We start from the raw sequence: 72,089 nt of genomic DNA on the forward strand, positions 1-72,089 counted from the left end.
TTGATTCCATCTCTAGACTTGTTATGCTAGATTACGTTTCCTTGTCATATGCTCGCTGCCTACCATTGAAATATTTGCCTCTTGATATGCCATGAACCCAAACACTGATCCCTTCCTAGCAAACTTGAATGGCTAAGTAGGCTTTGCTCAGCTACTAATGTTAGCGTTGCTAGATGCAGGTAATTTGCCTCATGTGATAACATGAGATTGATATCATTATCTTAAATTCTGTTATTTAATTAATGCACCTATATAATTGGTAAATAACGGAAGGCCTAGCCTTTTGCCGGGTGCTTTGTTCCGTTATTTCCGCCATAGTTACCGGCTACCGGTGTTTGATTCCATATTGATCACTCCTAACACGTTCGGGGTTGTTATGGGGACCCCCTCGATAAATCGCGTAGTGTTAAGACTTGTCCGGCAGGACCCACCATTGGTGTTAATTTGCTAATCACTTAATAATAATCTGCATAGGGAATAGCTACCCCGAGGAATTAATCAACAACCCGGGCCAGTGCTCCTCATGAGTGTTGGTCCAAACTGGGCAGACTATGGGGCCACCACAGGGAAACCTGAGGTTTGGTATACCTGTAGTGTGACTCATCCGTCTTGTCCTGAGACTGAGATACGCGACTCTTATCAGGGTCGTCGACAGGACGGGAGGTCCTGCTAGTCTTGTCTTACCTTAGCGATATATCTTGCGTATAGGAATCCCGGTGAAGCTTTGGTTCTCCCCAGAGTTGAGGTTTTCCTCTAAGGAATCCGACGAGATCACGATATTCGTGATAGAGGATTACTTTGCGGCCTGTGTACGTTTATGATGGACTAGTTGGAGCACCCCTGCAGGGTTTAATCTTTCGTAAAGCCGTGCCCGCGGTTATGTGGCAACTTGGAGTATTTTGTTAACATCCGGTATTAGATAACTTAAACATAAGCTAATAAAATTGCCAACTGAGTGCGGAACCGTGACTGTCCCCTCGAAGATCTCTCTTCGATCGGGAAAACGGTGGGGTTATGAATGGCGTAGGTAGGTGTTCAGGATCACTTAGTGATCAAGTTTTATCGACCGCTAGTATAGACCACCTTCATACAAGTTCTACGTAAGTTAGCCACCAAATCAAGCTTAAGATGCTACAACCTAAATACTCCACCTATCCAACCTATTAACTTGACTAGTTCTGGCACCAAGGTCTTAGATTGCTGAGTCCCCGTGGCTCACGGATTCCTCCACAATACCAACAGGTTCAGGTACCCCAGAGACAGGTGATCCCGATGGCACGCAGCTGGCGTGGCAGTATGATGAGGAGACCGACCGCCTGTACGTGAACTATTGAGAAGATTGAGGCGTGGTCGTGATCGTGAGCCAGCAGACAGGGTAGCATAGCCATTTCCCATGTTTTGTAGTCTGTAGCGGAACTACTTTGATTGTATGCGTGATGCACTCTGATATAGTTATGAGATGGCAATTGAACCCCTTATTGTCATTCTGTTGATATTATGTATGTGCAATGATACCTTCTTTGCGAGACACTTAGATGCGCTCGTTTCCAATTCGGGGCCTCGATCCCCAGATCGGAAAGGACCGCATCTTAGTCGTTACAATGTCTCTCTCTCTAGGTGTGCAGCAAGGATGATTGTGACACAACAAAAATAAAAGACTGCTACGATACAAGACGCTCCAAGCAAAACACATAACATGTGGTGAATAAAAATATAGCCCCAAGTAACGTTACCGATGGATTGAAGACGAAAGAGGGGATGCCTTCCCGGGGCATCCCCAAGCTTAGGCTTTTACGCATCCTTGAATCAACCTGGGGTGCCTTGGGAATCCCCAAGCTTGAGCTCTTGCCACCCTTTATCTTTTTGTCCATAAGAACTTCACCCAAAACTTGAAAACTTCACAACACGAAACTTAAACAGAAACTCGTGATAACATTAGTATAAGAAAGCAAACCACCACTTCCTTAGGTACTGTAGCAAACTTAAATTCTACTTATGTTGATGTTGGGTTACTGTATTTTAAATCTTCCATGGCTAATACCCCCCCCCCATACTATCCATACTTTCATCAAAATAAGCAACCAACACAACAAAACGGAATCTATTAACAGCAGACCAGTGTGTAGCAATCTGTATACTTCGTATACTTCTGGTACTTCAAAAATTCTGAAAAATTACGACAGTCTTAAGAATTTGCATAGCAATCAGCAGAAAAAAGAATCAACTCAAAAGCTCTTACAAAAAAAATGAAAATTATTTTCGTGAGCAGAAAGTTTCTGTCTTTTCCAGCATGACCAAACGATCATCCCCAATTCTAATCATAACGGTTTTGCTTGGCACAAACGCAAAAAGAAACACAAAAAACACAATCATAACAGAATTATGAAAGTGTAGAAAACACAAAACAGGAAGAAAAAGGATAGATTCGTTGGGTTGCCTCCCAACAAGCTCTATTGTTTAACGCCCTTAGCTAGGCAAAAGATGATGGAATCACGTATAGTCGTCTTTGGTGCTCAAACCATAAGTAGCCCTCATCATAGATTCATAAGGCAATCTTATTTTATTTCTAGGAAAGTGCTCCATGCCCTTATTTAGAGGAAATTGAAATCTAATATTCCCTTCCTTCATATCGATGATAGCACCAATAGTCCTTAGGAAAGGTCTACCAAGAATAATGGGACATGAAGGATAGCAATCTATGTCAAGTACAATGAAATCCACGGGTACATAGTTCTTATTTGCAACAATAAGAACATCATCTATCCTTCCCATGGGTTTCTTGACAGTAGAATCCGCAAGATGCAAATTAAGAGAACACTCTTCAATCTCATGAAAACCAAGAATATCACATAAAGACTTTGGAATCGCGGAAACACTAGCACCCAAATCACACAAAGCATTGCACTCATAGTTTTTGATCTTGATTTTGTTAGTAGGTTCCCACTCATCATGAAGTTTTCTAGGCATAGAGACTTCTAGTTTGAGCTTCTCTTCAAGAGATTTCATCATAGCATCTACGATATGCGCGGTAAAGGCTTTGCTTTGGCTATAAGCATGTGGAGAGTTTGCAATGGATTGCATCAAAGAAATGCATTCAAACAAGGAGCAACTATCATAATTGAGTTCCTTGAAATCCAAAGTGGGAGTTTCATTGCTACCCAAAATTTTGATTTGTTCTACTCCACTCTCCACACCTTTATCATCAAGATAGGTGGACTCTGAATCATTGGGGCGTTTTTCAACCAAAGTGGATTCATATCCAGCCCCTTCATCAATAGGTTTGACATGCGAAAACAATGATTCAAGAGGATTCACACCAAGCACTTTAAGATCTTCGTGATTTGCATCACTAGAACGCACCCTTTTAAACCATTCATGCCTAGCGCGAATTTGGGCGGTTCTTTCTTTGCTCTCATTCATGGAGACACGCATAGATTTCAAAGTTTCATCCAAGTTGACCTTGGGAGGAGCACATCTAACTTTCAAAGCATCAATATCACAAGACATCCTATCAACGCTCTTAGCCAAATCGTCTATTTTGAGTAGTTTTTCCTCTATGGACGCATTGAAAATATTTTGAGAGTTGATGAACTCTTTGATATTACTCTCTAAATCAGAGGGTAATTTGTTGTGATTTCCATAAGTGTTGTTGTAGGAATTGCCATAATTGTTATAGGAGTTACTAGGAAAAGGCCTAGGAACATAGTTTCCTCTAAAAGCATTGTTGTTGCCAAAATTGTTCCTACCAACAAAGTTAACGTCCAAACTAGCGTTGCTACTCTCAATCAAGGAAGATAGTGGCATGTTATTAGGATCTAAAGGAGCATTTCTACTAGCAACCAAATTCATCAACTCGTCCATCTTAGCACTAAGCGAGTTAATTTCCTATATAGCGTGTACCTTTTTGCTAGCAGGCGACCTTTCAGTGTGCCACTAAGAGTAGTTGGTCATGATATTGTCTAGGAGTTTTGTAGCATCTCCTAACGTGATTTCCATGAACGGTCCACCTGAGGCGGAGTCCAAGATATTGCGAGAGGCAAAATTCAAGCCAGCGTAAAGGATTTGTATAATCATCCACAAACTCAAGCCATGAGCGGGACAATTTCTAATCATTAACTTCATCCTCTCCCAAGATTGTGCAACGTGTTCATGATCAAGTTGCTTGAAATTCATGATATCGTTACGTAAGGAGATAATCTTAGCCGGCGGAAAATACTTGGATATGTAAGCATCTTTGCACTTATCCCAAGAATTGATACTATTTTTAGGCAAAGAAGAAAACCAATTTTTTGCATGATCTCGCAACGAGAAAGGAAAAAGGCTTCAACTTAATCACGTCATTATCCACATCTCTTTTCATTTGCATATCGCAAAGCTCAATGAAGGTATTGAGATGGGATGCGGCATCTTCAGTAGGAAGGCCAAAGAATTTCTCTTTCATAGCAAGATTCAGCAAAGCTGCGTTGATTTCATACGATTCCGCACTAGTGGCGGGAGCAATTGGAGTACTAATAAAATCATTATTATTTGTACTCGAGAAGTCGCAAAGTTTGGTGTTTTCAGCCATGATGACTTCATCAAACAAACAAGCACACAAGCAAGCAAGAAAACCGGCAAAAAGGCAAAAGGCAAAAGAAAACGGCAAAGGAGAAAGGCAAATGAAAACGACAAAGGAGAATGGCGAATGAAAACGGCAAAGGAGAAAGGAAAATGTAAACGGCAAATGTGAAGTGGGGAAGAGGAAAACGAGAGGCAACTGGCAAAAAAGTAAATGCAAGAGATGAGTTTGTGCGACCTACTTGGATAGATCTCCTCCTTCCCCAGCAACGGCGCCAAAAATACTTCTGCTACTGCAACAAAAGACCTTCCAACGGTGCGAGAAACAAGCGTGCTGACGGGAGACTATTCTTGTCTTGATACTCCTCAGCAACGGCACCAGGAATCCTTCTGCTACGGCTACGCCTTTAGGGACTTCCCTGGCAAATATGCAAAGGATTCCCCCGTGGCCTTGGAGCCTTGTGTTGGTGTTCCCTAGTGGCTTCTCTCATGAAAGCAAGTAGATGGTGGGTGAAGGAATTACTGTCAAGCAATTGATAGAACCGCGCAAAGTCATGACGTTATCTATGGTAATGATTATATCTATAGGCATCACTTCCAAAACAAGTAGACCGATACTTTCTGAATCTACTACTATTACTCCACACGTCGACCGCTATCCAGCATGCATCTAGTGTATTAAGTTCATGAGAATAGAGTAACGCCTTAAGCAAGATGACATGATGTAGATGGACAATCTCATATCTACGATAAAAGCCCATCTTGTTACCCTTGATGGCAACAACATGATGCGTGCCTTGCTGCCCCTTCTGTCACTGGGAAAGGTCACCACACGGTATGAACCCAAAACCAAGCACTTCTCCCATTGCAAGAATCATAGATCTAGTTGGCCAAACAAAACCCAAGACTCGGAAAGACTTACAAGGATATCAAATCATGCAAATAAGAAATCAGCAAAGACTCAAATATATATCATAGATAATCTAATCACAAATCCACAATTCATCGGATCTCGACAAACACACCGCCAAAGAGGATTACATCGGATAGATCTCCACGAAGATCATGGAGAACTTTGTATTGAAGACCCAAGAGAGAGAAGAAGCCATCTAGCTACTAACTACGGACATGTAGGTCTGAAGTGAACTACTCACGAGTCATTGGAGGGGCGATGATGTTGATGAAGAAGCCCTCTAACTCCAAAGTCCCCTCCGGCAGGGCACCGGGAAGGGTCTCCAGATGAGATCTCACGGAAACGGAAGCTTGCGACAGCGGAAAAGTGTTTTCGTGGACTCCCTGATTTTTTCTGGATTTTTAGGGAATTTTTAGGCCAAAGACCTAGGGCAGGGGAGTGCCAGGGGGGCCACAAGCTTGGTTGCCGCAGCCTCCCCCTGGCCGCGGCAACAGGGCTTGTGGGCCCCCTGTGGGCCCACTTGCTTGGCCCTTAAGCCTCCCGATCTTCTTCTGTTCTGGAAAAATTTATTTCGGGGATTTTATTCCGTTTGGACTCCGTTCCAAAATCAGATCTGAAAAGAGTCAAAAACACAGAAAAAATAGGAACTGGCGTTTGGTACTGAATTAATAAGGTAGTCCCAAAAAAGATATAAAAGGTAAACAAAACATCCAAAGTTGACAAGATAACAACGTGAAACCATAAAAAATTATAGATACTTTTGAGACGTATCAAAGCCGTGCTGCAGTTACACTACCACCACCACCACCATGTCGTCGTGATGGGCCAGTTCCCATCTATCTCTCAACCACCCCTTGCTGGATGAAGAAGGCGGGTACGTCACTGAGCAATACGTGTGCACATCTCGGAGGTGTCGCTCCTGCGGTGCTTGGACCGAATTGGATCGCGATGCAAGTACGACTATGCCAACCATGATCGTTAGATTGTTAACGCTTTCGGTTTACAAGGGTATGTAGACACTTCCCCTCTCATTCCTACCATCTCCATAGAATAGATCTTGTGTGATTCGTAAGAATTTTTTGTTTTCCATGCAACGTTTCCCAACATTACCTCAAGTCTCCATCAACGTGGACGTACGATAGCACCATCTATCGGAACCACGCCAAAAATCAGCATTTCTTCATAGCATTTGCTTTCTCTCATCCCTCCTTTACTTTCATATGCAATGTATCTACTTTTTGTTGCCTACTATCTATACTTGCATGTGTAGGGTGTTAATTGACTCTTGAGAATCGCTAAAACTTGCCTACAACTAAAATTGGGAAAAGGTTAAGTTTTCGTTTGGTCAAATAATCTAATCAACCCCCTCTCTACATACCTACTTCAATCCTACGCTATGGAAAAAAGGTACAAACATGAGTGCTGCAAATATCTTTTTTATCCCCAATATTTTTCTATAGAATAGTACAGATGTCTTTTATGAGGAAAAGTGTATAAGAAGTTAGAGCATATAGTGGGGACTCGGGTTAATTGGAAAATCATAGGCTTATTTCACTTTTGGTTACCCTTTTTCTCTTGGACTTTACTGTTCATGTGAGGGTATTTGAGCTCGAGAGCAAAAAAATGACTTCAAAATTGGCACCCTCTCTTTTATTAGATTTAGCATTTTTTGGTATTTTGGGTTTTATCATGAATTTTGCTTAGGAAATACTAATTGTTATTGACTGAGTGATAGGTGCGCTTTGGTCGGGTGCGATGAGAATCTGCCATGTGTTCTTATGGTGGCAAAAGTAAAAGAAAACCTGTGATATTTATAGGTCTCTTTGCATTGGGGGCGGTAGCCCTCGACGATCACGACAATGAGATCAAGGGTGGGAGAGCACATCTACAAATGCATCGACATATGTGCACGCACGGCGGCGGTAGTCGCGTGCGGTACTCAGCCTCACTCATGATGCAAAGTGAATTTTGTCCAATGTGAGGGCAACGGCCATCGCACAAGGAGGTTAGTGGCGCATGTGGAAGCGTCTGGCGCTGATGTGCAAAGGGTGTATCGGCGGCTCCCCACTAGCATATTGCACTAGTGCAGCAGCTCTGATGGTATGGTGGATGTGACAATGTGATTCCCCTCTATGTGGATTCGTAGGGGTCAGTCCTGCACTAAGACATGGGTGACTCTCTGATGGTCGTGGTGGTGATCTAAGGTGGGATAACGTCCACCAATATGTTAGTGGTTTTTCGGCTTATCATGGAGCTTTGGTGGATACAACTATCGAATGGTGTGTATCAAGATGTCGATTGGAACATTCACTTCATGTGTGGAGTGAAAACTCTCGTCATGTCCTTTATTGGTCGGGATGAGCAGCAACGAACTTGCTTTGTTATTCTTGTGTGTATGTTCTTGTTCTTGTTCTTGTATTCGTTTGGCTTATTTCGGCACCATCATGAAAATCTTTGTCCATGCCGCCTTTGGCAGGATGTGGCAATGATGTTGCAAGAACGGTTATTCCTTCTTGAAGATGTTGTTGCAGAAGAAGTCGACTAAGCCATGCATGTTTATTCATATATTGTAATGGTTCGGTCATGGTTGTATCACAATGATGTAGAGGCTGGACTTTAACCTCATTTTCAGAAAAATGAAAGTTTGTACATTTCTACTTCTTTTATAGAATCACATGCGCAAACCTGCCCTTGTTTATTTATATTTGAAATTATGTAGAACTAGAAGTATTAGAATATTTTCTCTATGTTTTGTTTGATTTGAATGGTTATTCTTTTATTATGTAGCAACAATAGTTACATCAACCACAAAAAAGTAACAAGAAAATCGGAAGAGTAGTCAATCCAATTGGACTATTGATGTCTATGGCGTTGTAAAATGCAAGGTACATGGATAGGTACTTAACGATATAAACCAAAGTTTTTAAGCACCAATGATTATCTCTACAGTACGCATGTCTACTAAACACCTACCATCTGCAAATATGCATGTGTGCCTAATGAAAATTTATTTATTATACATCACTTGTTTTAGTCATCTTGCATTGCACAAGTCCTTTCGCTTCATGGGAAAAGTGGAAACTTTGAAGGAACCCATTTCTACAGTTTCTTTTACTCGAGCTCCGTTTGGGCATAAAAAATCAATACTTTACAATCCTCTGAGAAAACTTTAGCTATCATGTAATTTTGGAGGAAATAAAACATCCATTCCCGGCTCTTTTTTGTGTTGGCCCAAAGCGGTGCAGGTTAACCAAGCATTTGGAGCCCACATCAAGCTAACAATGGGCTGGATTTGTGCATTCTGGGGCCCATTGACCTGAACTGAACATATAAAAGTCATTTTGCAAGACAAACTTGTTTAGATTTATTGTACTGTTTCTCCAATGTTCCATACACTTATGCTGGTGTTCCTGTAAGGTTTTTATATTCCTATATTTTAAACCTCCTTTCCTTTCCTTTTCCTCCATTTTGTTCCAATCCATTGTTTTTCTCCCCTTTGATCGGAACATGGCCTAAATTATGTGATGTGCCATTTACTTTTGTCACACCATGCTGTAAAGTGGCCTTGCCAAATGATGTTGCCAATTGAGAACAATCTTCATATACTGTCATCGCAGGTCCCCTCTATTATCCACCATCTAATACTTCATCCGATCCATAATAAGTGTTGCGGTTTTGAACTAAGGTTAACCACGACACTTATTTTGTGTCGAAGGGATTATAGTTTGCATCATCTCGCACATACAAATGATCTGCTACATCCAGCACAGAGATCAAGCTTGAAACCATGACACAAAACAAGAGGGCCTGTCGTTGAAGCTTTGCCTATCACATCGATAGTTTCTTAAAGCCACAAGACATGTCCCATAACCATTGTGCCTTTTTTCTATGCATTTTGTATGATAATATATGTTCTAGTTTAGAAAGCTTTGCCTATCGCATCGGTAGTTTCTTAAAGCCACAAGACATGTCCCATAACCATTGTGCCTTTTTTCTATGCATTTTGTATGATAATATTTGTTCTAGTTTTTTCTAAACTAGATGTCACCCCGCACGTTGTTGCGGAATGTACTGCAATACATTTCAATGAGAGTTGGTTATATAAAACAAGAATATTTGAAGTAAAAAATGGTGAATTTAAACTAAAATTCATGTGATTTGTGTTCGATTATTTTATAGTTATAAATGATGTAGGTTAATGAAATTCTAGTGCATGTTTATATGTTGAGGTGGTTTTTATCCTATACATGGTTGCATGTTGTGGTGGGCCTTTTTCTTATGAATCTTCATGTGGAAACAATGATTTAAAAATACACTTAAAATTCACTAATTATGTTGCATAGTTGGGAACCCATGAGTACATTGCAAGGATGATAATGCATCAAGATAATAAATCTAAAGGCTACAACAATTTTGATGGCGTGGAAGTATGCATGCTAAGATAATTAAAGGTAGTGAGGATCACTCTCTTAGGTATACATGATTTCCTTTCTTCTCTTGCATACAAGTAATATGTATCCGTCCTCACATACCGACCGTAGTAAAATCTTATATTACGAGACGGAAGAGTACATAATATCCCCTTCCCCTCCACTACACACCAAGTTAGAACACGACAATCGTTTTGAATAGCTTGTTAAATTTTTCTACCATTTCCAAACATCCGACCATTCTCTAAATTGTGTTAACTATTTTGGAATCAACTATATTAGTTCTTGACTTTCTATTATGTTGACAATATCATTCCATATGACAAGTCAATCTTATGAGGAAAATTATATTGTGCACTAATATCATGCCAAAAAAAATCTTCTAACCAATTTATCATCACAACTTCGAGTCTTCATTCATAAGATAATTCTCCTATGAAATAATTGTATTGTGTCCTTGACAAGTGACGAGTAATTTACCTATTTGAACAAGAAAACACCATTTCTTTTGAAAACAATAAACCCTCCTAAATCAAACCTTGAACTACAATGTTTGGTCTCATATAAACCTTACAATATGAAAACAAATCATATTCTATAAGTATAGAATAAAAAAATTAAACTATTTTTGCAGGAAATTAAAAAACTATTTGATTTATTAAAATATTCTAAATATATTTGAGTGTGACAGCCCCAATGCAATATCTTCCCCCCTTGTAATCTTTCCTTGTATGGCAACCTTGATATGGTAATGATATGTAGTGTGAGCCCATCTTTGTGTCATCATTTCATGTGCATCATGCCTTCATGCATTGTATTTTTCCTTTTGTTTTTGTTTGTGTTGGTGTGGGTCAACTTCTTGATGTGATGTGAAAGTGTTAGGGGATGTGCCTTCTGCTTGTTGAGGTGTGGGTGCAACAAGTACATTTCAAAAAAAATACAAGTTGCACCATAGGTTAAAAAACCCTTCTCTTATTTTCTTTTGAGGCAGATTTTAAGTTTCTCTTTTGCCTCAATAAAAAAATGTTCACCTTTTCCTAAAAATATTCTTACTAAATGTGGAGGCAACCCCTCTAGTTTCCTTTTTATTTTCCTTTTGATTTTATTTAAAAACAGAGCCTCATTTTAAATAAAAGGATTTTATTTGAACTCTTCCAAAATTGCCCAATTTATTTTTATAAATTGTGGCAGGATTTTAGAAGACCAAATTTTATTTTATTTTACTTTAAGCCTTTTCTTTTAGCCTATGATTTTTTTAAGCTGCAGGTTGTGTTATTTTTTTTGCTAAGCCCTATTTACACAGATAGAGCACTAGGCCCATTGCTGTTGTTCTCGGTCCATAGCCCACCATCGCGACCGTCTTCCTCCTTGTTGTCACCCTCGTACGATCGGTGCTCCACCACCAGACGTGTCCCTCCTCCATTAGACGGCCACAAGCTCCGCTTCGGGCCTTAAAAACCACACCAGCAGCTCCTCCTTCCCCTCTCCTAACCCTAACCCTCGCCTTCTCCCTCATGTCTCCCTCCTCGAGCCGTCAGGGCACCCCAATCTCCATGACCGAAGTCTTCTCGAGCTCGTTGCCGGCGTAGGGCCGCAACTCCCTCCTCCCCAACCCTGCCAGAAGCAAGAGGACGTACGCGGGGTTACATTTTCGCGAAGATCGGCACCAAAGTCTCCTTCCGTTGACGTCCACGAGGAGCCTCTTTTTCCTCACCTCCGGCAAACCCTTCTGCACCACCTCGACGCCGTTTCTTCCTCTCCATCACGTCAGGTCCCCTCTTCCCTTCCTCTCCGTGAGGCCCCCCCGCTCTTCTCCGCTTCCCCTCATAGCCGCACGTAGCCCGTTGTGGCGCCGGTAGCCTGTCGTCGCCGTCGCATGCTCTGCCGCGCATATGTGATGTGCATGGCAGCAGTAGCAGCAGTCGTGCGTGATAGCAGTAGCAAGCAGGCACCTTCAGCTCACGTAGCAGCTTCAGCGCAGTCTAGTTCCAAAGTGTCCCCTCCAGCGTGTTCTCCCTCGCGGTGCAGTGCGAGAGCTGCACCGGCGAGCCCGTCTCCGGTGCTTCCCTGCTAAGCAGGGTAAAGCAGCCCCCTTTTTCCTGTATACCTAGGCTAGCTCCCCTTTTAGAGCAGAACCACCCTGCCTATCCCCGTGGCAACCGAGCCACACACCAGTCATGGGTTCGAGTCCCCTCGCGCCTCTTTTGTTTGCTGGGTTTCTTCCCTCCGGTTAGTGAGCAAAGATGGCACATGTGGGTTGCTTCCCCCAGTAGTGCACACGCCTGCGCGGTAGCCAAGTGGTAGGTGTGTCGTGTGTGTGTGGGAGAGGTGGTGGGTTCGACCCCCACCAAGACCCCTTTTTATTTTAGGTTGTTATATGTGTGTGTGCCATTGACAAGTGGGCCCATGACCCACATGTCATGCACGAGGGACCCTCGTACCTATGACCAGTGGTCCCCTGCCTATTTAGGTTTACTTGTTTTATTTTTATTTTGTTTTTATTTACTATTTATTCTGTTGAGGTGATAAATTCCATTTCTGGAATAGCCCAGAAATGGAACGTGCGTAATTTGGTATATGCCAGATCTGGAATGTCAAGAAGAACCCGTGTCCTGACATTAGTGTAGCTGAATCATGTGTAGTTTGCCTTTTGCTGAAAGTCCCAAAGAACGCAATGGTGGTACTCGAATTCAGTTTTGAGAAGTTCTGTAAATGTCACTTTGTGGTGAGGTGGCACTTTGTAGTATGTGTAGGGTTGTTCTTTGTGCAAGTTTGGAGCTGTGCATACATGCATCATATTGACTGTTGCATCATCCATTGCTGGTGTTTATTGACTGTTTGTTTCTTTGGGTAGCTACTGGGTCCGGATACGAATTTGAGGAGTCCGGTGAGTTCGTGCAGGAAGATCAGGAACAGTTCCACTTTGAAGAAATCACAAGCAAGATGATCATGACCTTGACACCGTTTCTAGCTTTGTTATGCTTAGTGATTCGTTTCTATCGTTACATCTCTCCTCCCTACCACATGATATATAGGCCATCAAACATTGCCATGAAACCTCAGACACCTCCCCTCCTAGAAAATATTGTTTGGCTAAGTTAGGCTTGCTCAACCACCAATTTGTTAGCGTTGCTCGTTGCAGGTGCCAGATGGTCCATGTGATAACATGGGCAATTGATATCACCATATTTAATAGCTATTTAATTAATGCACCTATATACTTGGTAAATAGCGGAAGGCCTAGCCTTTTGCCAGGTGATTTGTTCCGCTGTTCCCGCCTTAGTTTCGGCTACCGGTGTTTTATTCCATAACCGAGCGCTCCTAACACGTTCGGGATTGTTATGGGGACCCCCTTGATAAATCGTTTAGTGTTAAGGCTTGTATGGCAAGACCCAACTTTGGTTTTAATTTGCTAATAAGTTAATAAAAATCATAGGGAATAGCTACCCCGAGGAAGTTAATCAACCCCCCGGGCCAGTGCTCCTCATGAGTGTTGGTCCACCCACCTAGCAGTCGGCGGTGCCACCTCGGGGCAACTCGAGTCATTTGGTTATTGTCAACTATGCATAGACGGTTGTGTCCTGAGAACGAGATACGCGGCTCCTATCGGGTTCGTCGACACACCGGGTGGTCTTGCTGGACTTGTCTTACCTTAGCGATATATCTTGCGCATTGGGATTCCGGCGAGACTTTGAGTCTTCTCAGAGTTGAGGTTTTTCTCTAAGGAATCCGATGAGATCGCGAGATTCGTGATCGAGGATTACTATGCAGCCTATGGTAATTTGTGATGGATTAGTTGGAGCACCCTTGCAGGGTTAAATCTTTTGGAAAGCCGTGCTCACGGTTATGTGGCAAACATGGATATTTTGTTAACACTCGGTTCTAGATAACTTAAAGAAACTAATCTAAAACCTGCCAACTGTGTGTGTAACCGTGACTATCTCTTTTAGAGCTCCTTCTCTGATCGAGAACACGGTGGGGTTATGAATGACATAAGTAGGTGTTCAGGATCACTTAGTGGTCATTCTTATCTATCAACCGTCTTAAGTAGACCACCATAACTTAATCATGTTCTTCGTAAGTTAGCCACCATATATGCTTAGGGTGCTGCAAACTCAAACACTTAACCCTACCTCAGCCATTAACTTAGTTAGACTCGATACCAAGGTCATGAGATTGTTGAGTCCTCGTGGTTCACAGTTTACTAGAAACACCCACAGGTACAGGTAATCCAGATGCAGACGTTCCCGAGGATACTCAGCTGAGGTGGGAGTTCGACGAGGCCATTGTCAAGCGATACGGGACGTATCCCGGGGATTAGATGCGCTTGGTCGAGATCGTGGGCATCGTAGAGCGGGATAGCATGATTTTGCCGTTTATCTTGTTCGTTGTTGGACCATGTCTTATGTATGAATAATGAATGCTTTTTTGGATCGTAATCTAGCATGTGGCGAGTGTAAGCCGAATCTTAATACTCATCTCTCTATTTATGTAATGGTAATGTTAACCAGCTTGCGAAACGTTGAGATGCGCCTCTTTCCTCTTTTAAGGCCTCGCCCCCAAATAAGGAAAGGGTCACATATCTTGTGAAATAATAGTATTGCATCCTTGACAAGTGACAAGTAATTTACCTGTTTGAACAAGAAAGCACCATCTCTTTTGAAAACAAAAAGCCCTTCTAAATCAAACCTTGAACTAGAATGCTTGGTCTGATATAAACCTTACAATATGAAAAAAAATTGTATTCTATAAGTATAGAATATATTTTTTAAACTATTTTCGCAGGAAATTAAAAAACTATTTGATTTATTAAACTATTCTAAATATATTTGACTTTCATTACAACTCATTTTTGGTTGAGGATATTATTTTCTTTTCATTGTTTATTATAATGATACTTCCTCCATCCAATGCATAAGGTGGGCATGGGTTTTAAAGTTTAACTTTGAGCAAGTTAGATCAATAATATGTATTTTTGTGAGTTAAAATCATATCATTTAAAATTTCTTCCAAATACTAATTCAATGATATTTTGGTATATATAACCCACTGTTAGAGCATATTTCTCCATAGGTGGTTTTGGTAATTGATGACAATCCCTATGGACTAATGGTTGCCTTAAGTTATATTCGAAGGATTTGTCCATAGGCACTTCTTGAAGTCCATCTGTTGGTGTCAAGGAGTTTATATGATGACCAAGGTGTTATTCAAGGTATTATCCAAAGATTGGTCATAAAGACACAAGGTTGATCAAGACTAAGCAAAGAGTAAATCAAGATGACAAACACACAAAGTGTACAAGATGTACCGAGAGGGATCAAGTGATCCCATGGTATGGTAAGCATTGTCCATAATGCTTTTGTGTACTAACCCATGGTCCTTGTGAGAGTTCTATGTGGGGTTAGGTGTGTCTCCATGGGTTTGCGTCAAGAGGAATATCTCATTCAACCTATGAACGATGACATCAAGTGGTGATCGTCATCAGGATTGCGGTGTGCAAGTTCAAGTGGAGCATCACGAAGATATCATGCTTGAAGCTTGCCGTCCATTGTGGTGGCAATGGACTTGTGAAGATGTGTTGAAGAGTGGCTCACCGATAGTGAGTATGCCAGAGCAATCAACTAGTCTTCGTCAAACCAAGGCAATCAAGAAAGGTGGTCCATCTTGAGGAATCCAATATCATCATCATATAGCTCAAGAGAACTAGGTTCAAGGTATAGGTTTGCCCTTGATAGGTTTTCTATTTTAGGATAGATTGTCGTACTGTCAAGGTGGGTTCTCAAGTGAGTAGCTTGATCGTATCATTCGTTGAGAGCTCAAACCATTTGCATCCTTGCATCATATTTCTTGGTTCTTGTTTGGTGTTTCTCTTTTTGAGTTTTAGAGCTTATGGTCATCTTCATGACAAGCTTGAGTTCATCGAAAACGGGGTCCATTTGCATCTTCTATGATGTTTTCGATGTTGGAAGTTTTTACCGGTTCTTCATTCATAGAGTCTCACTTCTCTATATCATTGGCATTTTCTAGATGCATGTTCTTAAGATTTTATGTCGCTGTTGGATAGCTCTTGTCGTTGTGAATTCAACAAGCTTGAGTTTGCTCGATTCGGAGTTCGTATGCGAAAGTTAGAGTAGTTTATGTACCCAGCGGTAGTACCGCTCCTGGTGCGAGTGGTAGTACCGCTCCTGGAGAGGTAGTACCGCTCCTGGAGAGGTAGTACCGCTCCAGGAGTGGTAGTACCGCCCCGGAGTGGTAGTAATTTTTTACTACCACTTCTAGAGCGGTAGTACTGCTCTAGGAACGGTAGTAATTTTTACTACCGCTCCCTAGCGGTAGTACCGCTCTGTCGGACTTTATTTGCGCATCCTTTTTGGCCTCAACATGGTTGGTGAACATACCGAGCGGCAGTACCGCTCCCATGAGCGGTAGTACCGCTCTGTGCGGTCTGTGCAGCATAACGGTTGGATTTTTTCCCACCTATAAAAGGGGGTCTTCTTCCCCATTGAACCTTATCTCTTCAGCTCGTGTTCTTCCCCCATAGTTGACCTTCTTCGAGCTTGCTAACTCTCAATCCCTCCAATGATTCTTGCTAGTTCTTGAGGGAAAAGAGAGAGGAGATCTAGATCCACATTTCCATCAATCACTTTCTCCTCCAAGTGAGGGGAACCCTTTGGGTCTAGATCTTGGAGTTCTTCGTGTTCTTCTTCGTTCTTCCTGTCATTTTCCTCCCTAGAATTAGGTGCTTTGGTAGGATTTGGGAGAGAAGGACTTGGGCACTCTGTGTGCCCTTGCCATTGCATTTGGTGCATCAGTTTGGGTTCTCCACGGTGATACGTGGAAGTGAGAAGTTGAGAAGCTTATTACCTTTGGGTACTTGGTACCCCTAGAAGCTTGGTGGTGCCTCAGAGCTCAAACATTATGGTGTAAAGCTCCGAGCAAGCATCGGGGTCTCCAATTAAGTTGTGGAGATTGCCCCGAGCATTTGTGGTGACCTCGAAGCCATATGCCATTGTGTTTAAGCTTCGTGGTGTTGTTGGGAGCCTCCAATTAAGTTGTGGAGATTGCCCCAACCTTGTTTGTACGGGTTCGGTGACCGCCCTCAAGGGTGATGGGTAACGTAGTAAAGTCAAAATTTTCCTATGCAATAGAAGGATATATCTATGGAGAAACCAGCAACGAGTGATGGGGTAGAGCATCTTCATACCTTTGAAGATTTCTAAGCGGAAGCGTTACTAGAAAACGGTCGATGGAGTCGTACTCGCAGCAATTCAGATCGCGGTCGGTTCCGATCTATGTGTTGAATCACGACACCTCCGCATTCAACACACGTACAACCCGATGACGTCTCCCACGCCTTAATCCAGCAAGGAGGAGGGACAGGTTGAGGGAGAGCTCCGGCAGCGCGACGGCACGGTGGCGGTGGAGCTACGAGGTATTCCGACAAGGCTTCGCCAAGCACCGCGGAACAAGAGCAAGAGGAGAAGCAGGGCTGTGCCGAGAGAGAGATTTCGTGTGTCTCAAATCAGCCAAAATCTCCACTATATATAGGGGGAGAGGGAGGGGCAACCCCTTTAGGTTTCTCACCCCAAAAGGGTGCGGAAACCCTATATAGGGCTGGTGGTGGCGGCCAGGGCAAGGGAGAGGGGGGTGGCGCACCCCAAATAGGCCTTAGGCCCATCTGCGCTAGGGTTTCCCCCCTTCCCTCTCTTCCTGCGCCTTGGACCTAGGTGGGAGGTGCACCAGCCTACTCTGGGCTGGTTCCCTTTCACCTTTTGGCCCATGCTAGCCTTTGGGGCTGGTGGCCCCTCCCGGTGGACCCGCGGAACCCTTCCGGTGGTCCCAGTACGTTATCGGTGACGCCCGAAACATTTCCAGTGTCCAAAACCCCTCATCCTATATATCAATCTTTACCTCCGGACCATTCTGGAGCTCCTCGTGACGTCCGGGATCTCATCCGGGACTCCGAACAACCTTCGGTAACCACGTACACTATTTCCCTATAACCCTAGCATCATCGAACCTTAAGTGTGTAGACCCTACAGGTTCGGGAGACGTGCAAACATGACCGAGACGTTTCTCTGACCAATAACCAATAGCGGGGTATGGATATCCATGTTGGTTCTCACATGTTCCACGATGATCTCATCGGATGAACCATGATGTCAAGGATTCAATCAATCCCGTATGCAATTCCCTTTCCATCGGTATGATACTTGCCCGAGATCCGATCGTCGGTATCCCTATACCTTGTTCAATCTCATTACCGGCAAGTCTCGTTACTCGTTCCATAACACATCATCATGTGGCTAACCCCTTAGTCACACTGAGCTCAATATGATGATGGATTACCGAGTGGGCTCAGAGATACCTCTCCGTCACACGGAGTAACAAATCCCGGTCTCGATTCGTACAACTCAACAGACACTTTCGGAGATAGCCGTAGTGCACCTTTATAATCACCCAGTTACGTTGTGATGTTTGGTACACCCAAAGCACTCCTACGGTATTCGGGAGTTGCACAATCTCATAGTCTAAGGAAATGATACTTGACATTAGAAAAGCTTTAGCAGACGAACAACATGATCTAGTGCCATGCTTAGGATTGGGTCTTGTCCATCACATCATTCCCCAATGATGTGATCCTGTTATCAATGACATCCAATGTCCATGATCAAGAAACCATGATCATCTATTGATCAACGAGCTAGCCACTAGAGGCTTACTAGGGACACATTGTGATTTATATACTCACACATGTATTACGGTTTCTGGTTAATACAATTATAGCATGAATAATAGAAAATTATCATGAACTAGGAAATATAATAATAACCAATTTATTATTGCCTCTAGAGCATATTTCCAACAGTCTCCCACTTGCACTAGAGTCAATAATCTAGTTCACATCAATATGTGGTTGCAATGAATCTAACACCCGTACAGTTCTGGTGTTCGATCGTGTATTGCTTGTGAGAGAGGTTTATAGACAACGGGTCTGAACCTTTCAGATCCGTATGTGCTTTACAAATATGTATGTCTTCATATAGATAGTGCTACCATGCACCATTTGGAACTATTCCAAATGACTGCTCCACTATACGAATCTGGTTTACTACTCATAGTCATCCGGATTAGTGACAAAGCTTGCATCGACGTAACCCCTTTATGACGAACTCTTTAATCGAGAAAAAATTCCTTAGTCCACTAGTTACTAAGGATATCTTTGACTGCTGTCCAGTGATCCATTCCTGGAAAACCCTTGTACCCCTTGACTGACTCATGGCAAGGCACACTTTAGGTGCGGCACACAGCATAGCATACTTATAGAGCCTACGGCTGATGCATAAGGGATGACCTTCGTCCTTTCTCTTTCTTCTGTCGTGGTCGGGCTTTTGAGTCTTAATCAAAAATTCACACCTTATAACACAGCCAAGAACTCCTTCTTTTGCCGATCTATTTTGAACACTTTCAAACACTTGTCAAGGCATGCATTTTGTTGAGAGTTCTATTAAGCACTTTGATCTATCTCCATAGATCTTGATGCTCAATGTTCAAGTAGCTCATCCAGGTTTTTCCTTTGAAAAACTCCTTTCAACCAACCCTTTATGCTTTCTAGAATTTCTACATTATTTCCGATCAACAATATGTCAACCACATATATTCATCATAAATTCTATAGTGCTCCCACTCACTTCTTTGGAAATACAAGTTTCTCATAAACTTTGTATAAAACCAAAAACTTTGATCATCTCATCAAAGTGTATATTCCAACTCCGAGATGCTTGCTCCAGTCCATAGAAGGATCGCTGGAGCTTTGCATACTTGTTAGCACCCTTTAGGATCGAAAAAATCTTTGGTTGTATCACATACAACCTTTCCTCAAGGAAACCGTCGAGGAAACAATATTTTGACATCCTATCTGCAAGATTTCATAAATGATGCAGCAACTGCTAACATAATTCCAACAGACTTTCAGCATCGCTACGAGTGAGAAAGTCTCATCGTAGTTAACTCTTTGAACTTTGTCGGAAACACCTTTGCGACAAGTCAAGGTTTCTTAATGGTGACTTTTCACCATCATCGTCTGTCTTCCTTTTAAAGATCCGTTCACGGTTAATAGTCTTATGACCATCAAGTGGTTCTTCCAAAGTCTATACTTTGTTTTCATGCATGGATCCTCTCTCGGATTTCATGGCCTCCAGCCAATTGTCGGAATCCGGGCCCACCATCGCTTCTCCATATCTCGTAGGTTCATTGTTGTCCAACAACATGACCTCTAAGATAGGATTACCGTACCACTTTGTAGTAGTACGCGTCCTTGTCCACCTACGAGGTTTTGGCAGTGACTTGATCCGAAACTTCATGATCACTATCATAAGCTTCCACTTCAATTGGTGTAGGTGCCACAGGAACAACTTCCTGCGCCCTGCCATACACTGGTTGAAGTGATGGTTCAATAACCTCATCAAGTATCCACCATACTCCCACTCAACTCTTTCGAGAGAAACCTTTCCTCGAGGAAGGACCCGTTTCTAGAAACAAACACTTTTGCTTCTGGATCTGAGATAGGAGGTAAACCCAACTGTTTTGGGTGTCCTATGAAGATGCATTTATCCGGTTTGGGTTCGAGCTTATCAAGGTGAAACTCTTTCACATAAGCATCACAGCCCCAAACTTTTAAGAAATGACAGCTTAGGTTTCTCTAAACCATAGTTCATACGGTGTCATCTCAATGGAATTACGTGGTGCCCTTTTTTAAAGTGAATGCGGTTGTCTCTAATGCCTAACCCATAAATGATAGTGGAAATTTGATAAGAAATATCATAGTATGCACTATATCTAATAGGGCACGACTATGACATACGAACACACCATCAGACTATGGTGTTCCAGGTGGCATGAGTTGTGAAACATTTTTCACGTGAAACAATTTTCACATTGTCTTAAATGTTTACCAAACTCGTAACTCAGATATATATATGTTTACCTCCACGATCACATCGTAGACATATTATTCTCTTGTCACGATGATCTTCAATTTCACTCTAAAATTACTTAAACCTTTCAATAATTCAGATTTGTGTTTCATCAAGTAAATACACTAGTATCTACTCAAATCATCTGTGAAGTAAGAACATAATGATATCCACTGTGTGCCTCGATACTCATTGGACTGTATACATCCAAATTTATTACTTCCAACAAGTTATTTCTTGTTCCATCTCACAAGAAAACGAGGGCTTCAGTCATCTTGCCCATGTGGTATGATTTGCATGTCTCAAGTGATTCAAAAATCAAGTGAGTCCAAATGGTCCATCCGCATGGAGTTTCTTCATGCATTTATACCAACAGGCATGGTTTGCATGTCTCAAACGTTTCAAAAATGAGTGAGTACAAAGATCCATCAGCATGGAGCTTCTTCATGCATTTATACCAATATGACTCAAGCAGCACTGCCACAATTAAGCGGTACTATCATTACTACTTTGTATCTTTTGGCAACAATATTATGAACATGTGTATCACTACAATCGAGATTCAATAAACCATTCATTTTAGGTGCAAGACCATTGAAGGTATTATTCAAGTAAACAGAATAACCATTATTCTCTTTAGATGAATAATCGTTTTGCCATTAACATAATCCAATTATGTCTATGCTCAATGCAAACACCAAATAACAAATATTTAGGTTTAACACTAATCTCGATGGTAGAGGGAGCGTGTGATGTTTGATCACATCAACCTTGGAAACACTTCCAACACACATCGTCACCTCGCTTTCAGCTAGTCTCCGTTTATTTCGCAAATTTTATTTCGAGTTACTAACACTTAGCAATCGAACCGGTATCTAATACCCTGGTGCTACTAGGAGTACTAGTAAAGTACACATCAATATCATGTATATCCAATGTACTTTTGTCGACTTTTCCAGCCTTCTCATCTACCAAGTATCTAGGGTAGTTCCGCTTCAGTGACTGTTCCCCTTATTACAGAAGCACTTAGTCTCGGGTTTGGGTTCAACCTCGGGTCTCTTCACTAGAGGAGCAACTGGTTTGTTGTTTCATGAAGTATCCCTTCTTTCCCTTGCCCTTCTTGAGACTAGTGGTTTTACGAACCATCAACAATTGTTGCTTCTTTTAATTTCTACTTTCATGGTGTCAAACATCGTGAATAACTCAAGGATCATAATATCCATCCCTGATATTTTGTAGTTCATCACGAAGCTCTAGCAGCTTGGTGGCAGTGACTCTGGGGAACTATCACTATCTCATCTGGAAGATCAACTCCCACTCGATTCAAGCAACTTGTAGTACTCTCACAATCTGAGAACATGCTCAACGATTGAGTTTTTCTCCTTACTTTGTGGACAAAGAATCTTGTCGGAGGTCTCATACCTCTCAACAAGGACAGGAGTATGAAATCCCAATTCCATCTCCTGGAACATCTCATATGTCCCGTGACGTTCGAAATGTCTTTAGCGCCTCAATTCTAAGCCGTTTAAGCAATATGCATTGAACTATCATGTAGTTATAAAAGACGTGTATGTCAGATGTTCGCAACATCTATAGACCATGCTTGGGGTTCATCACACCGAGCGGTGCATTAAGGACATAAGCCTTCTGCTTAGCAATGAGGACAATCCTTAGTTAACGGACCCAGTCCGCACAATTGCTACTTCTATCTTTCAACTAAGTTTTCTCTAGGAACATATCAAAAACCCGTGGAGCTATAGCGCAAGTTATAACATAATTTGCAAAGACCTTTTGACTATGATCATTATAATTAAGTTCATCTAATCAAATTATTTAATGAACTCCCACTCAGATCGTCATCCCTCTAGTCATCCAAGTGATACATGATCCACGTCGACTAGCCCGTGTCAGATCATCACGTGAGACGGACTATTCATCAATGGTGAGCATCTCCATGCTGATCGTATCAACCATACGACTCATGTTCGACCTTCCGGTCTCCCGTATTCGAGGCCATGTCTCTACATGCTAGGCTCGTCGAGTCAACCTAAGTGTTTTGCGTGTGTAAACTCGCTTACACCCTTTGTATGCGAACATTAGAATCTATCACACCCGATCATCATGTGGTGCTTTGAGACAACGATCCTTCGCAACGGTGCACACTTAGGGGAAAACTTATCTCGAAATTTTAATGAGGGATCATCTTATATCTGCTACCGTCATTCTAAGCAATAAGATGTAAAATATGATAAACATCACATGCAATCATATAGTGACATGATATGGCCAATATCATCTTGCTCCTTTGATCATCATCTTCGGGGCACCATGATCATCATCGTCATCGGCATGACACCATGATCTCCATCATTGTGTCTCTGTGAAGTTGTCACGCCAACTATTGCTTCTACTACTATAGCTAACCGTTAGCGATAAAGTAAAGTAATCAACATGGCGTTGCATCTCATACAATAAATTAAGACAACTCCTATGGCTCCTGCCGGTTGTCATACTCATCGACATGCAAGTCGTGAATCCTATTACAAGAACATGATCAATCTCATACATCACACATGTAACATCAAATTCTTTTGGCCATGTCACATCACATAGCATACCCTACAAAAACAAGTTAAACGTCCTCTAATTGTTGTTGCAAATTTTACGTGGCTGATTTGGGTTTCTAGCAAGAACGTTTCTTACCTATATGACAGCCACAACGTTCATATGCCAATGCTATTTACCCTTCATAAGGACCCTCTTCATCGAATCCGATCTGATTAAAGTGGGAGAGACAGACACCCACTAGCCACCTTATGCAACAAGTGCATGTCTGTCGGTGGAACCAGTCTCACGTAAGAGTACGTGTAAAGTCGGTCCGGGCCACTTCATCCCACGATGCCGCCGAATCAAGATAAGACTAGTAACGGCAAGCAATTGACAAAATCAGCGCCCACAACTTTTGTATTCTACTCGTGCATAGAATCTACGCACAGAACCTTGGCTCGGATGCCACTGATGGGGAACGTAGTAAATTCAAAATTTTCCTACGCCATACAAGGATCTATCTATGGAGAAACCAGCAAGGAGTGATGGGGTAGAGCATCTTCATACCTTTGAAGATCGCTAAGCGGAAGCGTTACTAGAACGCGGTCGATGGAGTCGTACTCGCAGCGATTCAGATCGCGGTCGGTTCCGATCTATGTGCCGAATCACTGCACCTCCGCGTTCAACACACGTACAGCCTGATGATGTCATGATACGTCTCCGTCGTATATACTTTTCCGAACTCTTTTGCCCTTGTTTTGGACTCTAATTTGCATGATTCGAATGGAACTAACTCGGACTGACGCTATTTTCAACACAATTGCCATGGTGTTGTTTTTGTGCAGAAATAAAAGTTCTCGGAATGTCCAGAACATTTACGGAGATTTTTTCTGGAATAAAATAAAAATACCTGCGCAAAGATCCACCGGAGGAGGTGACCAGTGGGCCACAAGCCCACAGGCCGCGGCCAGCCCCCCTGGCCGCGCCGTGAGGGCTTGTGGGGCCCACGTGGATCCACCGCCCCCAAACTCAGCTCTATATCTTCCATCTCGCCCGGAAAAAAATTCAGAGAGAAGGGTTCATCACGTTTTACAATACGGAGGCGCCGCCACATCCTATTCTTCATCCCGAGGGCAGATCTGAAGTCCGTTTCGGGCTCCGGAGAGGGGAAATCGTCGCAATCGTCATCATCAACCTTTCTCCATCGACAATTCCATGATGCTCTTCATCGTTCATGAGTAATCTCATTGTAGGCTTGCTGGACGGTGATGAGTTGGATGAGATCTATCATGTACTCGAGTTAGTTTTTGACGGGGATTGATCCCTAGTATCCACTATGTTCTAGATTGATGTTGCTACTACTTGGCTATGCTTAATGCTTGTCACTAGGGCCCGAGTGCCATGATTTCAGATCCGAACCTATTATGTTGTCACCAATATATGTGTGTTTTAGATCCTATCTTACAAGTTGTAGTCACCTACTATGTGTTATGACCCGGCAACCCCGGAGTGACAATAGCCGGAACCACTCCCGGAGATGACCATAGTATGAGGAGTTCATGTATTCACCGCGTGTTAATGCGTTGGTCCGGTTCTTTATTAAAAGGAGAACCTTAATATCTCGTAGTTTCCATTAGGACCCCGCTGGCACGGGAGGGATGGACAATAGATGTCATGCAAGTTCTTTTCCCTAAGCACGTATGACTACGTATGGAATACATGCCTACATTAGATTGACGAACGGGAGCTAGCTACTTATCTCTCCGTGTTATAGCTGTTACATGATGAATCGTATCCTTCATACTCATCCATCACCGATCCACTGCCTACGAGTCTTTTACTACTGGTCCTTGCTACGTTACTTTGTCTAGGCTTGTCCCTTGCTACAAAAGGGATTGGGCCACTCTGTTGCTGTTGTTGTCACTCTATTGCTACTGCTGTTACTCTGCTGCTGCTTCTACTGCTGTTCCTTGCTACTTCGTTGTTACTTGTTGCAAGATCCTTTTTCGTCAACGTTGTCGGGGAAGAATAGTTCTCCGTCCACGGGCAACTTACAAGCGCCATTGATACTACAGTTAGGAATAGTCTGCCGTCAACAGATCGTTTCTGGCACCGTTGCTATCATACCACTTTGCTACTGATACTTTGCTTGCAGACACTAATCTTTCAGGTGTGGTTGAATCTGACAAACTCGGCTGCTAATACTTGAGAATATTCTTTCTTTTCCCCTTGTGCGAACCAACAAATTTGAGTTGAATACTCTATCCTCGAAAACTGTTGCGATCCCCTACACCTGTGGGTTATCACGTCTCCCACGCCTTGATCCAGCAAGAAGGAGGGAGAGGTTGAGGGAGAGCTCTGGCAGCGCGACGGCGCGGTGGCGGTGGATCTACGAGGTATTCTGACACGGCTTCACCAAGCACCGCGGAAGTGGAGGAAGGGGAGAAGCAGGGCTGCGCCGAGAGAGAGATTTCGTGTGTCTCAAATCAGCCAAAACCTCCACTATATATAGGGGGAGAGGGAGGGGGCGCCCCCTTTAGGGTTCCCACCCCCAAAGGGTGCATCAGCCCCATCTAGGGCTGGTGGTGCCGGCCAGGGCAAGGGAGAGGGGGTGGCGCACCCCAGATGGGCCTTAGGCCCATCTGCGCTAGGGTTTCCCCCCTTCCCTCTCTTCCTGCGCCTTGGACCTAGGTGGGAGGCGCACCAGCCTACTCTGGGCTGGTTCCCTTCCACCTCTTGGCCCATGCTAGCCTTTGGGGTTGGTGGGCCCTCCCGGTGGACCCCCGGAACCCTTCCGGTGGTCCCTGTACGTTATCGGTGACGCCCGAAACATTTCCGGTATCCAAAACCCCTCATCCTATATATCAATCTTTACCTCCGGACCATTCTGGAGCTCCTCGTGATGTCCAAGATCTCATCCGAGACTCCGAACAACCTTCGGTAACCACGTACACTATTTCCCTATAAACGTAATATCATCGAACCTTAAGTGTGTAGACCCTACGGGTTTGGGAGACTTGCAGACATGACCGAGACATCTCTCCGGCCAATAACCAACAGCGGGATATGGATATCCATGTTGGTTCCCACATGTTCCACGATGATCTCATCGGATGAACCACGATGTCAAGAATTCAATCAATCTCGTATGCAATTCCCTTTGTCCATCGGTATGATACTTGCCCGAGATTCGATCGTCGGTATCCCTATACCTTGTTCAATCCCGTTACCAGCAAGTCTCTTTGCTCGTTCCGTAACACATCATCCTGTGGCTAACCCCTTAGTCACACTGAGCTCAATATGATGATGGTTTACCGAGTGGGCCCAGAGATATCTCTCCGTCACACTGAGTAACAAATCCCGGTCTCGATTCATACAGCTCAACAGACACTTTCGAAGATACCCGTAGTGCACCTTTATAATCACCCGGTTACGTTGTGACGTTTGGTACACCCAAAGCACTCCTACGGTATTTGGGAGTTCCACAATCTCACGGTCTAAGGAAACGATACTTGACATTAGAAAAGCTTTAGCAGACGAACAACACGATCCAGTGCTATGCTTAGGATTGGGTCTTGTCCATCACATCATTCCCCAATGATGTGATCCCGTTATCAATGACATCCAATGTCCATGATCAAGAAACCATAATCATCTATTGATCAACGAACTAGCCAACTAGAGGCTTACTAGGGACACATTGTGATCTATATAGTCACACATGTATTACAGTGTCTGGTTAATACAATTATAGCATGAATAATAGACAATTATCATGAACTAGGAAATATAATAATAACCAATTTATTATTGCCTCTAGGGCATATTTCCAACAAAGGGTCCCTTAGTGGAATCACGACATCTTGCATTGTGCGAGGGCGTGAGGAGATTACGGTGGCCTTAGTGGCATCTTGGGGAGCATTGTGCCTCCACTCCGCTCCAACGGAGATTAGCATCCGCAAGGGTGTGAACTTTGGGATACATCATTATCTCCGCGTGCCTCAGTTATCTATTACCCGAACCCTTTACTTATGCACTTTACTTTGTGATAGCCATATTGTTTCTTGTCATATATCTTGCTATCACTTAGCTGTTTATCTTGCTTAGCATAAGTTGTTGGTGCACATAGGTGAGCCTAGTTGTTTTAGGTTTTGTGCTTGAAAAATCAAACGTTAGTTTTATTCCGCGTTTGTTCAAGCCTAAACCGTAAATATTTTAAAGCGCATATTCACCCCCCCCCCTCTAGGCGACATCGACATCCTTTCAATTGGTATCAGAGCTAGGTCTCTCTTTATTAGGTTTAATCACCTAGAGAGTAAGGATGTCGACTAGGGGATTATGATTCTCTGACACTCTTAGTTTCGATGGCACAAATTTTGATGTTTGGGTAATTCGCATGCTTAATCTCTTTAGGGTCATGGACCCAAATTTAGAGTGAATTATAGATATGGGTTTTTCTCCTCCAAAGGATTCTCAAAATATATCTTTAGATGATGAGAAAAACTATTATCTCAATGCTCAAGCTTCTAATGTGCTTTTTGATGCTTTGAGCAATGTAGTTATATTTCAACTCATGCCATTCCGGGATGCTCATGAGTTGTGGACAAAGCTTCAAGATAAAAATGGTGTGTCGAAGATTTGTAGGGATGATTGTTCTCCCTCTACCTTCGGTCGTGTGGTCTTCTCAACTTCATCTACTTCACCTACATATGGATTGCCACAAGGTAATGATATGGTGAGTAGTGGTGTTCACTGCAATGATGATAGTGGGTTTATTATTGATGATCCTTCATCGGTATATTATTGCAATGCTTTATCTTTGGGCGTTAACACTTCGAGCACTCTAAATGTTTTACATGCTTGTGTTGATAGTCCTTGCATATCATGTAAAAACTGCTTGACTAAATCTCATGATGATATGCTTCCTATATCTTGTTGCCATGATAAAAATGTATCTATTTCCTTGAGTTGTTGTGCTAACAATATAGAGGAAATTCATGACTCCACGGAACAAGATGTGGCCTTGAATGATGCTTCAAGGGATCCTACATCATCATCTATTGTTACTCACTTTTGCCTTATGGCTAAGGCTTCAAAGGTATCTCCTACTTTGAATCCCAATATATCTCATGATGATGATGTTGATGATAATGGGGATGAGCATAATGATGAAGAGACTGATAATATTGCATCCTTAAAAATTAAGGGTGAAATGATTTTTAAATCTCTTTATAAGAATAAACTTTCCTATTCCAACTTCTTGGAAATCATGTCTATTGCCACTGAGGGCAAGAAATACATTGAGGAGTTGGAAGCTCATCTTGAGGATCATGAGGCCACCATTGAGGCAATGGAGGTCATGAGCTTGATTACGCTAATGAGATCGCAGAGCTATCTCAAGCTCTTGAAAATGAACAAACCACCAAGGAATCTCTTGAGGAGACCTTTGCTCTAGAATTATCCAGATTAAAGGAATCTCGTGATAGAGCTCTCGAGTTGTCTAATGATTTTAGAACTAAAAATGATAAGCTTGAAGTTGCACATGCTAAACTCCTTGAGGACTATGAGCACCTCGAAAATGGCTCAAGGGCTATTAAGAGTTCGCTCATCGAACTCACCGAGTCTCATGCTCAACTTGAAGCATCATATGCTAAAGAGCTTGCCAAGTTGCCTTCTCCTCTTATCTATACTTATACTAATTAGGCACTTCCTACAAATTCCCACGTTAATTAGAATTTATGAACCGTTAATTTTGTGGGACCGAGTTATAACGGTGTAGATTAATCCATGTAATTCTCATGCAGAAAAAACAATAAGTGTGGTCCCAAGTTAAACTGTTTGTAAATAAACATGACTCTTCATTTATAAAAAAACAGAAGAAATAAAAGCCGCTCGGCCGACTGGCCAATACTTTCCAGTCTTGTACGCATGTCACTTCTGGTAAAAAAAACAATGTACGCATGTCACGAGTAGGTATCGACTTATTTTTTTCTAAGCCGATCGATGTTACAGAGGAACCCAAGTATCCAGCCATGCACACGTTCTACCTACGCAAGCAGATGGATGGATTCTTTCATGAGCAAAAATACATATGTGGCAAACTTGGTGCTCCCGGCTAGCTTAATTGATCAGGATTAGCATAAGTGTAACCAGCAACATGCACACATACAACATGGCACAACCACGTGTCTGTTTTTTCTTTCACTGAATCCGATGATTCTCATATGTTCTATTTCATCCATCTCAAACAAAGCTAAGATGACTACTCGCACAAATTTCTGTAAAAAGCCTGGCAACCCCGACATTGTTCATATTTCATGTTTTTTTTGTTGCTTCATACTAAGGCTAATACAACATCATGTCAATACGGTGTGAATTTTTTTGTGTGTCTCTTATAAGTTGTGTGCTAATAAATGGAACCCTATGCACAAAAAAGCTTCCATATTAATAGAACCATATACTCCTTTTTCATGTATCTTAATTTCAACTTAATTAATATACCAATATGATGCTTTTGGACAAGTACGTGAAGACAAAAGCATTCAAGAAATTTATGACATACACTATGCAAAGCCAGGGAGAAAAGTAACTTGACCATGCATATTCTCCTACTTAATTAATATACATTATTTTCACAAGTTATCTCCTGTTTCTTCACTATACATGTATAACAATGCCACACAGCTGGATCAATGAGGTACTTTGGCTGATCACCAGAGCTATTGACTTCGCCGTCATCGATGATTTGGGGTTTTACAAAAAAAATCCACGGTTGTAGCACATCATGGATTCAGCTTCTATGCCCATTATCTAACCATAGTTACATACATATATGAGAGGTATGCAACCATTGTTTTACGCTCAACAATGGATGCATGAGATTTCATAGGTGACGGTGTATCGTTGAAGCCAACATCGCTACTGTCCAACAATTTACATGACTTCTTTTCACCTTTCTTTCCTCGACCCGGTCAAGTAATATAAGAGGTCAACATACATATGGCATGTCACACATGGGCTATGATTCTTGATGCAGAATGCCATGCTAAAGTACAAGTTTGAATGTTTGTAATTTTATTCCATAGGCCCTTAATAAGTGTTATTTGTCTTTGTACTATATACATAAAGATTACAACTCTCTTCCTATCTTGGACAACATAGGCTCTATGGAAGTTATGATGTTATCTTATTTGCAAATCCTTAAGTTGTTAGTATGTCATTTAGTTCAAATTTATTTGGTGTACCTTCAATCGTTAAGACTGATTCACTCACTTGAGTAAACATTCCCCTTAAAATATATAGATCTGATACATCCCCATAGAAACAACTATCGTCTATAAAATAGAACCTAAGATACACATAACTAGCCCGTGTGAACGCACGGGTTGACGACTAGTTATTAATAATGATGCTTGTGCTACTAACTCTATTTCTTGTGAAGCATCCATTTTAAAGGAGAATGTTGAGCTAAGGGCTCAACTTGAGTTGCTATCTAGCAATTATGGGAAATTGGAAGAAAGTCATGTAATGCTCACAAACTCTCATGATGATCTTCTAGCGTCCCATAATGTGCTAAAGTTAGCTCATGAGGCTATTACTACCAAGGTAACATCAAGTGAGCCTCATGTGGACAATGGCACTACTTCTAGTCAAAATGTTATATTGCCATGTGCTAGTCCTCGTAATTCTTTTACTCATAATGTTGCTACCTCTTGTGATGAATTACTTTCCTTGCCATGTTGCTCTAACAATGAAGCTTATACTTCCACTAGTACTTGTGTTGATACTAACCATGTAGAGGAAATCGAAGAGCTCAAGGCCCAAGTCACTTCTTTGAGGAAAGACTTGGAAAAGAGTCATGAGGGGATGTCCACACTCAACAATGTCTTGTGTGGGCAAAAATCCCCGAATGACAAAGATGGACTTGGATTCAACTCCAACAAGAATAAGAAGTCCAAAAACTTCAAGAATAAGGGCCAAGAACAAGTCAAGAATTCGGGCAAGATTATTTGCTTCAAGTGCAAAATTGAAGGGCACCATGTTAGATCTTGCACACTAAAGAAGAAGCCCCAAAGTCACAAGCAACAAGAGAAGCGGCCAGGAGTTCAATCACATACTCAACTATAGGTTCAAGAAAGGCCTCTTCCCAAGAAGACCCAAGCCAACACTCCTCATGTTGAGAAATCAATAGGGAAGAAATTAAAGGGTAGATGTTTCTACTTATGTCGTGAGAAGGGCCACTTTGCTTCTTCTTGCACGAGAGGTAATTTATCCAACCCAATCATTATTGATGATATCTATTCTCTTAGTAATGATAAGGTTGGCAATGTGTTTGCCAAGTTTTTTGGTACTCAAAGTGGTGGCAAGAAAAGTACCATTTGGGTTGCCAAGCCTATTGTGACTAACCTCTTAGGACCCAACATGGTTGGGGACCAACAAGCTCAAACTTTATCAATAGGTGAATGTGGAGGACATTGGAGACTTGGATACATAATGAAGAATTAAGGGGTCTTCATCATTCATATTATCTCAAGACAAGTCATTTGGATTATCGAGTTTCTATCTCATATCCAATGTGCCTCCTTATGGTAACTTGTACTTAATTTTTTTACATTGTTAGTTACTTGCCCCTTTGCATGTTGTGGTTTTGTACCTTGCATGTGTTTGTATATGTTGTGCTTCCAACTTGCTTATCTTGAGTAATCGAATATGTGTAGGTTGGTTTGCACATCATGTATATGTGAGTCTTGTATTGAGCCTTTTTGCATCTTGTTTGTATCTTTGTTGGCTTTTGTGAGAGATTATTGGATTATCCCATTTTAGGGGAGTGATGTGCTTTGCGCACCTCACAATCCTCTAAATGTGTATACATGAGGAATCCCACTTAGTATTGATGTTTCAAGATTATCTAGTCTCTATGTGGTATGTCTTACTCATGAGAAATTCAAATTATAAATGATCCATTAATTATCTCTTGTTGGTTTTCTTTTGCCACTTGTCAATTTTGTTAGTTATCACATTATGGGGGAGTAATATGCTATGTGGATATTACAAGCCTAGAAAATGTGTATATTTGAGATATTGCCACTTAGTGTTGATATTGTAAATTATCTTGTTCCTAGGTGGCAAGTTAGCTCTACAAGTGTCATTTTCCTGTGTTTTGGAGTAAAAATGATGCTATATATATTTGCATTCTACCAATAGGAATTATTTCCAAATAATTTTTGTCCTTTGACAATTGTTATTCCCTTCATGTGGTAGACATTGCTAATCATCTTTACATTGGATTTTGTGTATCGTTTGTCTTCCTTGCCTTTTGTGGATCTATTTGAACATGTCTAGTGTTCTTATCGATATAGTGAAGGTGATGGTTCTATCTTGTGCTTTTTGTATTCAAATGCAAATTCTATATAATGCACATATCTTGGGGAGCTATACTATTTTCTTTAGAACACTCTCTTTATGCGTTTATCGTAACATATGTTGATCCCCATCAAGTGCGTGTTGATGGGAGGCAAGTCTTGCTCTTTATGACGCTTTGTGCCATCATGAAAATTTGTCGAGGGTTTGGTTTGTTTGGAACCTAGCTCTCTTTTGGAAACTAGATACCTCGTGTTTGTTTTCCTTCAATTGGTATCGTGTTTCCTTTTGTCTGGCATCTGTCAATGGATATCATTCTTTGATGTATCTTTTAATTGGTATCCTTCAAGTGATAATTTTTTTGTTTGGTATTTTATTTTCACTTCATACCTTGTATTTTGGTGTCTTATCAACTACGTGTTGATTTGATTTTTGAATGCCTTGAGCATGCATATTTACTATATACATATAGTTTCTTTTGCATGCTTTCTTTCCTTGACCCGATATATAGGGGAAACTCCACCTTGTCATAAATTGGCTAAAGTGTGCATGAAATTCAATTTCATATCTATATGCACATATTTATGTGGAGTTTGTCCTATGAATTTTTGGTTTTCTAACTCTTTGGTCCCAATGAGTTTGGGCACCATTTTGTTTGTTTTGTTGTTCTAGGAACAATTGGAGAGGCATTGGATGCTCGGCTCACCTACAAGGAAGGTGTTAACACCATGTGCTTATTGGAGCCAAGCTAGGATGATCAACGAATAACTATCTACTACATCAATCCAGTGCTATCTCGGTAACAAGTATCTACTTTATGCATACATTTCTTGCATTCAATCTTTCGTAGGTTGCATCATGGTATGAATTTCTTGATTCGTTCTTGTGGTACTTGTTTCCTTCCTGAAAGCATCCGAACGATGATGTATTATTGCTAGTTGGGATGTCTTTGATGTTCATAATTTGAAAGTTCATATTGTACAATAAGAAAATATTAGGCCATGTGTTATGCTTCCAACCAAAGATCTTATTGGTATATTTATGACTTCCTTTTGGATATCTTGTTTGTTCCTTCTTGTAACCATTTCGTGTGTACATCTTTCTTTATGGATATATATCATCATGATTTTCTTCTACCTAGAATCTTTTACACATGAGAGAAGTTACATCTCTAGTTGATATCCTCTTTTCTTTCACGTCCACCGTTGCATTTCCTTTTTCAGTTTTTGGTGGCTTCGTGGAAGGATTTGTCTTGAGTGTGGATCTTTTATCCTTGCATCTTGATGCACTCTTTGGTGGTGAAGATTATTTTTCCTCATACCTGTCTTGACAAGGGTGTTGACATTGTGGTTGGTATCCCTTCTCTTGACAAGGTTATTATTTCCTTTCTTCACAATGGGTTGTCACAAGCATTGGTTCTCAATTTGTTTATTAGTAAGCTTGTGAACCTATTTGCTAGTAGTGTGTGTGTGGGAAGGATATGTCTTGCACTTTGTCCTTATTTCTTCAAGACTATATTAATGAGTAATGCTCATCCTCACCTTAGTCTTCTCAAGTACCTTTCCATGACTCACACACATCATTTTGGTCGAGCCTACTCTTAAGTTGCCTCTTTTACATGTTGCTCAAATATATGTTTTGTGCAAGTGATATACTTATTGTCTCATCTATTTTCTTTCACTTGTTGTGTGTTTTTATTAATTTTGGGGGAGCAACGATCCTATTTTGTGCACTTGTATCAAAAAAAATCTTATTAGTGCACAAATCACGGGGAGCTTCTCTAGTTTTGATAAAACAAACTATTGTCCTTATCATAATATCGTTTATCCATGTGGTTCGAAGGACCATATGATTGCTTGTTTCTATTGGTATCTTTTGATTGTGTCCTTCTCTCGTTTGTATGTATTTGTGACATATGATCCTTGTTGCAATCTTTGGGTCCTCGATATAGTTCATTTTCCTCCAACGTTTATAATTGTATTTGTGTATTTCTTTGCACTATTGTTTAGAAGTACACACTTTTTGGAGGACCACCTACTATATGGGCTTTCTAAACTTTTTGTCCATTTTGGTAATCGATGCCAATGGGGGAGAAGTTTAGAGAGTTTAGTTTGGTGATGCGTAGAAGGTTTTGCTTTTATTGCTTAAGCATTTACATCTTGTACGCATGCATTATAGCTTTGTATGTGTGCGCTTGGTTATGCTTATTTCCTTATATAAACTCTCTTGTACTGATTGTCATCAATTACCAAAATGGGGGAGATTGTTAGAGCATATTTCTCCATATGTAGTTTTGGTAATTAATGACAATCCCTATGGACTAATGGTTGCCTTAAGTTATATTCGAAGGATTTGTCCATAGGCACTTCTTGAAGTCCATCTGTTGGTGTCAAGGAGTTTATATGATGACCAAGGTGTTATTCAAGGTATTATCCAAAGATTGGTCATAAAGACACAAGGTTGATCAAGACTAAGCAAAGAGTAAATCAATATGACCAACACACAAAGTGTACAAGATGTACCGAGAGGGATCAAGTGATCCCATGGTATGGTAAGCATTGTCCATTATGCTTTTGTGTACTAACCCATGGTCCTTGTGAGAGTTCTATGTGGGGTTAGGTGCGTCTCCATGGGTTTGCGTCAAGAGGAAGATCTCATTCAACCTACGAAGGATGACATCAAGTGGTGATCGTCATCAAGATTGCAGTGTGCAAGTTTAAGTGGAGTATCACGAAGATATCATGCTTGAAGCTTGCCGTCCATTGTGGTGGCAATGGACTTGTGAAGATGTGCTAAAGAGTGGCTCACCCATAGTGAGTATGGGGGAGAAATCAACTAGTCTTCGTCAAACCAAGGCAATCAAGAAAGGTAGTCCATCTTGAGGAAGCCAAGATCATCATCATCTAGCTCAAGAGGACTAGGTGCAAGGTATAGGTTTGCCCTTGATAGGTTTTCTATTTTAGGATAGATTGTCGTACTGTCAAGGGCGATTCTCGAGTGAGTAGCTTGATCGTATCGTTCGTTGAGAGCTCAAACCATTTGCATCCTTGCATCATATTTCTTGGTTCTTGTTTGGTGTTTCTCTTTGTGAGTTTTAGAGCTTATGATCATCTTCATGACAAGCTCGAGTTCATCGAAAACGGGGTCCATATGCATCTTCTATGATGTTTTCGATGTTGGAAGTTTTTGCCGGTTCTTCATTCATAGAGGTCTCACTTCTCTATATCATTGGCATTTTCTAGCTGCATGTTCTTAAGATTTTATGTCGTTGTTGGATAGCTCTTGTCGTTGTGAATTCAACGAGCTTGAGTTTGCTCGATTCTGAGTTTCGTATGCGAAAGTTAGAGCAGTTTCTGTACCCAGCAGTAGTACCGCTCTAGGAACGGTGGTAATTTTTTCTACCGCTCCCTAGCGGTAGTACCTCTCTAGGAGTGGTAGTACTGCTCCATCGGACTTTATTTGTGCATACTTTTTGGCCTCAGCATGGTTGGTGAACCTATCAAGCGGTAGTACCGCTCCCATGAGCGGTAGTACCGCTCCCATGAGCGGTAGTACCGCTCTGTGCGGGCTGTGAAGCATAACGTTTGGATTTTTTCCCACCTATAAAAGGGGGTCTTCTTCCCCATTGAACCTTATATCTTCAGCTCGTGTTCTTCCCCCATTGTTGACCTTCTTCGAGCTTGCTAACTCTCAATCCCTCCAATGATTCTTGCTAGTTCTTGAGGGAAAAGAGAGAGGAGATCTAGATCCACATTTCCACCAATCACTTTCTTCTCTAAGTGAGGGGAACCCCTTGGGTCTATATCTTGGAGTTCTTCGTGTTCTTCTTCGTTCTTCCTCTCATTTTCCTCCCTAGCATTAGTTGCTTTGGTGGGATTTGGGAGAGAAGGACTTGGGCACTCCGTGTGCCCTTGCCATTGCATTTGGTGCATCGATTTGAGTTCTTCACGGTGATACGTGGAAGTGAGAAGTTGAGAACCTTATTACCCTTGGGTACTTGGTACCTCTAGAAGTTTATCTTGCTTAGCATAAGTTGTTGGTGCACATAGGTGAGCCTAGTTGTTTTAGGTTTTGTGCTTGACAAATTAAACGTTAGTTCTATTCCGCATTTGTTCAAGCCTAAATCGTAATTATTTTAAAGCGCCTATTCACCCCCCCCCCCTCTAGGCGACATCCACGTCCTTTCACCCACATATAATTGGTCAAATTTGTCGTCAAAGATGAATTTTGGGATACGTTGAAATGGAGGGAGTATTATGTATAAACGTAATTGTATCTTGCAAATGTACATCCAAATTTTGCATTATATATACATAAAGCCACCACAAAACACATTCAACCATGGGTGAACTCGCTAGCTTTACTGAAATCTAGTGAGTTTGTCTATCATTTCAGTCAGGGGACTTAAATTTCCTCTAAATTTTGATTTTGAGATCCAAACAAATATTTTGAAAAATCAAACAATGATTTAATATTTTTTGGAGTTGTGTGTGCTACCAAGATTACTGGAATGTTTTCTTAAGAGAGAAGGCATCAATCGAGCCTGAAATGGGGCTCAAGCCTAGCCCGACTTTGAATTAACAAAGCCATCAATCGGTCAGGATTACCAGTATATGCTTTCACGCAAAAGAAAGAAGAACATGGGGTAAGATACATGAACGATGGACATCACAAAACTAAATGTCACACGCTATGGGAACATAAGATGACCAAATGAGGACTAAGCCGAAGACGCCGAGGTCCACCTTCGAGAAAGCAGCACCAGGAACAAGATCTCGGAAGATGGGTTAGATGCCAGTGAAAGATGACCATGTAGAGAGGGTCAGCGCATCCCAACGAGATGTCGGATGCTCTTTCTGAGCAGAACAACGCCACTGCACACCTCCACCGGAAGGGGGAAGTTTCAAGCTAGGACAAGAGGGCCACACTGTCGCTGCCACCCACAGGCGCCACCCGACCACAAGGCTCCCAAAGTGGCACCTTCAAGAAGGGAACGATGTCGAGAGCGCCTCCGTCGCCCAGCAAAGTTAAGGCTTTCGCTCGGGAGACCTGTGGGAAGGGGAAGTGGGGGATCAATCCATACCGACGCCTCCAGAGAAGGGAACAGTGCCCTCGGGCATCGTCGTCGATGCGACCGGCCACGGCCGACCAGGGAGTTCACCCACACATACTCGCCACCACCAGCACCTCCTGTCCGGGAGCCGGCGATCCAGGGTAGACGATCCGACCAGGCAGGCTCACATGCCAAACAGGGAAGGAGGGGAGGCACCAGACCTCGCACAGGTCGCCGCAAAACCGCCATCGGTCGCGGTCGACCACCAGGATCCCACCGCCCGCTTGAACAGGACACCGAATCCACTGTCCACACTGCCGCAGAGCCGACGGAGGCGTTGTTCCAGATCCATGGCACCCCGCACAAACACAGTGCAGCTGGAAGCCCCGCCGCCGCCATCCTTGATAGTCCTCGGGCTTGCCCGACGACGCCGAGGGAGGGGGTGGAGGGGAACGCCCGGCGACGTGGGTAGGGTTTTCCCCCAGAGTCGCCCGAGCAAGGCGACGCGGTGGTTTTTGGGGGGGGCGCCCGGCGGCGTGGCTAGAGTTTTCCCCCCAAGCGGGGCGGCGCGATGGGTGGGTGAGGGGGCTGCTAGGTGGTTAGGTTGGTCATAGTGGGGGTATCATAGCTAGTATAATGTACTTGGGACTAGTAAACATGCTGATGTGGCACACAATTAATGAAAAAAAAGAGGGGAGTTAGAGTAACATAGGTAGATAATGTATCATGTTAAATGCTATGTTACTACTCCCTCCGTTCCTAAATATAAGACCTTTTAGATATTTCAGTATGAACTACATACGAATGTATGTAGTCATATTTTAGGACATAGATGCACCCATTTTGCTCTATATCTAGTCTATAGTGAAATATCTAAAATGTCTTATATTTAGGAACGGAGAGAGTAAGTATCATGCATGTCAATAAATGATATCACCTATGATAATAATTTATAATATTGTGCATTATGAAGATAGTATCATACTCCTCCGTTCGGTGAAGAGTGTACATTTGACTTCAAAATGTGTCCATAAAAATGGGGGAAATGCTTCTCTCTCATCACGCGGTAATCAAGACCAATGATATTTTACACATGATCTTCTAAATTTTTACATTCACTTAACTCATTGGGTGTTGGTTATTAAAGAGGAGAGAGATGATGACTTATACTTTTCCAATGCAGTTTTTTACTTTACTTCATAATTTGTCCTAAATTTTCTATATGCAATTTGTTCATCACACGAAGAAAATACAAGAGTACCATATGCATGATACTATTATATGATACTGCCCACTACGAGTAGCCTTAGGCCTGTACCAATGCATCGTTTCTTAGCACGTTATCATAGGAACGGTAATAACTTAAGAGACTATTAGCCCAATGCATTGTTTCTTAAAGGTTTTCTCTAAATTTAATGATTTGGTGCTCATGCAGAGAAAATTATAAAAAAATCACAATTGAGGACGCTAAAACAGAAAACCACCATCATTCGTTTTGTTTTAAAAAACATCACTATTGTGCTGACAGTTTTCAGAAAACACTGATAGGTTACTAAACACAAGTTAACAACGTTTCTGACAGCCCGTCCCCTTGTAAGTGATGACGTGGCACCAAGTCTCACGGTGTTTGCCCATCAGATTCTGTGTTAAACAGCTCTAATCAATTAATTAGTGTTTTTTGAAAACTGTCAGCATAATAGTGATGGTTTTTTTAAAACAAAACGAATGATGGTGGTTTCTGTTTTAGCGTCTCCCATTATGGCTTTTTTGCGATTTACTCCAATTTAGAAGGCACGATTAAATTTACATGTATTTCCATAATAAATAAAGTTTAAAACACATTGCATTTACTCCTAACAGCTAGTTAGTACTCCCTCCGTTCGGAAATACTTATCCTAGAAATGAATGTATCTAGACTTATTTTAGTTATAGATACTCCCTCTTTTCCGGTTTATAGGGCTCATCTTTAAAATTTCAGATTTTCATTATACTAGGCTCATTTTAAGTCTAGTTGAGTTAAAGTGTTTTGAGTCTCGCACCATATTTAATTCATAGAGATAAGGAAAAGCAAATTAGTGACCATGCATGCATCTTTTTCTACATGCATCATGCAAGTCCAATGAAAGGAAGGATGCTACATTTATTTCCTTGAAAATTGAATATGTGAGAAACATTTCATTGGCTAGTTAGAACTAGTGTCATCCATTCATAATTCACCTCGATAGATGAGATTTCATATTTGAGCCCTATAAACCGAAAAGGAGGGAGTACTTTTATTTTATTCATTTCTAGGACAAGTATTTCTGAACGGAGGGAGTATTTCGTTGTATTATTTCTATATACATGCATAGTGTCAATGCCATTTTTTAGTCCATTCACAATCAATCAATAATCATCTAGGTTTCTTTTTAAATCGGAGAAAGTAAGACACAACCCTACTCTCTAGTGTGAGACATTTAACAGAACGCCTATGAAGCCGTCCTAAAAGAAACCTCCATTAACGGGCCTTACTGAAATGTTTTGAAGAAAGGCAATTATTTCCGTATGATCCAAAATTAATGAACTTCCCGAAATGTTTCCCGAAATGTGATTGAAATTGCACTAAAAGCGAAAACTAGTCACACAACACTCGGACACCATACGAGCAGAGATAGAAAACACACACACATCACGCATCTCAGGAAACTCACTCCCTAATCATCGATCAGACGATCACTACCCACTCAGCTTCGATCCGGCGTGCAGGCAAAGGACCTCTCTCTGGTTCGGTCGTCCAATCCATCTCTCAGGCGACCTGGACCTGGATGGTCTTGGGCTTCTTGGGCTCGGGCGGCGGCAGCTTGTCGACGGTGACGGTGAGCACGCCGTCGCGGCAAACGGCGGAGATCTTCTCCGTGTCGGCGTTGTCGGGGACCACGAACTTGCGCATCAGCTTGCCCATGCGGCGCTCCATCCGCAGGTACCTGGCGTCCTCCTTCTCCTCCCTCCTGCGCTCGCCGCTGATGACCAGCACCCGCTCGTCCTCCACCTGCACCTTGATGTCGCCGGACCCGAGCCCCGGCATGTCCACCACGAACAAGTACGCGCCCGGCAGCTCCTTCACGTCGGCGGGGGTGGCCGCCATGGCGCGCGCGTCGCGGACGTAGGCGCGGGTCGGGCCCTGCTTCTCGCCGCCGGCATGGCCAGGTCCGCCGGCCTCGCCGTCCGGGATGTCCAGCAGGTGCTGCAGCGCCGTCATCAGCGGGGTCTCCAGCCCAAACATCCTGCCCTCCATCCTCGCTTGCTGATCGATGGATCTCCTCCGATTGGACTGCGTTGGATTGTTTGCTGATTTTTGTGGAATGCCTTGGTGATGATGCGACGGGAGGAGGAGGGGGAGGGAGTTTATATCGGTGGCCGGAGCCGGGGAGTCTGGGTTCTGGAAGGTGGTGGAACACGCGGGATGCGGCAACGCGGAAAGTTCTAGAGCTCCCGCGGGGACTCCGTCAACGAGGAAAATGGATATGTTAGAGTGGCTGGTTTGGCGGGCCAGGCGTGTGACCTCTCGTGACAAGTGTCCCGCTTCTGGAGTGGATAGAAGCAGAGATATTTTTAAGGATGAAACCATAATAGATTATGATAATCTGGATTATGAAGATAGATTATATAATCTGGTTTATAAAAATAATCTAGGTGGACATGTTTGAAGATCAGATTATATAAACTGTAATCCAGGTCTTACATTGCATAATGACCTGTCTGCCCTCTGTTTTTTAAGAGGAAGGTGGCGGTGGTAGAAATGTAATTATTCCCAACTTTACAAGGGTAATGGGTTATTAACAATCTATAATCTGATTTTAGCTGGTGTAGAGTAGATTATGAGTTTTTAATAATCTATCCATTTAGTTTTTATAATCTACATCATAATCTGTCCTGTTTGAAGACAGAATATATTATAAAAACTGGATTATATAATCTGTGTGGTTCCAAACAGGGCCTAAGCTCTACGCTTTTCCTTTCACTTTTTATTTTTGAAAAGATGATCCTGGAAACTTCTACAATCCTCCAGTGCATATCTGCGATCACCTACCGGATTGTGTCGATTTCGGGCTGGATAAATGCCAGTCACCTCGAAATAACAAAGATGTGTAGTAACAAGAATTTAGCATCTGGGCAAGACAATGCTCCACGCTCTTTGTGTACAAATAATAAAAATACAAACAAACTTTTTTATTATAGATGTCGTGGTAAGATCTCAACTGTTCCCTTTTCTCATTTAAAAAAGTTTATCAAAATTGTAAGCCGAAAAGCGCAAAAATTGGCAAAAAAGCAAGTCACTGATATTTACAGGTTACAGGATCAAATATCTTGAGCGATTATCATGAAGCCTGCGCTGACTTCCCGGTGCTGCGCCCTCTGAACCCAACCACGCTCAGCTTACTTCCCACCTTATTCACAGCATCCCCCTTCCCGCCCTCCGGTCTGGCTCTGCTGCTCTTCCCGACCTTCGCGCCGCCCTTGCTGCTACCAGCTCTCACCGGCTTGGCCTTTCCGGCCTCTGCAGGCCTGGCCTTCGGCGGGTTCTTAGACGGCGAGTGCTTCCTGGACGAAGATGGCTGGCTCTTTGTCGACGAGCGCTTTCTCGTCGAAGTTGTGTCCTTGATGGCGACCTTTGGCGGCCTTCTCGACATTGTGACCCCCCTTTTGTTACCCTTCTGGCTAGCAACCCTCGGAGCATCTGAACTCCTTGCCGACCTTGCAGAAGTCCTTCCTTTGATGCTTGGCTTTTGAGGGTTGGCAGAATCCCTCCTGACATTGCTAGTAGTCAACGATTCTAAGCTCTCGTTTTTCTTCATAGCGTCTTCGATCCTTGTTGCTAAACCCACATCTTTCTTTGCGATAAGGCTTGTAACTTTCCCTACATCAGGCGGGAAATGACAATACGTGAGTACAAACATGAAAGGTGTAAAGATGGAGTACCCGCTTCTTTACCCAAAGACTATCCAGATACAAGTACAGTCCACAAATCTGTCAGATTGCCACAAATAACATATCTTTGTTTGACCATCTCCCATTATCACATTTCTAAAAAAAAATGCACACCATTGTCTTATACTCCCTCCATTCCTAAATATAAGTCTTTTTAGAAATTTACTAGGTGACTAGATACGGAGCAAAATGGATGAATCTATATTCTAAAGTATGTCTATATACATCCGTATGTAGTCTTCTAGTGAAACCTCTTAAAAGACTTATATTTAGGAACGGAGGAAGTATAATACACTTCAATCAGAAGTTCCTACTAACTGCTGCCATCTCTTTCTCTAGATTTGCAAATCATGATTAGACTCGGCTAGTATTTAGATGATTAGTATATCTGGTTACTGCATGCAAACTTTTATATGTATGTAAGGTTAAGAGAGATCACGAACGTGTGCAGTATTGGCTCCCATACAACAAATGAAAATGATTATGTATCTGTTGTACGTTACAGCAAAGAAGTGATTAACACCTTTGGCTCCCATACGTGCTGTTCTCCCTGTTCGGTGGAGATAATCAATCTGTAATGTCAAAAATTACTAGAATAAGAATCCTTGAGGTTTTTGTGAATTTATTCACAGCAGAAATTAAAGAAATATGCAACTAAGACGTACAGAGTTTTTTGGGAAGTCAAACATGATGACATGGTCAACCTCCAAGTCTAGCCCTCTAGCTGCCAGATCAGTGCAGACTAATGTTGGGCAATCACCCTCTTCATTCCGGAACTTGTTTAGGTTCTCAACTCTAGAAACAGTTAAAGCTAGAAACGGTCAGCATAATTCAAGTAAAATTTTGCGAATTTTCTTCTTCTTTTGTGGATAGCTTGGTAAATACTCCATCCGTTCACAAATATAAGATGTTGTAACTTTTTTCTGAATCGGATGTATATAGACACGTTTTAGTGTGTTTGTTCACTCATTTCAGTCCGTATGTAGTCCATATTAAAATATCCAAAACATCTTATATTTGTGAATAGAGGGAGTAGTTATTAGCAGACTAATCAAGCTATAACAAGATCATAAGAATAGTAACCACCGAACAGACACATTTTTATCGCAAAAAAAAATATTGTACATGTTAGTTCATAAAATTAAGGCAGTTGGTATACCACCATACCTACACAAATGGTTTTAAATAGACACTTGATGTGCTGTCCTAGAATCAAATTTTGTTGTCTTATTGTCCCAGGTTTGGAATATCGACAAAGACTTAGCCATGGACAGGGGTGCGTGGAAGTTAGCTATCCACGTTCCAGAGCCATGACTTGGTTTCGAGATCTTATGGGTTTCAACTCTAGCCTACCCCAACTTGTTTGGGACTGAAAGGCTTGGTTGTTGTTGTTGTTGTTGTTTATGGACCATATCAGTGAAATTCGCCTATACAAACTTAAGCGCACTCTGATTTTGTGCTTCTATGATGTATGTGTGGTGATGTCAACAACAACAACCAAGCCTTTCAGTCCCAAACAAGTTGGGGTAGGCTAGAGTTGAAACCCATAAGATCTCGAAACCAAGTCATGGCTCTGGAACGTGGATAGCTAACTTCCACGCACCCCTGTCCATGGCTAAGTCTTTGTCGATATTCCAAACCTTCAGGTCTCTCTTAACGGACTCCTTCCATGTCAAGTTTGGTCTACCACGACCCCTCTTAACATTCTCAGCACGCTTTATCCGTCCGCTATGCACCGGCGCTTCCGATGGCCTCCGTTGAATATGTCCAAATCATCTGAGACAATGCTGGACCAGCTTCTCTTCAATCGTTGCTACCCCAAGTCTCTCTCGTATATCGTCATTCCGTACCCGATCCTTCCTTGTGTGGCCACATATCCATCTCAACATGCGCATCTCTGCTACACCTAACTATTGGATATGTCGTCTCTTGGTTGGCCAACACTCCGCGCCATACAACATCGCAGGTCGGATAGCTGTCCTATAAAACCTGCCTTTTAGCTTTTGTGGCATTCTCTTGTCACAGAGTACGCCAGAAGCTTGGCGCCACTTCATCCACCCAGCCTTGATTCGGTGGCCCACGTCTTCATCGATATCGCCATCCTTCTGCAACATGGACCCCAAATATCGAAACGTGTCTCTCTCCGGTACCACCTGCCCACCAAGGCTAACCTCTCCATCCTCGTGCCTAGTAGCACTAAAACTGCACCTCATGTATTCAGTTTTAGTTCTACTAAGCCTAAAACCTTTCGATTCTAGAGTCCGCCTCCATAACTCTAACTTTCTATTAACCCCCGTTCGGCTATCATCGACTAGCACCACATCATCCGCAAAGAGCATACACCATGGGATATCTCCTTGTATATCCCTTGTGACCTCATCCATCACCAAATCAAAAAGATAAGGGCTCAAAGCTGACCCTTGGTGTAGCCCTATTCTAATCGGAAAGTCATCGGTGTCGCCATCACTTGTTCGAACACTTGTCACAACATTATCATACATATCCTTGATGAGGGTAATGTACTTTATTGGTACTTTGTGTTTCTCCAAGGCCCACCACATGACATTCCGAGGTATCTTATCATAGGCCTTCTCCAAATCAATGAGAAAGATGAATTTACTGAAAAAGATGAATATCATAAGGCATAATAGGCATATAATTAGGCAGTCAGGGCAGTGACTGATATGATCTTGAAAATTTCAAATCAAATGACTGTACTCACTGTATCCCCATCTAAGGTGGAAAAAGGAAATTATGAGTTGAGACAGTTGCAGAGTTACATTAGATCTACCCTCTACATTTTGTCAAAAATTACTCCCTCCGTCCCATAATATAAGAGCATTTTTACACTACACTAGTGTAAAAAACGCTCTTATATTATGGGACAGAGGGAGTATATCATAAGGCAGGAACATGTTAGGCAATTGACAGACCTCTCCTCCGCAGGGACCTCTCCGTGGTAGTTCACAGTAGATATATGATTTTCAGTAAGAAAATGGTCCACTGCACGACTTGAATTCAAAGTGTTGCAAAACACCATAACTTTGTTTCCTTTTGCTAAGCTTGGCTCAAGAACCTGCAAGAACAAAATCCTTTAGTATCCCGTGCATTTGGCATAATACAGAGCAAGGAGTTGCCATCAAGTGTACACTACTGATTTCGGAGCAAAAATTCAATAACTGGAGAAAGTGAAGACGTGGGATCTTGTGCGATCATTTTGAAACAAAAATGCACATCACAGGTCTGTTTATCTTAACTCTTGTTTCGGGCTTTTGGCTATGTCCGCTGTGTGCCTTTTGAACATTAACCCAAGCCACAGATGCCATCACAAAGTGTGCTTTGTGTTTGCATGAAGAAATTATTTGTATGAGTTGATCTATGGAAATTGAGTTTATAAGGCAGGATTAGCTCGTCAGGATGAGATTAAACAAGAGAGGGCACGGCAAAATGAGAGAACAATCCTGTTAGTTACTTGCTTGCTTCGACAGACTATCAGGTTGCAGGTGGGGCGGGATGCGGCTGCCCGCCAAACACCAAAGCGGGAGCCAGCTTTTTTAGCGGCCACCGCGGCTGCCCGCCTCGCACCGCTTCATTTTCCGGGGACAACGCGGCAGCCCGCAGGAGCCCGCCGAAGACCCGCCAGCAATGAATCGTTCTCGGAACAGCAACGTTCACATTCACAACTGTAGAAGCAAGTATGTACAACTTTGTAGCAAGACCAATTCTTTCCATTCAGAAGAACTAGCTTCACTTGTAGTCGGAATGATGCCATCAGAGGGCTGGGCGTCTCAAAGCTCTGTAATATCTCCTACTTGCGCCACTGCCATTGGGCTTCTTCTTCTCCTCCTTCCTGCAGAAGAAACCCCCGAACCAGCTGAGCTCGCATCCTCCCCAGGGAACACGGCTGGCTGGGGCATCCCTAGGAAGCCACCAAGTTGGGGTTGTCGGTTGGGAGTGGCCGGAGGTTCTAAGGCGGGACGAGGTCGCGGTTAAGCATGAGGCCGGCGCCCTCAATGAGCGCGAGGACTAGGAGACAGTTGCCCATGAGCGTCGAGCGGCCGGCGGTGGCAATGGAGTTCCAGGAGTCCTCTTCCTGGCGCACGAAGACCATGGTGCAGTCGAAGCCGGAGAAGAGGCCGCCCAGTTCCCGCTCATGCGCACCTACTAGGCCCAGCCCACGAGGTGCTCGCCGTTGGGGTTTACATGTTCTCGTCCAGGGCGGCGTGAGGTCGGAGGAAAGGGCGGCCCATCCGGAGAGAGTAGTTCTTTTTCTGAGAGAGGCGGGGTGACGCACTGACGCGGTTATGCGGCGTGTCCGCTTGAACCTGCTGTTGAAAACGCAGTCAGCCCGGCGGCAGTTTTGCGGGCTTTTTCGCCGGGCGGCACAGCAGCAAAGTGGGATATCCCGTCCACCTTGCAACCTGAACAGACTACCCCCTATGGGTTTCCATAGTGCCAAGTTCAACTCATCTCTAGGACTCATAACTGAGTACAGCTCATTAATATAACTCATATCTAGGATTTTTAACAGAGTAAGGCTTGTTTAAATAAAAAGGGTTAATCCTGATTGGCCTAGGATATTGGCTTGGCAGGACTAACCGACTCTGATTGACTTAGTCCCTTGGGCCAGGTGGTAGAGTGAGGCTCCCTTGTGGGCCCCTCTGGTACCCAAAGCACAAAATGATTCTATCCTGACTGGCAAGTGCAGGCCACAGGTCCAAGAAGCCAAGGTGTTGTTTTAACAGAAGTTTGATCACCTAAGCAATCAAACTCTCCAGATACAGTATCATATGTACTATACTTGATTAAATGACATTTATGATATCGAGTAGCCAATTGTTAACCCCATTAAACTGTACGAAGAACAAGATAGATAAGAAAATGGAGAATTTAATGGACATTACTCCAGCTTGCACCAAGACACGTGTGTGCACTTATGCACGTACAAAGAGGACGGGAGGAGAAACAGAGTTCAATAACCTGCAGGAGAGCCTCGAGTTTGTTTTCTGAACCAGAAAGTTTGATGAAGTCATGTCGTGCAGTTGCAATTCTCTTTTGAAAGGTTGATGTCCGTAAGTGCTCAATACCTTCAAACTCCTCATCGATCAGCTTTTGTACTCCCTGAAGTAGAAGGGTGGTCAATAAAGGATATTAAAGGTTCACAAATCATGCATAGGAAAATATTAAGGCGTTGAGCATCTGTATATATAATCTGGAATAGCTGAGAAGATGGTTCTTAAGAAAAATAGGAGAAGTTTGTTTTAAAATACTACATGCAAGATCTTTGAAGGTAAGGCAGCAGCATATCATTTATTTATTAAGATGGATAGGATTTGCTGGATGCCTGACTAGAATAATACCTTGGTCATGGTAGCAGACACCAATATGGTTTGGAACCCTTGATCGCCAGGCTTTGAAGAACGATTCTTCAAAGGAGCAAGAAACTTCCGTATGTCTTCTCCAAACCCTTGGTCAAACATTGTATCTGCCTCATCCAGAACCTTCAATGCAGATAAATGAACTCATTCCAAGTGATAAACTTTGGCATCAGCAAAAAAAATGCAGGATAGTAATTCTTCGCCCATAACTCAGGAACACACCAGATATTTGATGTCGCCGTAAACGATATTGCCCTCCTTTATATGATCTAGGATCCTTCCAGGTGTCCCAACAACCATGTCAACAGGCATGTTCAAAGAATCTTCCTGGGGTTTTAGACGGGTGCCTCCACTAACCATCGTTGACCGAAAACGTGCATGATGACTTATGGACTTTGCAACACGGAAGACCTGTCATTTGAGAATATCACATAAACGACAGTCAATCACACAGATATCAAATCATAGTTCAAAATAATAAATACTTTGAAAGTGCTGCTGACCTGCTCGGTCAGCTCCCTTGTTGGGCATAAAACTACAGCTCTTGGCCGCCTTGGCTTCATTGACATACCCAGCGTCGCTTCATCATGACGCAGTAGCTACATAAATCAAAGACCTACCATGGTTACTGAACCTTCTGGTTAGAACTTAGAAAGAATGCCTTAATTCACAGGCCATGATCAGTTGAAGATATACTGAAATTTAAATATGATGAGAGAAAACACTCATTTCGCCTGATTGGACTCTACCATTCCTTTATTTTATTTTTACGAAAAATAGATCCAGGGCATGAGCCTGACTGCGAAAGGAGGTGGGGGTATATGCAAGACTAAGCTAGACAGAGTCTCATTTCACAACTCCCGCAAGATGAAGAGAGACCCACAGGGTTTTAAATATCCCTGAACCACCAGCAATCTCCTATATATGACTATCCAGTTTTTCTCTAAATCATTAATTTACCTAAACTTGATTGGAATTATTACAGGTTTTAGCTCAAACCATCTGTCTCACCCAGCTACTATTCTTAAACAACACCTTCCATTTCTTTTGAGACCTCTCGGCTAATTAGCACCACTGGCACCCTAATCAAATACTCCCTCCGTTCCTAAATATAAGTCTTTTTAGAGGTTTCACTAATAGAGTACATACGGATGTATGTAGACATACTCTAGAGTGTACATTCAATCATTTTACTCCGTATGTAGACCCTTAGTGAAATCGCTTAAAAGACTTATATTTAGGAACGGAGGGAGTACTAAACTGTCCCAATCTTGTAACGGTGCCTAATGCTAAGCAGTAAGCATGAAAGTTAAATTGGCCCTCTCTGTAATTTGGATGATGCTCTGCCACTGGCTTGAAATGAGCCTCTCTCATATGAGTTAAGCATAGTTCTCTTACTTGATCATGAGACCATGACACGCTCTATGAGTTGTTTTGCTCTTTTCATGGAAATGGCAAAATCAAATGCACCAGATTCACTAGACATATGCTGCAACTTTGTCCCTTACAACGCGGTTTTTTTGTCCTAGTAATTAGTAGACATCGGTGCAAATATACCTGCAGGCACATGCCTCGCAAATGTGAAAAAGCTGAGTCAGTCCAAGTACCTGAACGAGAGGGAGCAAGTAGGCGAGCGTCTTCCCGGAGCCGGTGTGCGATCCAAGCACGACACTGGTGCCGGAGAGCACGGCGGGCACGCCGACGCACTGGATCTCGGTGGGCTTCGTGATGCCCGCCTCCCGCATCGCGGCCAGCACCTCCTCCTCGAGCCCGAGCTCCTCGAAGCTCTCCACCTCAACGCTCCTCTGCTGCTGCTGCTGCTGCGAGCCCCTCTCCCCGCCTCTGGCCCTCTCCCTCAGCGGCTTCGGGGGCCCGGGGGACGACGAGTCCTTGAGGTGGCGGAGGCGGAGGCGCTCGAGGAGGAGCTCGTGGCGGGGAGGGGGCGCGGGGGCGGCGAGGGCGGGGGAGGAAGGGGGGACGGCGGTGGAGAGGGCGGCGCGGAGGATGCGGAGGCGGAGAGGGGAGGGGCGGGAGAGGAGGAGGCACCGCCCGGCGGCGGCCATCGCCATTGCGGTGGCGAGGGTTTAGATTGGGAGGGGTTTTGCGAGAGGAGTGGAAGGGTGAGGGGAAGAGAAGATGGTCGCGGCGGATAAGAAGAGAAGAGCAGGGCAATGCGAGGTGAAGCAGTCTGCGGTGGGCCGGCGGCTTGAGCCTCAGCGGGTTGCTGCTGATGAACGAAGGGTGCCCGTCCGCCCCTGCCTCAACGTTTTTCACTAGTCTAGGGCAACTCCAAAGTGGATCGATAAACCTTTTATACATGTTTGGATCCAACGGTTTGAACATTTTGACCTTTACTAAATTCCTCGAACCGGCACCAAACGAAGGGGAGGTATGTCGACGTTTGGACGTCCGCCATGTAGAACTGAGATAATGTGGATTCATTCAAAATAAAGGCAGAGCCTGCGAATTTGTACAATCTCATCATTGCTTTCACACAAAAGCCCGTTCTTTCTCACCGCTCTTTCCCGATCCCTGTTGTTTCCACCGTTTTGACCCATTCTGCCATTCGTCATTGCGATGGAGTGGTCGGAGGAGCCGATGATGTTGTTCGACATCCTACAAGACCCGGGGGCGGACACCGGCAAGATCCGGTGTGCGGAATGCAATGGTCGATGCATCAAGGCGAAGGAGAGGGCGGAAGATGCGGCAATGGACGGTCAGGATGGAGTGTGTAAGCCAAAGCACAACGTCAGGTCAGTGTCACCCGGGCAATCGCAACCTTGGTCCACCCAGCTGAAGGCGTCCTACTACTACGCAGCCCAGCAGCTTGCTCCTTCCCAGCACGCAACAACATCCCGTCCCAGCCTCATTCACCTCCAGCCACTAAGTGATGTTCACCGTCGACCTCAACACCGACTATGTCTTCATGGAGTCACTAATGCTTGTCCAATCACGGGTGTCGGTTGTGGAGCTCTCGTCCGTCGGTGCCCGGTCACTTCAGAATGTCTCAACCAAGCGCGACAACAGCAAAATGAGGATGAGATGATGAACATGATCCACGATGGAGGTGGCCATAAATACGGACAAGTGGATGACTCCCAACCAGATAGATGGACACCTAGTAGTCGGACATGGATCCGGACGACTATTGGTCGTTGGGTGCCAACCCAAAGAAGAGGGGACATGATTTCTCCATTGTGGAGAATGAATTGTTGTGTGATACGTGGTTGGCCACTAGTATTGATCTATTTCATGGCATGGAGCAAAAGGATGGGGCATCTTGGCACATGGTGCATGATTGGTTTCATGAGCAAAAGTACTATAATTCGTACAACACGGAGGTGATCCACGATCGCACTCTCAAGTCACTCAGACATCGGTGGTACAACATTCAAGAGGTCGTCAACAAGTATTGTGGCTTTTTACAAACAAGTGCATGATCGCTGGCCAAATGGCGTGGCACTTCAAGAGCAAGTAAGTTGTGTGTGGCTTGTTGTTCTATGTGTTAGTTGATACATCCATTTTGCATCATGAATTCTTATTGACGTTTATGTTATTCTTGTCCATTATTCCTCATTGTGATATAATTCTTATGTCTTTTCTCTCTAAATATGAAAGGTACATCATAAGGAGGGAACTTACTGGAAATTGGAATTCTCGACTTGAAAACCAAGGAAATGGTTGAAAATTCACTCGACTCTAAATGACCTGAAACTTCACGAAGAATTTTTATGAAATATATAAAAATTATTGGGACAAAATATACCAGAGGGGGCCATTTGTTGGCCACAAGCCAACACCCCCCCCCCCGACGTGTCATGTTAGCTTGTGGGGCCCAAGTGATAACCCACAAGTGTAGGTGATTGTTTGTAGCTTTTTTTTTGATAAGTAAGAGTGTTGAACCCAACAAAGAGCTAAAGGTGAAATTAATAATCTCTCAAGTTCTATCGACTGCTAATACAACTCTATGCACGCTAATGCTTACTTTACGTAGAACAAGTATGAAACTACTTTGTGGGAATAAAACTAGAAGTACTTAGTAGGTGTAATAGATAGGTTTGCAAGGTAATAAAGAACATGGAAATAAAAGTTAGGCAATGTTTTAATAAATATTAATTTAGTTAGTTGTTTAGTATAAATCTTTTTGTAAGGCAAGAGAAATATTGTCCATAGGCAATTCAATATAACATGATAGATACTTATCATATGCAATGAGGGAGAGGCATACACTAACACACTTTTCGTACTTGGATCATATGCACTTATGATTGTAACTCTAGCAAACATCTGCAACTACTAAAAAACATGAAGGTAAAACCCAACCATAACATTAAATATCAAGTTCTCTTTACTCACGTACGCCAATCCCCTTACTCGGGTGTAAGCTTTTGTCACTCTAGCCACCCACTATAAGCGAATTCTGAACATATCACTAATCCTCCAACGAGATTCCCTCACGTGTGCGCGTCACGGAGGGTAGACAACACCATATCAACATACAACTCATATCAATAACATCATACCATAATTAACTAATAGGACAATAGAAATATACTCAAACATCATAGGATAGCCACACATCATTGGGTAATAATATATAGCATTAAGCACCATGTTTAAGTAGAGATTACAGCGAGGAGAAGAGGATTTACACCGCTGCCTAGAGGGGAGAGAGTTGGGGGTGATGACAGCAAAGTTGTTGGTGCAGATCGTCGTCATGATGGTTGCCCCGGCAGCGCTCCAACGCCACCGGGAGAGAGTGGGAGATAGCCCCGCTCCTCCTTCTTCCTTGGCCTCCTCCCTAGGTGGGAGGGGGGGTTTCCCGTGTGGTCCATGGCTGACATGGCTCCTGAAGGGCAGGAGCCCCTCCGTTATGGGATCTATCTCTATGTTTCTCTTCTATGTTCACTCTTGTTTTCTCGCTCGTAACCGTTTGTTAAATATATGGATATCCGTAACTCTGGTGGGGCTAAAACTTTGAGGGGATTTTTATTGGAAAATTATCTTTCTTGCGGCAAAAGTAGGTCCCCAACCGACTTAAGGACTGGTCGTTGATATGTCTCGAACATATCTATATTTTTTTATTGTTCCATGTTGTTATATTATCATTCTTGGATGTTTTACAATCATTTTATAGCAACTTTATATCATTTTTTGGGACTAACCTATTGACATAGTGCCCAGTGCTAGTTGTTGTTTTTTTTGCTTTTTTTACTTTGTAGAAAATCAATAACAAACGGAGTCCAAATGTCACGAAACTTTTTGGAGATTTTTCTGCCCACAAGACATCTAGAGAGTCAAGGAAGCACACGAGGGGAGGCCCATGGGGCCCACCAGGCATCAGGGCGCGCCTACCCCCCTCCCCCATGTTGGGGAACGTCGCATGGGAAACAAAAAATTTCCTACGCACACGAAGACCTATCATGGTGATGTCCATCTACGAGGGGGATTTCAGATCTACGTACCCTTGTAGATCGCACAGCAGAAGCGTTAATAAACGCGGTTGATGTAGTGGAACGTCCTCACGTCCCTCGATCCGCCCCGCGAACCGTCCCACGAACCATCCCACGATCCGCTCCGATCTAGTGCCGAACGGACGGCACCTCCGCGTTCAACACACGTACAGCTCGACGATGATCTCGGCCTTCTTGATCCAGCAAGAGAGACAGAGAGGTAGATGAGTTCTCCGGCAGCGTGACGGCACTCCGGAGGTTGGTGGTGATCTAGTCTCAGCAGGGCTCCGCCCGAGCTCCGCAGAAACGCGATCTAGAGGAAAAAAACATGAAGGTATGTGGTCGGGCTGCCGTGGAAAAGTTGTCTCAAATCAGCCCTAAAACCTCCGTATATATAGGTGGGAGGGAAGGGGCCTAGCCTTGAGGCTCAAGGAGCCCCAAGGGGTCGGCCGAAGGGGGGAGGAGGATTCCTCCTCCAATCCTAGGCCAACTAGGATTGGAAGGTGGAGTCCTTCCCTTCCTTCCCACTTCCCCTTTTTTTCTCTTTGATTTCTTTTATTCCTGCGCAGGGGACTTCTTGGGCTTGCCCACAAGCCCACTAAGGGCTGGTGCGGCACCCCTAAGCCATATGGGCTTCCCCGGGGTGGACTGCCCCCCCCCCCCCCCCCCGGTGAACACCCGGAACCCATTTGTCATTCCCGGTACATTCCCGGTAATTCCGAAAACCTTCCGGTAATCAAATGAGGTCATCCTATATATCAATCTTCGTCTCCGGACCATTCCGGAAACCCTCGTGACGTCTGTGATCTCATCCGGGACTCCGAACAACATTCGGTAACCAACCATATAACTCAAATACGCATAAAACAACGTCGAACCTTAAGTGTGCAGACCCTCGGGTTCGAGAACTATGTAGACATGACCCGAGGGACTCCTCGGTCAATATCCAATAGAGGGACGTGGATGCCCATATTGGATCCTACATATTCTACGAAGTGTTGGAAATATGCCCTAGAGGCAATAATAAATTAGTTATTATTATATTTCTTAGTTCATGATAATCGTTTATTATCCATGCTATAATTGTATTGATTGGAAACACAATACTTGTGTGGATACATAGACAAAACACTGTCCCTAGTAAGCCTCTAGTTGACTAGCTCGTTGATCAAAGATGGTCAAGGTTTCCTGGCCATAGGCAAGTGTTGTCACTTGATAACGGGATCACGTCATTGGGAGAATCACGTGATGGACTAGACCCAAACTAATAGACATAGCATGTTGATCGTGTCATTTTGTTGCTACTGTTTTCTGCGTGTCAAGTATTTATTCCTATGACCATGAGATCATATAACTCACTGACACCGGAGGAATGCTTTGTGTGTATCAAACGTCGCAACGTAACTGGGTGACTATAAAGATGCTCTACAGGTATCTCCGAAGGTGTTAGTTGAGTTAGTATGGATCAAGACTGGGATTTGTCACTCCGTATGACGGAGAGGTATCTCGGGGCCCACTCGGTAATACAACATCACACACAAGCCTTGCAAGCAATGTAACTTAGTGTAAGTTGCGGGATCTTGTATTACGGAACGAGTAAAGAGACTTGCCGGTAAACGAGATTGAAATAGGTATGCGGATACTGACGATCGAATCTCGGGCAAGTAACATACCGAAGGACAAAGGGAATGACATACGGGATTATATGAATCCTTGGCACTGAGGTTCAAACGATAAGATCTTCGTAGAATATGTAGGATCCAATATGGGCATCCAGGTCCCGCTATTGGATATTGACCGAGGAGTCTCTCGGGTCATGTCTACATAGTTCTCGAACCCGCAGGGTCTGCACACTTAAGGTTCGACGTTGTTTTATGCGTATTTGAGTTATATGGTTGGTTACCGAATGTTGTTCGGAGTCCCGGATGAGATCACGGACGTCACGAGGGTTTCCGGAATGGTCCGGAAACGAAGATTGATATATAGGATGACCTCATTTGGTTACCGGAAGGTTTTCGTGCATTACCGGAAAAGTTTCGGGCTCATCGGTAGTGTACCGGGAGTGCCGGGAGGGGTGCCGGGGACCATCGGGAGGGGTGTCACGCCCCAAGGGGTCTCATGGGCTATGGGAAGAGATAAACCAGCCCCTAGTGGGCTGGAATAAGTTCCCACTAAGGCCCATAAGGTTTGAGAAGGAAAAAAACACAAGGTGGAAAGAGTTTCCAAGTGGGAAGGTGGAATCCTACTCCAAGTAGGATTGGAGTAGGACTCCTCCACCTCCAATTTCGGCCAAACCTTTAGGTTTTGAGGCTGCCTCCTCCCCTCCCTCCCACCTATATATACGGAGGTTTTAGGGCTGATTTGAGACGACTTTTCTCACGGCTGCCCGACCACATACCTCCATAGTTTTTCCTCTAGATCGCGTTTCTGCGGAGCTCGGGCGGAGCCCTGCTGAGACGAGATCATCACCAACCTCCGGAGCGCCGTCACGCTGCCGGAGAACTCTTCTACCTCTCCGTCTCTCTTGCTGGATCAAGAAGGCCGAGATCATCGTCGAGTTGTACGTGTGCTGAACGCGGAGGTGCCGTCCGTTCGGTACTAGATCGTGGGACTGATCGCGGGATTGTTCGCGGGGCGGATCGAGGGACGTGAGGACGTTCCACTACATCAACCGCGTTCTCTAACGCTTCTGCTGTACGATCTACAAGGGTACGTAGATCACTCATCCCCTCTCGTAGATGGACATCACCATGATAGGTCTTCGTGCGCGTAGGAAATTTTTTGTTTCCCATGCGACGTTCCCCAACAGTGGCATCATGAGCTAGGTTCATGCGTAGATGTCTTCTCGAGTAGAACACAAAAGGTTTTGTGGGCGGTGATGTGCGTTTTGCTTCCCTCCTTAGTCTTTTCTTGATTCCGCGGTATTGTTGGATTGAAGCGGCTTGGACCGACATTACTCGTACGCTTACGAGAGACTGGTTTCATCGTTACGAGTAACCCCCTTTGCTCAAAGATGACTGGCAAGTGTCGGTTTCTCCAACTTTAGTTGAATCGGATTTGACCGAGGAGGTCCTTGGATGAGGTTAAATAGCAACTCATATATCTTCGTTGTGGTGTTTGCGTAAGTAAGATGCGATCCTACTAGATACCCTTGGTCACCACGTAAAACATGCAACAACAAAATTAGAGGACGTCTAACTTGTTTTTGCAGGGTATGATTGTGATATGATGTGGCCAACGATGTGATGTGATATATTGGATGTATGAGATGATCATGTTGTAATAGAAATATCGACTTGCACGTCGATGGTACGGCAACCGGCAGGAGCCATAGGGTTGTCTTTATACTAACATATGTGCTTGCAGATGCGTTTACTATTTTGCTAGGCTGTAGCTTTAGTAGTGATAGCATAAGTAGCACGACAACCACGATGGCAACACGTTGATGGATGATCATGGTGTGGCGCCGGTGACAAGAAGATCGTGCCGGTGCTTTGGTGATGGAGATCAAGAAGCACGTGATGATGGCCATATCATGTCACTTATGAATTGCATGTGATGTTAATCCTTTTATGCACCTTATTTTGCTTAGAACGACGGTAGCATTATGAGGTGATCTCTCACTAAAATTTCAAGACGAAATTGTGTTCTCCCCGACTGTGCACCGTTGCGACAGTTCTTCGTTTCGAGACACCACATGATGATCGGGTGTGATAGACTCAACGTTCACATACAACGGGTGCAAAACAGTTGCACACGCGGAACACTCGGGTTAAGCTTGACGAGCCTAGCATGTGCAGACATGGCCTCGGAACACATGAGACCGAAAGGTCGAGCATGAATCGTATAGTTGATATGATTAGCATAGGGATGCTTACCACTGAAACTATTCTCGACTCACGTGATGATCGGACTTGAGATAGCGGATTTGGATCATGTACCACTCAAATGACTAGAGAGATGTACTTTTTGAGTGGGAGTTCTTAAGTAATATGATTAATTGAACTAATTGTCATGAACATAGTCTAATGGTCTTTGCGAATTACGATGTAACTTGCGCTATAGCTCTACTGTTTTTATATGTTCCTAGAGAAAATTTAGTTGAAAATTGATAGTAGCAACCTTTGCAGACTGAGTCTGTAAAACCGAGGATTGTCCTCGTTGCTACGCAGAAGGCTTATGTCCTTAATGCACCACTCGGTGTGCTGCACCTCGAGCGTCGTCTGTGGATGCTATGAACATCCGACATACACATTACTGATGACTACACGATAGTTCAGTGCAAGATACTTGATGGCTTAGAAGCAAGGCGCCGAAAACGTTGTAAAACGTCACGGAACATAAGTGATGTTCCGAAGAGATGCAATTGTGATTTCATGCTTGTGCCCTTGTTAAGAGGTACTAGACCTCCAACAAGATTCTTTGACCACAAAGTAAAGGAGAAAAGTTCAATCGTTGAGCATGTGCTCAGATTGTCTGAGTACGACAATCACTTGAATCAAGTGGGAGCTAATCTTCCAGATGAGATAGTGATAGTTCTCTAAAGTCACTGCCACCAAGCTGTGAGAGCTTCGTGATGAACTATAACATATCAAGGATACATACAATGATCCTTGAGAGATTCGCGATGTTTGACACCGCGAAAGTAGAAATCAAGAAGGAGCATCAATAGTTGATGGTTTGTAAAACCACTAAGTTTCAAGAAAGGCAAGGGCTAGAAGGGATACTTCGTGAAACGGCAAAACAGTTGCTGCACTAATGAAGAGACCCAAGATTAAACCCAAACCCGAGACTAAGTGCTTCTGTAATGAGGGGAACAATCACTGAGGCGGAGCAACTCAAGATACTTGGTAGATAAGAAGGCTGGCAAAAGTCGAAAGAAGTGTATTTGATATACATGATGTTGATGTGTACTTTACTAGTACTCCTAGTAGCACGAGGGTATTGGATACCGGTTCGGTTGCTAAGTGATTAGTGACGCGAAATGAAAGCTACGGCATAAACGGAGACTAGCTAAAGGCGAGGTGACGATACGTGTTGGAAGTGTTTCCAAGATTGATATGATCAAACGTCGCACGCTCCCTCTACCATCGAGATTGGTGTTAAACCTAAATAATTGTTATTTGGTGCTTGCGTTAAGCATGAACATGATTGGATCGTGTTTATTGCAATACGATTATTCATTTAAGGATAATAATGGTTACTCTATTTTCTTGAATATTCACCTTCAATGGTTTATTGAATCTCGATCGTAGTGTTACACATGTTCATGATATTGGTGCCAAAAGATACGAGTTGATGATGATAGTACCACTTACTTGTGGCACTGCCGCTTGAGTCATGTTAGTATAAATTGCATGAAGAGGCTCCATGCTGATGGATCTTTGTACTCACCTGATTTCGAATCACTAGTGACATGCGAATCATACCACATGAGCAAGGCCTTGTTTTCATTGAGATGAAATAAGATAGTAACTTGTTGGAAGTGATACATTTTGATGTATGCAGTCCAATGGGTGCTGAGGCACGTAGTGGATATCATTATGTTCTTACTTCACTGACGATTTGAGTAGATACTAGAGTATTTACTTAATGAATCATAAGTCTGAAATATTGAAAAGTTCAATTCTGTTTCGGAGTGAAGTTCGTCGTAACAAGAGGATAAACTGTCTACGATATGATCAGGAAATGAATATCTGAGTTACGAGTTTTGGTACGCAGTTAAGACAATGTGGAAATTGTTTCGCAGTTCATGCCACCTGGAACATCATAGTGTGATGATGTGTCTGAACGTCATAGCCACGCACTATTTGGTATGGTGCATGCTATGATGTATCTTATCGAATTACCACTATCGTTTATGGGTTATGCATTAGAGACAACCGCACTCACTTTAAATAGGGCACCGCGTATTTCCGTTGAGATGACACAGTATAGACTGAGGTTTAGAGAAATCTAAACTGTCGTTTCTTGAAAGTTTGGGGCTTCGACACTTATGTGAAAAAGTTTCAGTCTGATGAGCTCGAACCCAAAGCGGATAAATGCATCTTCATAGGATATCCAAAAACAGTTGGGTACATCTCCTATCTCAGATCCGAAAGCAAAGTGTTTATTTCTAGAAACGGATCCTTTCTCGAGGAAAGGTTTCTCTCGAAAGAATTGAGTGGGAGAGTGGTAGAACTTGATGAGGTTATTGAACCATCACTTCAACCAGTGTGTAGCAGGGCGCGGGAAGTTGTTCCTGTGGCGCCTACACCAATTGAAGTGGAAGCTGATGATGGTGATCATCGAGCATCATATCAAGTTACTACAAGCCTCGTAGGTTGACAAGGTCGCGTACTACTACAGAGTGGTACGGTAACCCTGTCTTGGAGGTCATGTTGTTGAGCATTAGTGAACCTACGAGTTATGGAGAAAGCGATGGTGGGCCCAGATTCCGACAAATGGCTGGAAGCCATGAAATCCGAGAGAGGATCCATGTATGAAAACAAAGTGTAGACTTTGGAAGAACTACTTGATGGTCAGAAGACTATTGAGTAAAGATGGGTCTTTAAAAGAAGACAGACGATGATGGTGATAAGTCACTATTAAGAAAAGCTCGACTTGTCGCAAAGATGTTTTCGACAAGATCAAACAGTTGACTATGATGAGACTTTCTCACTCGTAGCGATGCTAAAGGTCTGTTAGAATTATGTTAGTTGTTGATGCATTATTTATGAAATATTGCACGTAGGATGTCAAAACATTGTTTTCTCGACGGTTTCCTTGAGCAAACATTGTATGTGATACAACCAGAAGGTTTTGTCGATCCTAAAGATACTAGCAAGTATGCAAGCTCCAGCGATCCTTCAATGGACTGGTGCAAGCATCTCGGAGTTGGAATATATATACTTTGATGAGATGATCAAAGATTTTGGGTCTGTACAAGGTTTATGAGAAACTTGTATTTCCAAAGAAGTGAGTGGGAGCACTATAGAATTTCTGATAAGTATATGTGGTTGACATATTGTGGATCAGAAGTAATGTAGAATTTCTGTAAAACATACAAGGTTGTTTGAAAGGAGTTTCAAAGGAATACCTGGATTGAGCTACTTGAACGTTGAGCATCAAAGATCTATGGAGATAGATCGAAAGCGCTTAATGGAAGTTTCAACAAGATGCATGCCTTGACAAGTTTTTGAAGGAGTTCAAAATAGATCAGCAAAGAAGGAGTTCTTGGTTGTGTTGTGAGGTGTGAATTTGAGTAAGACTCAAAACCCGACCCCGGCAGAATAACGAGAATAGACGAAGGTCGTCTTCTATGCCTTAGCCGTAGAATCTAAAGTATGCCATGTTGTGTACCGCACCTGATGTGTGCCTTGACTCAAAGTATGTTGAGAGGTACAGAGAGTGATCCATGATTGAATCACTAGCAGTGGTCAAAATTTATCCTTAGTAACTAATGGACTAAGGAATTTTTCTCGATTATGGAGGTGGTTAAAGAGTTCATCGTAAAGGGTTACATTGATGCAAGCTTTGACACTAATCCGAATAACTATGAGTAGTGAAACGGATTCGTATAGTAGAGTAGATATTTGGAGCATTTCCGAATAGCACGTAGTAGCAGCATCTATAAGATGACATAAAGATTTGTAAAGAACGCACGGATCTGAAAGTTTCAGAACCGTTGACTAAAACCTCTCTCACGAGCAAGACGTGATCAGACCCCATAACTATATGGGTGTTGGATTCGTTGGAATCACATGGTGATGTGAACTAGATTATTGACTCTAGTGAAAGTGGGAGACTGTTGGAAATATGCCCTAGAGGCAATAATAAATTAGTTATTATTATATTTCTTAGTTCATGATAATCGTTTATTATCCATGCTATAATTGTATTGATTGGAAACACAATACTTGTGTGGATACATAGACAAAACACTGTCCCTAGTAAGCCTCTAGTTGACTAGCTCGTTGATCAAAGATGGTCAAGGTTTCCTGGCCATAGGCAAGTGTTGTCACTTGATAACGGGATCACGTCATTGGGAGAATCACGTGATGGACTAGACCCAAACTAATAGACATAGCATGTTGATCGTGTCATTTTGTTGCTACTGTTTTCTGCGTGTCAAGTATTTATTCCTATGACCATGAGATCATATAACTCACTGACACCGGAGGAATGCTTTGTGTGTATCAAACGTCGCAACGTAACTGGGTGACTATAAAGATGCTCTACAGGTATCTCCGAAGGTGTTAGTTGAGTTAGTATGGATCAAGACTGGGATTTGTCACTCCGTATGACGGAGAGGTATCTCGGGGCCCACTCGGTAATACAACATCACACACAAGCCTTGCAAGCAATGTAACTTAGTGTAAGTTGCGGGATCTTGTATTACGGAACGAGTAAAGAGACTTGCCGGTAAACGAGATTGAAATAGGTATGCGGATACTGACGATCGAATCTCGGGCAAGTAACATACCGAAGGACAAAGGGAATGACATACGGGATTATATGAATCCTTGGCACTGAGGTTCAAACGATAAGATCTTCGTAGAATATGTAGGATCCAATATGGGCATCCAGGTCCCGCTATTGGATATTGACCGAGGAGTCTCTCGGGTCATGTCTACATAGTTCTCGAACCCGCAGGGTCTGCACACTTAAGGTTCGACGTTGTTTTATGCGTATTTGAGTTATATGGTTGGTTACCGAATGTTGTTCGGAGTCCCGGATGAGATCACGGACGTCACGAGGGTTTCCGGAATGGTCCGGAAACGAAGATTGATATATAGGATGACCTCATTTGGTTACCGGAAGGTTTTCGTGCATTACCGGAAAAGTTTCGGGCTCATCGGTAGTGTACCGGGAGTGCCGGGAGGGGTGCCGGGGACCATCGGGAGGGGTGTCACGCCCCAAGGGGTCTCATGGGCTATGGGAAGAGATAAACCAGCCCCTAGTGGGCTGGAATAAGTTCCCACTAAGGCCCATAAGGTTTGAGAAGGAAAAAAACACAAGGTGGAAAGAGTTTCCAAGTGGGAAGGTGGAATCCTACTCCAAGTAGGATTGAAGTAGGACTCCTCCACCTCCAATTTCGGCCAAACCTTTAGGTTTTGAGGCTGCCTCCTCCCCTCCCTCCCACCTATATATACGGAGGTTTTAGGGCTGATTTGAGACGACTTTTCTCACGGCTGCCCGACCACATACCTCCATAGTTTTTCCTCTAGATCGCGTTTCTGCGGAGCTCGGGCGGAGCCCTGCTGAGACGAGATCATCACCAACCTCCGGAGCGCCGTCACGCTGCCGGAGAACTCTTCTACCTCTCCGTCTCTCTTGCTGGATCAAGAAGGCCGAGATCATCGTCGAGTTGTACGTGTGCTGAACGCGGAGGTGCCGTCCGTTCGGTACTAGATCGTGGGACTGATCGCGGGATTGTTCGCGGGGCGGATCGAGGGACGTGAGGACGTTCCACTACATCAACCGCGTTCTCTAACGCTTCTGCTGTACGATCTACAAGGGTACGTAGATCACTCATCCCCTCTCGTAGATGGACATCACCATGATAGGTCTTCGTGCGCGTAGGAAATTTTTTGTTTCCCATGCGACGTTCCCCAACACGAAGATCTTATCGTTTGAACCTCAGTGCCAAGGATTCATATAATCCGGTATGTCATTCCCTTTGTCCTTCGGTATGTTACTTGCCCGAGATTCGATTGTCAGTATCTGTATACCTATTTCAATCTCGTTTACCGGCAAGTCTCTTTACTCGTTCCGTAATACAAGGACTTACACTAAGTCACATTGCTTGCAAGGCTTGTGTGTGATGTTGTATTACCGAGTGGGCCCCGAGATACCCCTCCGTCACACGGAGTGACAAATCCCAGTCTCGATCCATACTAACTCAACGAACACCTTCGGAGATACCTGTAGAGCATCTTTATAGTCACCCAGTTACGTTGCGACGTTTGATACACACAAAGCATTCCTCCGGTGTCAGTGAGTTATATGATCTCATGGTCACAGGAACAAATACTTGACACGCAGAAAACAATAGCAACAAAAATGACACGATCAACATGCTACGTTTATTAGTTTTGGGTCTAGTCCATTACATGATTCTCCCAATGATGTGATCCAGTTATCAAGCAACAACACCTTGTACATAGTCAGAAGACCCTGACTATCCTTGATCAACTAGCTAGCCAACTAGAGGCTTGCTAGGGACAGTGTTTTGTTTATGTATCCACACATGTATCTAAGTCTTCATTCAATACATTTATAGCATGGATAATAAACGATTGTCTTGATACATGAATTATAATAATAACTTATTTATCATTGCCTCTAGGGCATAATTCCAACAGTCTCCCACTTGCACTAGAGTCAATAATCTAGCCCTCACATCACCATGCGAATTACATTGTAATAAATCTAACACCCATACAGTTCTGGCGTTGATCATGCTTTGCCTGTGGAAGAGGTTTAGTCAGCGGGTCTACTACATTCAGATCCATGTGCACTTTGCATATATTTACGTCCTCCCCTTCGACGTAGTCGCGGATGAGGTTGAAGCATCATTTGATGTGTCTGGTCTTCTTGTGAAACCGTGGTTCCTTTGCTAAGGCAGTGGCACCCGTGTTGTCACAAAACAAGGTTATTGGATTCAGTGCGCTTGGCACCACTCCAAGATCCGTCATGAACTGCTTCATCCAGACACCCTCCTTAGCCGCCTCCGAGGCAGCCATGTACTCCGCTTCACATGTAGAATTAGCTACGACGCTTTGCTTGGAACTGCACCAGCTTACCGCACCCCCATTAAGAATAAATACGTATCCGGTCTGCGACTTAGAGTCGTCCGGATCTGTGTCAAAGCTTGCATCGACGTAACCTTTTACGGCGAGCTCTTCGTCACCTCCATACACGAGAAACATCTCCTTAGTCCTTTTCAGGTACTTTAGGATATTCTTGATCGTCGTCCAGTGATCCACTCCTGGACTACTCTGGAACCTGCCTGCCATACTTATGGCCAGGCTAACGTCCGGTCTAGTGCACAACATTGCATACATGATAGAACCTATGGCTGAAGCATAGGGGACAGTGCTCATATGCTCTCTATCTTTCTCAGTTGCTGGGCACTGAGTCTTACTCAATCTCGTACCTCGTAAAACTGGCAAGAACCCCTTCTTGGACTGTTCCATTTTGAACCTCTTCAAAACTTTATCAAGGTATGTACTTTCTGAAAGTCCTATCAGGCGTTTCGATCAGTCCCTATAGATCTTAATGCCTAGAATGTAAGAAGCTTCTCCTAGGTCCTTCATAGAGAAACTTTTATTCAAGTAATCCTTTATGCTCTCCAAAAACTCTACATTGTTTCCAATCAGCAATATGTCATCCACATATAATATTAGAAACACCACAGATCTCCCACTCATTTTTTTGTAAATACAAGATTCTCCAACCACTTGTATAAACCCAAATGCTTTGATCACCTCATCAAAGCGTTTATTCTAACTCCGAGATGCTTGCACCAGTCCATAAATGGATCGCTGGAGCTTGCACACTTTGTTAGCATTTTTAGGATCGACAAAACCTTCGGGTTGCATCATATACAACTCTTCCTTAAGGAAACCGTTAAAGAACGCCGTTTTGACATCCATCTGCCAGATTTCATAATCGAAAAATGCAGCTATTGCTAACATGATTCTAACGGACTTAAGCATCGCTACGGGTGAGAACGTCTCATCGTAGTCAACTCCTTGAACTTGTGAAAAACCCTTTGCCACAAGTCGAGCTTTATAAACGATCACATTTCCGTCAGCGTCCGTCTTCTTCTTAAAGATCCATTTGTTCTGAATAGCCTTGAGGCCTTCAGGTAGTACTTCCAAAGTCCACACTTTGTTTTCATACATAGATCCTATCTCGGACTTCGTGGCCTCCAGCCATTTGTTGGAGTCCGGTCCACCATTGCTTCTTCATAATTCGCAGACTCATTGTTGTCTAACAACTTAATTGATAAGACGGGATTACCGTACCACTCTGGAGTAGTACGCGGTCTCGTCGACCTGCGAGGTTTGATAGGAACTTGATCCGGAGTTTCATGATCATCATCATTAACTTCCTCCTCAACCGGCGTTGCAACGACAGGGGTTTCCCCTTGCCCTACGCCACCATCCAGAGGGATGAGAGGTTTGACAACCTCATCAAGTTCTATCTTCCTCCCATGCAATTCTCTCGAGAGAAATTCCTTCTCGAGAAAAGCTCCGTTCTTAGCAACAAACACTTTGCCCTCGGATTTGAGATAGAAGGTATACCCAACTGTCTCTTTTGGGTAACCTATGAAGATGCACTTTTCCGCTTTGGGTTCCAGCTTTTCAGGCTGAAGCTTTTTGACATAAGCATCACATCCCCAAACTTTAAGAAACGACAACTTTGGTCTTTTGCCATACCACAGTTCGTATGGTGTCGTCTCAATGGATTTTGATGGTGCCCTATTTAAAGTGAATGCAGCTGTTTCTAATGCATAACCCCAAAACGATAATGGCAAATCGTAAGAGACATCATAGATCGCACCATCTCTAATAAAGTACGATTACGACGTTCGGATACACCATTACGCTGTGGTGTTCCAGGCGGTGTCAACTGTGAAACAATTCCACATTGTCTTAAGTGAGCACCAAACTCGAAACTCAGATATTCACCCCCCACGATCAGACTGTAGGAACTTGATCTTCTTGTTACGATGATTTTCAACTTCACTCTGAAATTGCTTGAACTTTTCAAATCTTTCAGGCTTGTGCTTCATCAAGTAGACATAACCATACTCAAATCATCAGTGAAGGTGAGAAAAATAACGATATCCGCCGCGTGCCTCCACACTCATCGGACCACACACATCGGTATGTATGATTTCCAACAAGTCACTTGCACGCTCCATTGTTTCGGAGAACGGAGTTTTAGTCATCTTGCCCAAGAGGCATGGTTCGCACGTGTCAAGTGAATCAAAGTCAAGTGACTCCAAAAGTCCATCGGTATGGAGTTTCTTCATGCGCTTTACACCAATATGACCTAAGCGGTAGTGCCATAAAAACAGGGCGCTATCATTGTTAACTCTAACTCTTTTGGTCTCAATGTTATGTATATGTGTATTATCACTATCAAGATTCAATATGAACAATCCTCTCACATTGGGTGCATGACCATAAAAGATATTACTCACAGAAATAGAACAACCATTATTTTGTGACTTAAACGAGTAACCGTCTCGCAATAAACAAGATCCAGATATAATGTTCATGCTTAACGCATGCACTAAATAACAATTATTTAAGTTCATAACTGATCCTGATGGTAATGAAGTGAAACTGTGCTGACGGCGATTGCATGAACCTTGGAACCATTTCCCACGCGCATCGTCACTTCATCCTTCGCCAGCCTTCGCTTATTTCGCAGTTCATGTTTCGAGTTGCAAATATGAGCAACAGAATCGGTATCGAATACCCAGGCACTACTACGAGAGCTGGTTAAGTACACATCAATAACATGTATATCAAATATACCTAATTTTTCTTTGGCCGCCTTCTTATCAGCCAGATACTCGGGGCAGTTGCGCTTCCAGTGACCCATACCCTTGCAATAATAGCACTTCGTTTCAGGCTTAGGTCCAGCTTTGGGTTTCTTCGTCGGATTGGCAACATGCTTGCCGCTCTTCTTCGAATTACCCTTCTTTCTTTTGTCGTTTCTCTTGAAACTAGTGGTCTTATTCACCATCAACACTTGATGCTCTTTATGGAGTTCTGACTCTGCGACTTTCAGCATCGCGAACAACTCGTCGGGTGACTTGTTCATCCCTTGCATGTTGTAGTTCAACACAAAGCCCTTATAGCTTGGTGGCAGTGATTGAAGAATTCTGTCAGTGATAGCCTCTAGCGGGAGTTCAATCCCCAGCTTAGCTAGATGGTTTGACTACCCAGACATTTTGAGCACATGTTCACTGACAGATGAATTCTCCTCCATCTTGCAAGCATAGAATTTATCGGAGGTCTCATAACTCTCGATCCGGGCGTTCTTCTGAAAGATAAACTTCAACTCCTGGAACATCTCATATGCTCCATGACGCTCAAAGCAACGTTGAAGTCCCGGCTCTAAGCCATACAAGACTGCACATTGAACTACTGAGTAGTCCTCCTTACGTGTTAACCAAGCATTCTTAACATCTTGGTCAGCCGTAGCGGGTGGTTCATCTCCTAGCGCAAAATTAAGGACATAATCCTTCTTCCCAGCTTGCAGGAGCAACTTAAGATTACGAGCCCGATCTACAAAGTTGCTTCCATCATCTTTCAACTTAGCTTTCTCTAGGAACGTATTAAAATTCAGGGTGACTGTCACGTGAGCCATGATCTACAACACAAATATATTCAAAGTGGACTTAGACTATGTTCAAGATAATTAGAGTTTAACTTGATCAGATTACTTGCTAAGCTCCCACTCAAAATGTACATCTCTCTAGTCATTTGAGTGGTTCATGATCCAATTCCACTAGCTCAAGTCCGATCATCACGTGAGTTGAGGATAGTTTCAGTGGTAAGCATCCCTATGCTAATCATATCAACTATATGATTCATGATCGACCTTTTGGTCTCATGTGTTCCGAGGCCATGTCTGCACATGCTAGGCTCGTCAAGCTTAACCCGAGTGTTCCGCGTGTGCAACTGTTTTGCACCCGTTGTATGTGAACGTTGAGTCTATCACACCCGATCATCATGTGGTGTCTCAAAACGACGAACTGTAGCAACGGTGCACAGTCGAGGAGAACACAATTTCATCTTGAAATTTTAGTGAGAGATCACCACATAATGCTACTGTCGTTCTAAGCAAAATAAGGTGCATAAAAGGATTAACATCACATGCAATTCATAAGTGACATGATATGGCCATCATCACGTGCTTCTTGATCTCCATCACCAAAGCACCGGCACGATCTTCTGTCACCGGTGCCACACCATGATCTCCATCAACGTGTCGCCATAGGGGTTGTCGTTCTACTCATGCTATTACTACTAAAGCTACATCCTAGCAATATAGTAAACGCATATGCAAGCACAAACATTAGTTTAAAGACAACCCTATGGCTCCTGCCGGTTGCCGTACCATCGACGTGCAAGTCGATATTAACTATTACAACATGATCATCTCATACATCAAATCTATCACATCGCATCGTCGGTCATATCACATCACAAGCATACCCTGCAAAAACAAGTTAGACGTCCTCTAATTGTTGCTGCATGTTTTACGTGGTGACCATGGGTATCTAGTAGGATCGCATCTTACTTACGCAAACATCACAACGGAGATATATGAATTGCTATTTAACCTCATCCAAGGACCTCCTCGGTCAAATCCGATTCAAGTAAAGTTGGAGAAACCGACACTCGCCAGTCATCTTTGAGCAACGGAGTTGCTCGTAGCGATGAAACCAGTCTCTCGTAAGCGTACGAGTAATGTCAGTCCGAGCCGCTTCGATCCAACAATACCGCGGAATCAAGAAAAGACTAAGGAGGGCAGCAAATCGCACATCACCGCCCACAAAAACTTTTGTGTTCTACTCGAGATGACATCTACGCATGAACCTGGCTCATGATGCCACTGTTGGGGAACGTCGCATGGGAAACAAAAAAATTCCTACGGCACGAAGACCTATCATGGTGATGTCCATCTACGAGGGGGATTTCAGATCTACGTACCCTTGTAGATCGCACAACAGAAGCGTTAATAAACGCGGTTGATGTAGTGGAACGTCCTCACGTCCCTCGATCCGCCCCGCGAACCGTCCCACGAACCGTCCCGCGATCCGTCCCACGATCCACTCCGATCTAGTGCCGAACGGACGACACCTCCGCGTTCAGCACACGTACAACTCGATGATGATCTCGGCCTTCTTGATCCAGCAAGAGAGACGGAGAGGTAGATGAGTTCTCCGGCAGCGTGACGGTGCTCCAGAGGTTGGTGGTGATCTAATCTCAGCACGGCTCCGCCCGAGCTCCGCAGAAACGCGATCTATAGGAAAAACCGTGGAGGTATGTGGTCGGGCTGCCATGGAAAAGTTGTCTCAAATCAGCCCTAAACCCTACGTATATATAGGTGGGAGGGGAGGGGCCTTGCCTTGAGTCTCAAGGAGCCCCAAGGGGGTCGGTCGAAGGGGGGGGGGAGGATTCCTCCTCCAATCCTAGTCCAACTAGGATTGGAAGGTGGAGTCCTTCCCTTCCTTCCCACTTCCCTTTTTTTCTCTTTGATTTCTTTTATTCCTGCACAGGGGCCTTTTTGGGCTTGCCCACCAACGCACTAAGGGCTGGTGCGGCACCCCTAAGGCCTATGGGCTTCCCCGGGGTGGGCTGCCCCCCCCCCCCCCCGGTGAACACCCGGAACCCATTCGTCATTCCCGGTACATTCCCGGTAATTCCGAAAACCTTACGGTAATCAAATGAGGCCATCCTATATATCAATCTTCGTCTCCGGACCATTCCGGAAACCCTCATGACATCCGTGATCTCATCCGGGACTCCGAACAACATTCGGTAACCAACCATATAACTCAAATACGCATAAAACAACGTCGAACCTTAAGTGTGCAGACCTTGCGGGTTCGAGAACTATGTAGACATGACCCGAGGGACTCCTCGGTCAATATCCAATAGCGGGACCTGGATGCCCATATTGGATCCTACATATTCTACGAAGATCTTATCGTTTGAACCTCAGTGCCAAGGATTCATATAATCCCGTATGTCATTCCCTTTGTCCTTTAATATGTTACTTGCCCGAGATTCGATCGTCAGTATCTGTATACCTATTTCAATCTCGTTTACCGGCAAGTCTCTTTACTCGTTCCGTAATACAAGATCCCGTGACTTACACTAAGTCACATTGCTTGCAAGGTTTGTGTGTGATGTTGTATTACCGAGTGGGCCCCGAGATACCTCTCCGTCACATGGAGTGACAAATCCCAGTCTCGATCCATACTAACTCAAGGAACACCTTCGGAGATACCTGTAGAGTATCTTTATAGTCACCCAGTTATGTTGCGACGTTTGATACACACAAAGCATTCCTCCGGTGTAAGTGAGTTATATGATCTCATGGTCATAGGAACAAATACTTGACATGCAGAAAACAGTAGCAACAAAAATGACATGATCAACATGCTACGTCTATTAGTTTTGGGTCTAGTCCATCACATGATTCTCCCAATGATGTGATCGAGTTATCAATCAACAACACCTTGTACATAGTGAGAAGACCCTGACTATCCTTGATCAACTGGCTAGCCAACTAGAGGCTTGGTAGGGACAGTGTTTTGTCTATGTATCCACACATGTATCTAAGTCTTTATTCAATACAATTATAGCATGGATAATAAACGATTATCTTGATACAAGAATTATAATAATAACTTATTTATCATTGCCTGTAGGGCATAACTCCAACACCCCGCGCATCCTGGTCGATAGTGGGCACCTCGTGGTCCATCTTGACATAAGACCGGCGCCAAAAAATCCTATTAATGCAGAAACCCCTAGAAATAACCCTAGATTAGAAGTTTTTCTCTATAGCCACGAAAAACCAATCGGGAGCCCGTTCTCGCACCCTGTCCGAGGGGGAGATCATCAACGGAGGCCATATTCACCATCCCTGTGGCCACCACGATGAGGAGGGAGTAGTCCACCCTCGGGGCTGAGGGTTTGTACCATTAGCTATGTGTTTAATCTCTCTCTCTCTCGTGTTCTTTAGATGGCACGATCTTGATGTATCGTGGGCTTTGTTAATATAGTTGGATCATATGGTGTTTCTCCCTCTCTATCTTGTCGTGATGAGTTGAGTTTTCCCTTTGAGATTTTGTTTTATTGGATTGAATACTTTTATGGATTTGAGAGCACTTGATTTATGTCTTGCTATGAATACCCATGGTGACAATGGGGTATCATATCGATTTACTTGATATATGTTTTGGCACTCAACTCGTGGATTCCCGAGGTTACGTTGGGGTAATCTATGCATAGGGGTTGATGCACGTTCTCGTCTTTGTTTCTCCGTTAGAAATCTCGGGGCACTCTTTGAGGTTCTTTATGTTGGATTGAGTATTATGAATCTTAGTTTGTTATGGTGTTATTTTAGTACAAACTCTTGGATAGATCGATCGGAAATGATAACTTGTTATTTTAGTATGAACTCTTGGAAAGATTGATCAGAAATAATAACTATGCTGTTATATTATGAACTCTCCAATGTATCTATAATTTTTATTGTTCCATGCTGTTATATTATCATTCTTGGATGTTTTACAAGCACTTTATAGCAACTTTATATCATTTTTTGGGACTAACCTATTGACATAGTGCCGAGTGCCAGTTGCTGTTTTTTTCTTGTTTTTTACTTTGCAAAAAATTAATATCAAACGGAGTCCAAATGTCACGAA

At 43.3% G+C, this 72,089-nt stretch overlaps 3 protein-coding genes across 3 annotated transcripts; all 3 read right to left on the minus strand.

Moving 5' to 3' along the window:
- Positions 1-40,354: 40,354 nt before the first annotated feature.
- Positions 40,355-41,330, minus strand: LOC123439497 (17.5 kDa class II heat shock protein-like). The gene has a single exon (XM_045116212.1). It carries the CDS (start codon positions 41,108-41,110, stop codon positions 40,622-40,624), a length of 489 nt encoding a protein of 162 aa, XP_044972147.1. The 5' UTR covers positions 41,111-41,330; the 3' UTR covers positions 40,355-40,621.
- Positions 41,331-42,024: 694 nt separating this feature from the next.
- On the minus strand, positions 42,025-50,319 carry LOC123442935 (DEAD-box ATP-dependent RNA helicase 39). Its single transcript, XM_045119125.1, has 9 exons — positions 49,790-50,319; positions 48,686-48,781; positions 48,405-48,593; positions 48,165-48,305; positions 47,785-47,925; positions 45,738-45,880; positions 43,470-43,599; positions 43,328-43,376; positions 42,025-42,733 (listed from the first exon to the last, which is right to left on the minus strand). Exons 1-9 carry the CDS (start codon positions 50,249-50,251, stop codon positions 42,195-42,197), a joined length of 1,890 nt encoding a protein of 629 aa, XP_044975060.1. The 5' UTR covers positions 50,252-50,319; the 3' UTR covers positions 42,025-42,194.
- Positions 45,892-47,769, minus strand: LOC123442936. The gene has a single exon (XM_045119126.1). The coding sequence runs from the start codon at positions 47,315-47,317 to the stop codon at positions 46,772-46,774; it is 546 nt and encodes a 181-aa protein (XP_044975061.1). The 5' UTR covers positions 47,318-47,769; the 3' UTR covers positions 45,892-46,771.
- Positions 50,320-72,089: the final 21,770 nt, after the last annotated feature.

Source organism: Hordeum vulgare, chromosome 3H (genome assembly GCF_904849725.1).
Source record: "Hordeum vulgare subsp. vulgare chromosome 3H, MorexV3_pseudomolecules_assembly, whole genome shotgun sequence".
Lineage (NCBI taxonomy): Eukaryota > Viridiplantae > Streptophyta > Magnoliopsida > Poales > Poaceae > Hordeum > Hordeum vulgare.

What these genes read in the sequence shown, in the direction of transcription:
- LOC123439497 (XM_045116212.1), bottom strand. Translation starts at nt 41,110, where the DNA reads ATGGAGGGCAGGATGTTTGGGCTGGAGACCCCGCTGATGACGGCGCTG.
- LOC123442936 (XM_045119126.1), bottom strand. Translation starts at nt 47,317, where the DNA reads ATGAGTTATATTAATGAGCTGTACTCAGTTATGAGTCCTAGAGATGAG.
- LOC123442935 (XM_045119125.1), bottom strand. Translation starts at nt 50,251, where the DNA reads ATGGCGATGGCCGCCGCCGGGCGGTGCCTCCTCCTCTCCCGCCCCTCC. An exon ending in TGTCTGCTACCATGACCAAG is followed by an intron (nt 47,926 to 48,164) that starts GTATTATTCTAG and finishes CTTCTACTTCAG; the next exon opens with GGAGTACAAAAGCTGATCGA. An exon ending in GAGGTCCCTGCGGAGGAGAG is followed by an intron (nt 43,600 to 45,737) that starts GTCTGTCAATTG and finishes AACTGTTTCTAG; the next exon opens with AGTTGAGAACCTAAACAAGT.